Source organism: Hibiscus syriacus, unplaced genomic scaffold (genome assembly GCF_006381635.1).
Source record: "Hibiscus syriacus cultivar Baekdansim isolate YM2019G1 unplaced genomic scaffold, ASM638163v2 tig00113338_pilon, whole genome shotgun sequence".
Taxonomy (NCBI): domain Eukaryota; kingdom Viridiplantae; phylum Streptophyta; class Magnoliopsida; order Malvales; family Malvaceae; genus Hibiscus; species Hibiscus syriacus.
This window is the reverse complement of record NW_024063457.1, coordinates 610,468-682,556: the sequence shown is the minus strand read 5'-3', so window position 1 is coordinate 682,556 and position 72,089 is coordinate 610,468. Positions and strand designations below refer to the sequence as shown.

Sequence of the window (72,089 nt, the reverse complement as noted above, 5' to 3'; positions counted from 1 at the left end):
AATTTTCTCTCCAGTCGTAAAACTGTCTACAATCAGACTGGTGTTGAAAATTGTAGCTGCAGAGAATTTACATCTTGAGCAGTTAGATGTAAAGACAGCTTTTCTTCATGGTGATTTGGAGGAAGAGATCTATATGAGGAAGCCAGAAGGCTTCATAGAGGCAGGCAAGAAAAACCTGGTATGCAGGTTGAAGAAGAGCTTGTATGGTTTAAAACAAGCTCCTAGACAGTGGTACAAGAAGTTCGATAGTTTCATGAGTAGCAGTGGTTTTACCAGATGCCAAGCAGATCATTGTTGCTACATCAAGAGGTTCGACAATAGTTTCATTATTTTATTGTTGTACGTTGATGACATGCTCGTTGCAGGCTCAACATGCAAGAGATCATAAACTTGAAGCAAAAATTGTCGAAGCAGTTTGCTATGAAGGATCTGGGCGCTGCAAAGCAGATTCTTGGATGAGGATCAAGAGACACAAAGTCGGGGACTTTGATGTTATCGCAGGCTGAGTACATCAACAAAGTACTCTCCAGGTTCAACATGCAAGATGCTAAACCAATAAGTACACCTTTAGGTGTTCATTTCAGACTCTCCAAAGACCAATCACCAAAGACGGAGGAAGAACGTACACACATGGTGAAGGTGCCGTATGCCTCAGCAATTGGAAGTCTGATGTATGCTATGGTTTGTACCAGACCATATATTGCTCATGCAGTGGGAGCTGTTAGCAGGTACATGAATAATCCGGGCAAGGTACACTGGGAAGCAGTCAAATGGATCTTCAGATATCTTCGGGGTACCACAAACAAAGCACTTTGTTTCAAAGGTGGAGATATGATACTGACAGGCTATGTAGATGCTGACTTAGCCGGAAATGTCGACATCAGAAGGAGCACTACAGGGTATGTCTATACTCTAGGAGGAACTGCAGTGAGTTGGGTTTCTCAACTACAGAAGATAGTTGCTCTCTCCACAACCGAAGCAGAATATGTCGCTGTTACGGAAGCCAGCAAGGAGATGGTTTGGCTCCAAAGTTTCTTGGAAGAGTTAGGCAAGAAACAAGAAAACAATGTCTTGTATTGCGACAGTCAAAGTGTTATCCATCTAGCGAAGAATCCGTCTTTTCATTCCAGGACAAAGCACATACAATTGAGATATCATTTTATTCGGTCTCTTCTGGAAGATGGAATTTTGAAACTTGAAAAGATTAGTGGAGCTCAAAATTCGGCAGACATGTTGACAAAGACGGTGACTACGGACAAACTGAAGTTGTGTTCAACTTCAGTTGGCATGCTAGAATAACAAGACCAGACATGCTGCTGCATTGATCGAGGTGTGAAGATATATTAAAATCAGTCTTCAAGTGGGAGATTGTTAAAAGTTTCAAAGTTTGGCAACCAACTTTGGAAAATGTTTTTTCAAAGTTTGGTAAATGTTTCTTTGAAAAATGTTTTTCAAAGTTTGGTAAAATTTTGGTAAATGTTTGTTGAAAATAGGAATGGGTAAATTCACTTTAGTCATTGCACTTTAGGGTATTTTCAAAGATTAGTCCCTAAGTTTCTACTATAAATACCCTTACCCATTTAGCTTCAAAATCATCCCAAAACATTTCTTTCTTCCTATACTAGAGAGCTTTCTTGTGAGTAGTGAGTGTTTTGTAAACACCTGTAAATTTTCTCTCTTAGTAAAAGATCTGCAGCAGCCCGGAGACGTAAGCACAATTGGCTGAATTCCGTTATCAATTTTCGGGTATTATTTTTCCGCTTTTATTTCGTATTCTCACTAATCTGGTTATAGGGAAATTACTTGTACTCGGTTTATTTTTCCCAACACTTTCCACAAAAAATAAGTGAAAGCAGACCATACAAGCTTCAAAATGATAGTGATAAGAGATTTCCTTTTCCAAGTAGAACAAGCCGAATCAATAAAGGCATCCCAAGACGTGAAAGAAGGGTTCATACCAGTAAACTGCAGAACAGAAATCCAGAGTTCAGCAGCTAGAGGGTAGTGGAAGAAAAGATGGTCCCGAGACTCTTGGAAGAGGTTGCAGTTGATGCAAATGTTTTCAGAACAGATTCCCATTCGTTGGAGTCGATCTCTAGTAGGAAGACGATCGAGAAGAACCATCCAAACTATCAGACTATGTTTGGGAATATGCAGTGGAAACCAGATTAAACGATGCCAAGGAACCTTTTGTTCATGCGTTCGGGTTACTTCCCAGATTTCTTTGGGTTGTATACCAGCAGTGAGAAAAGGGAAAGCTGATGTTCTCAGTTTTAAAATCCGTTTTAAGCTCTAACTTACGTTCGCTCCAGCTTGAAATAGCCAAAAGTATTGGTTCTTAAGAACATAGCTGTTGAGCCAAGCTACCCAGAGGGAGAATACATAGATTTTAGTAACAAAGAAAATAAGTAAAAGAGATGTTTGAATTGAATTTTATATCGAATAAGAGAAAGATGATGAATAAAATTTTATTATTTGTGTGAGGTTTTTATTGTTCACCTTCTCCCACTAAATTTAGTCTCAAAGGTTATAGTATTTTTTCCCGGACAAGTTTTGATCTTTTGATTCCCTGAGCATAATAATAGGGTATTTGACAAACAAATTTTTGAAGAACTTTTAATTTATTCAAGCTTAAATAGTTGATTAGCAGTCAAACCTTATATTTTTTAATGTTTGGTAAATACTTTTTTGAAAGAGTTTATTGTATAAAATAAGTTGAAAATAAAAACGTTGGAAAATACAACAGTTTGGAAAAACTAATTGCAAAATAAGATGATAAATGACATATTTGGTCTTTTTTTTTCCCATAATTACATCATTACCACAAACTCTAATATGATGAAATAACCTTCATCCTAATATATTTAAGCTGAAATTACTCAAATATATTTTAGTTAAGAAAATATAACATAACATTAAAATAAAAAAATGTAGTATTGATATTTTATACAAAGTTAATAGTATGTATCAATATCTTATAAAAATAGTATGTATCAATATCACAAAGATAATATTTGTAAATATTAAATTTAAAAAATATATTCAAAATTTTCAAAATTATTCACTAATTTTCTTAAGAAATTTTTAATTCATTATTGAAATCATTTTATCTGAATAATTTCACCTAATAAAAACTAAAATATTATAAAACATATATGTAATTAACAACTAAATGTATCATATCTTTATTTATCATTTTATCTATTTACTATCAACTAAATTTTATCATACTTCTATATAAACAATTAATCAAATTAACTATTAAAATTAACTATCAACTATATGTTGTTTATCAAACATCACCGATATAATTGCTTTGCATTGCCCCCATACCCTTTATATTAGTTACCGAACTCTCTTTTGTCTCTCCCTTCTTTTTTTCTCAGAAAATTCTACCCCACTCTTCAAGCAAAGAAGCTTTCACCTTTTTTTTTTTGTTTATTCTCAGAGACTCGACCTTTATTTTATTTTCACTTTCTCTCTCTTTCTTGTTTTTGGAGTCTCTGGGGACATTGAGATCTGTTTCAAAGCAATGGGGTTTTATGAAGAAACTTGCACGAACCCCAGGACTACAAAAAATGGCTTGATTGCTCTCAATGTAGCTTCCTCTACTTCATCTGCAGACCACCATATTGATTGCAATGAGGTAAAAATCAAATATTTTTTAACAAGAATGATTTGGGATTTTGGTCTTGGGTGTTTTCTTCCTGGTTGTCAGAGGAAAGGTTCAGGGAAGAAGCAGAAAAACAGTGGGGAAAAGAAAGGAAGCAATTTGGAGCATAACAAGGCTTGGTTGCTGGCTGAGTCGGGTGGACGAGCTGAGTTGACTGGTACTGATCCACAATCAGTTCACTCGTCTTTCAGGTTTAGTTTTTGTTCTCAAGTTGAACTAGAAGCCATGGCTACCGGTTCTTTGAGTTCAGCTACTGTTTTGATGGTGAATTTGGATAATGGGGTTAGTGATGATAGAGCTAAAGAATTGAAATGGAGTAGGATTGAGTCTTTGGAAAGAAGCATTTCACCTGTGGCAAAATCTTTGGTTAGATTCAACTATGGCGAAATTGTTTCAGCTACTAGAAAATTTTCCGAAGGTATGAACTTCATTGATTTGGTTTCTTTCTTTTTTGTTCAATTGTTTTCTAATTCCTATTTCTGGTTTGGGGTTTTGATTATTTTGTTATTGGAAAATGGTGTAGAAAGAGTTTTGGGGAGAGGAGCATTGAGCTTTGTTTTCAGAGGCAGAGTTGGACTGTTGAAGACAACTGTGGCTATTAAGAGGTTGGATAAAGAAGATAAGGAATCTGCTAAGTCCTTTTGCAGAGAACTGATGATTGCTAGCTCTTTGCATCACCCTAATATTGTCCCTCTTTTAGGGTTTTGCATTGATCCTGAAGAAGGCTTGTTTTTGGTGTATAAATTTGTCTCTGGTGGAAGCTTAGAACGCCATCTCCATGGTGAAGTTTTCACTTTTGTTTTCTTATGGGAATTTCATTTGGATTTGTTATGAATTTTGAAATGATTTAGGGGAGACACCATTTTGCAGATAAGAAGGGAGTAAAGGGGCGACCTTCATCTCTTCCATGGTCTGTTAGGTATAAGGTTTCCATAGGAATCGCAGAGGCAGTTACATATCTACACAACGGAACTGAAAGATGTGTTGTTCATAGAGACATCAAGCCCTCCAACATTCTTCTTTCTTCCAAGAAAACACCCAAGGTAAGGATCTTGGTCCTTAATTCTGAGTTGAAAACGGATAGAAGTCGTCGTTTTGCAATTTGATTATGTGATATCTGCAATTGTAATGGTTGCAGTTGTGTGATTTTGGATTAGCAACTTGGACATCCGCACCTTCAATTCCATTCCTCTGTAAAACTGTTAAAGGAACATTTGGGTATGCTATCAACAACAGTATCCTATAGAAGCTAAAGGATACTTTTTTCGTTTTATCTTGCTTCATGAAATACTCGGTAAAGATTTGTCTTTTTTCTCTCATATTTTTGGGTATGTAGGTACTTGGCACCCGAGTATTTCCAACATGGGAAAGTGTCTGATAAAACTGATGTTTATGCTTTTGGGGTTGTCTTGTTGGAGCTGATAACCGGACGGAAACCAATCGAGGAAAGACGGCCTCCAGGAGAAGAGAACTTGGTCTTGTGGGTAGGTTATTGTTTAATTTCTACTGTGCACCAAGTTTGTGAAAGTTGAAAGAATGGTTCACCGTAACAGCTTCCTCGGTGGCAAAAGAGGGGTCCGATCTTTACATTCGAACTGAAAGTGATGAAAATACTTTACTTGTTATGGATGATGACCATTTGATAATGAAATTTCTTCTGAAAGTGGTCCATAGAACCTAAATGACTAGTTGCTCTATAGCCATTACATCTTAAGTTTAAACAAGTACCCTTGGTGAGACAGCTCCATCAAGGAACTTACTTTTTCTTGTCCTCTATGGAATTTGTGGAAATTTTGTGCTTCAATGATTCAATGCTTTGGAACTAATCATGATACTCTTGCGAGCTCCTTCGTAGTTAGCTGACATGATTCGGTCACTAAAACACAACTTAGCACATACATTTTCATGATAATGTCTGTTTTTCAGCTGTGAAATTGAAATCGTAATCTTGAGGTTTGCTTCCATTTTCAGGCAAAACCTCTCTTGCACAGAGGAGTGGCAGCTGTTGAAGAATTACTTGACCCTAGACTCAAATGTACGCTGAAAAATTCGACTCAAATAGCGCGAACAATTCAAGCTGCAGCAGCCTGCTTAAGCAATGAAGAATCACGAAGACCAAGCATCGATGAAATTATCTCGATATTGAGAGGTGAAGAAGAATCGTTTCATTCGTTTAGGAAGAAGTCCAATTTATCTGGGATCGTTGATTGTTATTCCCAATTGCAACATTCGAAAAGTGAGATGAAGATTCACTTAGCCTCGGCAACGCTAAGCGTTTCCGAGTTTGAAGACGATGATCAACTCTATTGTCGATGAAAGTTTATCTATCGTTTTTTTATCTGCTGGAATTTTCACCCCCACCCTTTGCTTGCTTGACCAATAAGTTATAGGCACTGGAACATGGAAAAGAAGTGTAAATAGGTAAAGGGGTCTGATGAAGGCTGGTTGCATGTACATACCAAAATTCATGCCTCTACTCATCGAAAACTACTGATTTCCATTTTGAATGTGTTTGTCCAACCCTATGTATTGGTGTTAGAATTCGAATTTCAGGTCCACTGAATGTCACCTTTTAAGTATAATTATATGGATCACGAACCAAGGAGTTTTACAAACACTGGGCATTTCTTTTAAGATGTCTTGCGAGTTAGTGTGCGAATTCTATTGAATAAGTTTTGGGTTTTCTTAATATTCGGATTTGAATCACTTTGGTAGTTAGCAGGTATCGGTTGTTGATGCGAATGATAAACAAATCATTAGTATGGTTGGATTAGTCATTAGAAGCAAAAAGTCAAGGAATTACGAATCAAATAAGTAACATCAACGATTAATTAATAAATAAGATGAAATATTAAATTCTTTAAATAAGATTTTTGATATTGTATCAGTTGTTGTAATAAATCTTTACAATATCTAATTTGAACGAATGAATCAACCAGTTAAGTATCTATATTTAAATAAACAAAATGAGAAGACAAGAAGTAACAGTTTAACTACCAATAGATTCTTATCATTAAAAAAGACGCAAAGAAAAAGATAATGGTGGATCCTTTGCAGAATTGAATCTATCAATAATCAAGGGAAAGGAAAAAGCAATTTCAAACAAACAGCATTCATTTACGTCCGAAGCGAAGGATTGTTATCAATTTGGACAATAATTTTTTAAAATAAATAAAGAATCTAAAAATAGAAAATTAAGAAAGCATAAAAACTAATTTTAGTTGTTCAATTGATTGAGTTGTTTTCTGGATTTGGATTGTTATTCTCTTAATCATTTTCATTCCTTTTCTTACACATTTCATCATAAACGGTAGCTAAAACTGGTCCCAGACGAACAAGAAGAAGAAGAAGAAGATGAAGAAAACGGTAGCTAAAGCCGTTATTATATAGAGAAAATCGCCTCAGTGACCAAAAAAAAGTTATAATATACGATTTTAACCAACTTTTTTTGGATTTGCCAAAATGACCAACAAAATCGCAACGCGAAATAAAAATCGCAACGCGATCCCCAGAATCGCAAATCAGTTTCCAAAATCGCAACGCGATTCTTGAAAATCGCAATGCGATAGTACAAATTCGCATTGCGATTTTCCAAAATCGCAACGCGAATATGAAAATCGCAACGCGAACACATAAATCGCAACTCGTATCCGTAAATCGCAACGTGTATCCGTAAATCGCAACGCGTATGGGTAAATCGCAATGCGTATCCGTATATCGCAACGCGTATCCGTAAATCGCAACGATAATCCGTAAATCGCAACGAGAATCTGTAAATCACAACACTGAAATTTTGGGTATATAACACTGAAATCATAAACTAAATCCCTAAATCGCAACTCATTCCATCTCCATCTATCACTCTCTCCGGCGACATCCGTTCCTATATCCAACGACATCCTTCCCAATCCGGCAACAGGTTTTAGTTTCGCAGCTCGTCTGTTTAGTAAATTAATTTACAACCATGAAATCATCTAATGTTGATCATGTTTGGATAGATTTGTGTTTTGGAGGGTCATGGGATAATGTTCATGGTGTTTTACAATATATGCCTTTACCCATGAATCTTCAACTAAAATTGTCTTTACAAAAGTTAACTTATGAAACTCTAATGCTACGTGTTTCAAATAAATTGAATTTAGAGCCCCTAAGTGGATTTAGGCTATCTTATCAGAGAAATGGTAAGTTTATTTGTTAACCGACAATGAAGATGTTGAACGATTCATTGCTTACATTAGGGTTTCACAAGATGATGTTACTTGTATGTTGTTGAACCTAGAAGTAGTATTGTTGGGTCAGTAGCGGGTAGTAATCAACTAAGTTTTTCTCAAAACCCACAACCTTTCTCTAATCCAAATCCTAATCAACTTTCAGCACCAAATTCCGGTTTCGTATTGACCAGTTAGACGATGATGAGCCAACAGAAAAAATTGTGAGTACTAGTCAGTATTCGAAATTTGGTCTTGGTCAATATCCAGACTTTGATATTGGTCAGTACACGGATTTTGATGATGTTTCAGAATAAGAAACAGACCCTGCGTGTAATGATTTGATATTGGTCAATACCCGAATTTTGATGATGAAACAGTCGTTGCCGAAGAAGATATTGTTGATGATAATGAGGAGGAAGTTACGACTGTGAATGAACATGTTGAACATCCATTCTGTAATTCATATAATCCTGAAGAAGAAAAAGAAGAAGAAAAAGTCCCCGAAGAAAAGAAATGCCACGGGCGTATAACTGGAATATGCCAGAATTACTTCAGATACCGGAAGAAGAGTTGGTAAAGAAAGCAGTGATTGTTACACAAAAGTTATTCGTATCAAGAAAGATGATTGTTTTGATACAAAGGAAGACTTGAAGATAGCTTTGTATACGAAATGTGTGGAAGATGGCTATCAACTAAAAGTTAACAAATCAAGCAAAGATCGTTTCGAAACAAGGTGTATGATTGACAAAAACTGTACGTGGCGTATGATTGCAAAGAGAATAAAAGATTGCAAAATGTTTCAAGTTAGGACTTTTATTGATAAACATACATGTTCAAGAACCCAAGTTTTTCCTCACCATAGATAGGCAAACAAAAGGTGTTGGGTGGTTTTCTGGCTGAGTTAATGTTTTGAATGGCAGGGTATATCGGGGACATGAAATTATGACTGACATGAATGCTCGGTTCAAGATTAGTATATCATTCTCAAGCTTGGAGAGCCAAATGTTATGCCTTGGAATTGTTGAGGGGGTCGCCAGAAGCATCGTTTGCCCAACTGCCGGCTTATTGTCACAATTTAAAGCTGAAAAATCCTGGGTCGGTAACTCATATCAAAACAGATAGAGATGGACGCTTTGAGTTGCTGTTTATCGCCATTGGTGCTACGGTTAGTAAATCAATATAATTTTGTTGACTCATTTTTGTTAGTTACATGCATTTCACATTTAAATGATTATATTTCTTGTGTATATTATTTTGTAGATTCGTTCGTTTATTACTTGCATGTGCCCAGTTATTATAGTTGACGGAGCACATTTGAAAGGTCGATACCTTGGAGTAAACTTATTAGCAGTAGCCATGGATGCTAACAATGGGATATTGCCAATAGCTTACGGGGTTGGCAAATCTGAAACCTCTGATTCATGGACATGGTTTATGGGGCATCTTAGGGATTGCATAGGTCCTATTAGCAATCTGACAATCATATCCGATAGGGCAAACTCAATTGACAACGCTGTTAGAAGGTGTTTCCCAGATGCTTTTCATGGACTTTGTGGTGTTCATTTGTATAGAAATCTAAAATCAAGGTCTGCTGGTATAAAAAAGCACAAATGGACATACTGGAAGGCTGTAAAAGCTTATCGGGAAGTGGATTTCAATAAGCATATAAATTGTTTAAGACGTGTTTTACCTCAGTGTGCTCAAACACTAGAAGATGTCGGGTTTGAAAGATGGTCAAGAGTACATCAACTTGGAGCAAGATATGGTTTCATGACGTCTAATAGTGCAGAATCAATCAACGCTCTAAGTCGTCATTCCCGGAAATTACCCATTACTATGTTAATGGAGTTTTTTCGAGCCTCTATTCAACAGTGGTACTACAAGAAAAGAAACCATGCAGGTATTATTTCTTTGAATTCGTAACTATCATATTTATATATTTTACTAAGTATTGTTTATTTAAATTTACAGGAACATTGGAACATCGTGTTACACCATGGACTGAAAAAAAGATAACGAAACGTGTTGTGAAGTCAACGTCATGGAGAGTTGAACCATGTTCAAACACTTTGTTTCAAGTACTGGATAATAACTTAAATGGGCTAGTCGATCTAAATGCAAAGACGTGTAGTTGTATGAAATGGCAAACATCTGGTTATCCGTGTGGCCATGTTATAAAAGTTGCTCTTCATTTAAACCAAGATGATTCAAGCGCATACGCTATGGATTGCTACACTACAGAAGTTTATCGACAGACTTATGCCGAGATTGTCTACCCTATTCCACATCCTTCTGAGTGGGACATACCAGATGACTTACAAACAGTTTTGCCACCAGCCATGGACAGAAGGCTACCTGGCCGACCAAAAAGTCACGATCGTATACCGTCTAAGGGTGAAGAGAAGAAGAGATCGACATGTAGTCGGTGCAAGGAAAGTGGTCATACAAGGTTGACATGTGGATCACCAGTGCCATCAAAATCATCTTTTCCTCTACCAAAATATGGATCCTCATCAAAATCCAAAGCTCATATGGTGTCAAGCAAAAGGCAATCATCTTTAAAATCCCAATCACAATTGGCTTCACCTTTTGGGACTGTTAACTTAGGTGATTTTAAATGCAAACGTTGTATTATGTGGATTTTATGTGTGAACTTTTAACATTTTCAGTTGAATTAATGACTCAGGCCAACCATTTTGACTTAACCAACTCTTGTTATTCAGTTGTTATCACTATTAGGCATGCATTTGACTATCGCAACACGGAAATTACAATCGCAACGCGAAATGAAAATCCCAACATGAAAATCGCAATGCGGAAATAAAAATCGCAACGATAGAATCGCAATGCGAAATGAAAATCGCAATGCGAAATGAAAATCGCAACGAGAGAATCGCAATGCGAAATGAAAATCGCAATGCGAAATGAAAATCGCAACGAGAGAATCGCAATGCGAAATGAAAATCGCAATGCGAAATGAAAATCGCAAAGAGAGAATCGCAATGCGAAATGAAAATCGCAATGCGAAATGAAAATCGCAACGAGAGAATCGCAATGCGAAATTATAAACGCATTGCGATTCTCTCGTTGCGATTTTCATTTCCGCATTGCGATTTTCATTTCGCATTGCGATTCTCTCGTTGCGATTTTTATTTCGCATTGCGATTTTCATTTCAGATTGCGATAGTCATTTTTGCCTTCAACATAATGCAGATTGAAATCAACAAAATCAACCATTACATTTCAATCAATTAAACAAGCACAAATAAGAATTATGTTCGCATCAATTACACAAATCAACTTTTACAAATCATCTTTTACAAATCAATTAAACAATCAAAAAATAAGCAATAATTCTTATTTCCGATCATCGATTATTGAATCAACTTTTACAAATCAATTAAACAATCAAAAAACAATCAATTAAACTATTGAATCAACTTTTGCAGCCATACATCATTTTCACGCAGTTCACTTCTGAGATTAACCTGCAGAAACCAAACATTTGCTCAAACAACACTTTCTACACATCTAAAACCTACAAACAGCAAATTATTGAATTCTAGGTACTTAACCAAACATTTTCAAACCAAAAGTATATAAACTTACCAATTGTTTATGGACATTTTTATAACGCGGATGCAGGTAGGCAGCGTCTCGTATATATCGATTTAGCCATATAATGCCGAAACCACAAGCCTACTGCAGCTCTATCTCTATCGGTGGGAGGTAGATACTTGATGCTTCCCGTCGTCAAACGCTCCAACGCCAAGCATACGAGAGGACCACAATCTCCTCTGGCTCCGCTCGTTTGTTGTGGCGCGGTCTCGTCTCTAATAACTGTAATATTGAGCTTCTTTGGCTTCTTGTTTCCAGAACGAGTCCAATAATTGATCGCATCCAAGAATTTAGCCAAATGAGAGCTCCATCCCTTAATAACATCTCTTAAATCAGCCAATGATATGTAATTTATCATGCTGTCATACACTATTGTCTTAAGGGATGGGAGCTGAAGCTCGACGAGAATCCAATGTTTACGTTCCAAAACAGGGATAAACACCTGCAATCATAAGTAATAATTCATTCATTTGCGCACTTATTTCATAAAACCTTTAAACTCAATCTAAAATAAATACTAACCTTATCGACCTCCCACCATGCAGGATAAAGTTTAGCTTGTCCATTGCCCAAATCAAATGATTCATCTCGTGCATTCTTCAAGTGAACGGCGTGAAAAGACGTCGGCATAATTGTATATCGTATATTTTTATTTTTCTTAAGTTTTCTTATATTAGAAGACGTGTCACCCACGCATCGATATGCTGTTTTACAAAAAAAGACATATATTAGTGACTTACATAAATTTTAAAAAAAAAATTAATCAAATTGAAATATAAGAAAAATATAAGACTTACCCCCCATCGAAATAGCCATTGTCTTCGACCCCTAATAATACGCCCCACCAAGACCGATCAAGCAACAAATAGATATCATCGGTGAGCTTGCATATGTCAGTGAAACACCCCTGGCTCTGCTCATGTAGATAAAAATCAACAGCGGTCTTAGCCCAAAGGGTGTTATCCAGAATTGTGTCCGGTAGTTGTTCCCTCTCCTCTTCAGATACCGGTATGGTACTGGCCGGTAACTCATACGAGAGCCAACTTGAATCCATCATGTCCGGCACGTCAGAGGGTTTCTCAAGAAGCCTACATATGACGCCATGTGAATCGGGCTCTTGAATGGTGGGAGGGACCTCTTCAATGATGACAGTGGCCTCTTGAACGGTGGGAGGGGACTCTCGAGGAATGATAGGGGGGGCCTCTTCAACGATAGGAGTGGACTCTTGAGGGATGACAGGCGAGTCGGGCTTCTTCTTGCGGTGTCTTCGCACTATTGGGGTGTACGGAGACTTAATAGCACGTGCACGCTGTCTGATGCGTGAACTCCGTCGTGCAAGCATAACCCGACGTAAAGCATCCACTCTATCGGGCCGCTAAATAATTAAATACAAAAATCAGTAAATAAACAGACATGATATTTAAACAGTGAAAACAAAGACAAATATGTTTCAAACTTGCATTGTATTAACCCAAGTCATTATTCTATCATAGTTCACAAAATGCATCAGATAACAAAGAAAAATATGTTTCAAACTAATACCCTGAAGTTAGTATTTGTCTTTGTTTTGTCTATTGGTTGAAGTAATGCAATCCATTCAAGTTTCAATTTGCAGAAGAAGAAATAGTTTACTTTCGCAACACGAAACTTAAAATCGCAACGCGAAACCAAAATCGCAACGCGAAATGAAAATCGCAACGACAGAATCGCAATGCGAAATGAAAATCGCAACGAAAGAATCGCAACGCGAAATGAAAATCGCAATGCGATTTTGGTTTCGCGTTGCGATCTTGTCGTTGCGATTTTGGTTTCGCGTTGCGATTCTGTCGTTGCGATTTTTATTTCGCGTTGCGATTTTGGTTTCGCGTTGCGATTTTAAGTTTCGTGTTGCGAAAGTAAACTATTTCTTCTTCTGCAAATTGAAACTTGAATGGATTGCATTACTTCAACCAAAAGACAAAACAAAGACAAATACTATTTCACAGTGTTAAAGAATACACAGTTTAGCAGAATTGGCAGCAACCGAACAAATTTACTTTCAACCAAAAGACAAAACAAAGACAAATACTATTTCACAGTGTTAAAGAATACACAGTTTAGCAGAATTGGCAGCAACCGAACAAATTTACTTTCAACCAAAAGACAAAACAAAGACAAATACTATTTCACAGTGTTAAAGAATACACAGTTTAGCAGAATTGGCGGCAACCGAACAAATTTACTTTCAACCAAAAGACAAAACAAAGACAAATACTATTTCACAGTGTTAAAGAATACACAGTTTAGCAGAATTGGCAGCAACCGAACAAATTTACTTTCAACCAAAAGACAAAACAAAGACAAATACTATTTCACAGTGTTAAAGAATACACAGTTTAGCAGAATTGGAAGCAACCGAATAAATTTACTAAGCAATCTAAGTGAAATGGCTAATCTAAGTGAAATTACGAGTAAATTTATCATTAAGTTAAATATGGAAAATCTTAAACTTACCTCGTTGCGTAGAGTATGAACCTCATTCTGCAACGATACTATCATCTCACGTAGAGCGGCAACCTCACCACGTAAAGTTGACACCTCCACACGCCATGCACCATCGTTATCGCGTAGAGTACCGATCTCCTCACGCAAGGCATTGACCTCATCACGTAACTCCCTTGACTCATCCCGTTGAGGTGGAGGTGGAGAACAGGGAGATAGGAGTCGTGGCATCTTTGCCGGTCGCCTATCATGAGGTGATGGTGGAGAAGAGGCTCGATGATGTGACGGGATAGGTGATGGCTCTCGTTCTAGAGGTGTATAGTCGGGTCGATCGGGTGATGGCTCTAGGTGAGGTGATGGCTCTCGAATTGGAGGAAGTGGATGCTGCTCATCATCCGTGCCATCAAAAAAACTCTGACTAGCTTGCCACCAATCAGTGGCAAGCTCTTCCTCCGTGGGTGTCAGTCTTTGTAATGGAATGTTGGCCTCCTAAAATATAAAAACTCAAACAAAGTTAAACGTCTACTATTAATAACTTGTTTATATATTATATGAAAGTATTTGTGTTAACTTACATTATTTATTGTCGCATATGGTATTAAGTCTTCCCAATCCAACAGAGTTTTCCTCTTCCAGGAAATAGCCCTGGGAATATCATTTGACGTTTTTATTGCATATGTACGCATGCTGGGGAAAGCCTCGAATATCCAAATCTACAAACAATATAATAACAAAATTAGTAATTGTTAAATAATTAATTATAATTTTAGAAACATTATATAGAAATTCTTACCTTAAAGGCCCAAACAAAGCCTGACAAAGTGTATTTGGACCCATCGCCCCGCAAACTTTTGCGGTCATCAAAGGCAGACGACAACTTAGTCCAGGTAGCTTTCCATATATACGAACCCCACGGAAACAGATTCCATGCATTCAGGTCCTCTACCAATATTATTAGCTCCCGATGAATAGGTTGTCTGGCCTCTCTGCCTAAAAAGCCGGCATACACAAGTAGTAGAAGGCATACTCGGACAACATCGACGTCATCCATCCGAGTGAAACCAGCTTTCTTATTAAACAATTTCTTCAGGTCGTCGACATGTAGGTTCGGCTTCTCCATTGACTCATCCGGAAAAACCCGGGATAACCATGATGGGCGGGCGATATGACGAGTGTACCGGCCTACATCATCGTGTCCGAATCGTAGACCAGTGATTAAGCAGAACTCCTTCCGCCCAAACAAGTATACGCTGGTGGAAAATGAAACCATATCTCTTCCTCACCACGTTGTATACTGTCGGGTAGATTTGATGTCATGGTCTGAAGCCACAAATGGGTCAAATTAGCATCTCCACCCGGATGCTGTACTCTCAGCCATGGCCCGAAGCAGGTTTCCTCAAACAATTGTCTTTGAGCAGGTGAAAGCTTCGAAGCAATTGTAGTGGCCAGGCTGACTTTATTTCTCAAGGTCAATTGAGCCGAAAAAAATTTCTACAAAACAATAAACATACCAAGTTAGATATACCAAAAACTACACTGTGAAGATATACCAAAAACAATAAACATAAAAAGTAGTAGTTTATTCTTGAAACTAAAATTTGCAACACTGTTTTGTCTTTTGGTTGAAATGAAAATCGCAACGAGAGAATCGCAACGCGAAATGACAATCGCAACGAGAGAATCGCAACGCGAAATGAAAATCGCAACGAGAGAATCGCAACGCGAAATGAAAATCGCAATGCGATTTTGGTTTCGCGTTGCGATTCTCTCGTTGCGATTTTCATATCGCGTTGCGATTCTCTCGTTGCGATTTTCATTTCTCTCGTTGCGACAGTCATTCTCTCGTTGCGATTTTCATTTATCTCGTTGCGACTCTTCTGCAAATTGAAACTTGAATGGATTGCATTACTTCAACCAAAAGACAGAACAAAGACAAAGACAAATACTAACTTGAAAATCGCAACGAGAGAATAGCAACGCGAAATGAAAATCGCAACGACAGAATCGTAACGCGAAATGAAATCTAAGTGAAATGGTTAATCTATTATTGAAATGACCAGTAAACTTATCATCAGTTTCAATATGAAAAACCTACAATAATGCAAACATTTCAAAATAAAATAATTAAAAAAACTAACCCTCGGAGGTTGATTTTCCATTTCTGAATATTGTGAGGGATTTCTGACCGTGAATGGTTGTGAGGGATTTCGCCGGAGATGAGGACGGAAATCTTCGGAGATGGGGACGGATTTCTTCGCCGTAGAGAGTGAGAGATGGAGATGGGACTGAGTTGTGATTTTAGGTTTTAGGTTATGAGTTGCGATTACGGGATTTTGTCTTAATATTCGTTTTTGTAATTTGAAAATAAAATACGCGTAGCGATTATAATGGCGCTTTAAATATCGCGTTGCGATTTACGGATACGCGTTGCGATTTTATGTATTATCGTTGCGATTTACGGATACGCGTTGCGATATACGGATACGCATTGCGATTTACCCATACGCGTTGCGATTTACGGATACACGTTGCGATTTACGGATACGAGTTGCGATTTATGTGTTCGCGTTGCGATTTTCATATTCGCGTTGCGATTTTGGAAAATCGCAATGCGAATTTGTACTATCGCATTGCGATTTTCAAGAATCGCGTTGCGATTTTGGAAACTGATTTGCGATTCTGGGGATCGCGTTGCGATTTTTATTTCGCGTTGCGATTTTGTTGGTCATTTTGGCAAATCCAAAAAAAGTTGGTTAAAATCGTATATTATAACTTTTTTTTGGTCACTGAGGCGATTTTCTCTATTATATATTACATTTTTGGTGTATCTAACATTTTGTTTTGGTGTAGTTGGATTGTCTTTTTCACTTTTGTTTGAATTGGGCTGAACCTGGATTGAGTTGGTTGGAGCGTTGCATTGACTAGGCTCTAGTTGGGGTTGTTGATCCAACTCAAGGGCTTACATTTTATTACCTTTTATACACACACACGCACATTATAGATGAGATCCAATTACATAACGTATTTTTAAGTAGAAACGAGAACATATTATTTTATTACAAAAAAATGCCTTAGATCATGTGTTTCTCCTCACTTTTTTGTGTGCGAGTTTATAACTATTTGTATGTGATTTGCCTCATCTAGAGGAATTGTGAGTGTGAATGCATTGAAAATATGTTGATAAAGTTGCCTTCCATCTTCTCAAATAGGTCTTTTATAAGGAATTTGCTTCTCGTTAGATGGTAGAGATGTCAGGATCAAAATTTGATCCAACGATGTTGGTTGTTAGAGGGAATCTTAGTCACCTCTCTGCTCTCTCTAATGTCATTTCTACATTTGTGGTTGGAAGATGAATCTCAAAATGTGCAGGGGAAATAAGTTTATCAAATTTGGATTGATTTTATATATCTAAATGCATGCTTGATGTAATTATGTTTAGAATTTCAGAAGTTGGTGCTTGTACCATCTTATTGAAACGAGACGGTTTGTGGTCAAATAATGGCACTTTTTGAATCATAAAGTGTTGCCTATGGTGGCATCAAGACAACACGGGATCAATTCATTTCTTCCTTGAACAAACAAGGCTAGAAAAATCCAACAAGACTTTTGGGTCCATGAACCTTGCATTGACAAAGGCAACAATGGCCACGAAGGCCAACCAACATTAGCAATTTAATGGACTGTTTCCAAAGTTGTATGCTTATTTACTTCCGCTTGTTAGTCTGTGAAGTCGATAATGGACTGTTTCCTAGCTATTTTGGAAATGCCACTCAGGAAAATTTGCAAAGAAATTACTAATATGAAAGGCACTAAAAGCACATTCTTCTCATTCTCCTGTCCTCCTCCTCCGGGCTTAAGGGTTTTAATAATATACGTATAAATAACTTTTAATATTCGATTGACGGAATGATATGCTGCTGGGTACCTTTAAACATGGGGGAATAAGCAATTTAAATGATGATGCGGACCAATGGGTCTCAGAGTGTCTCTAGATAAAGCCTTTGACTTTTCGATCTTATTTGACTTTCAAAATGAAAAAAATAAATATGATAGGATACAAGTTAAATGTATCGACTCAGCTTACGACATCTTGGTGTTTGTGAACTACATTTTTTTTCTTCTCATTGTTATATGTATATGTTGCTTGAGTTTCTGTATTTGTTCAATTTTTTGTTTAACTTTTCGGTAACAGCTAGTTGTCTCTAAATTGGTGGCTACTTAATTGTCCACTATTTTTTTTTCAGGTTTATTGACAAAGAAGAAACACATGACCCTTTATGTGGAAAAGGTAAGGGTGTTGGTGAGAAGAAGAAGAAGACGTGGATCTTTTGATCAGAAGAAGAAGAGGGAAAAAATAAGGGTGTTGAGAAGGAAGAAACACGTGAGTTTTTTTTTTAATTGTCAACTCGGACTTATTTAACGAAAGTTAAAGACACAGTGACTTAAACTGAACAAACAGATAACGTGATGGATTAAGTGTACTTAATTAAAAAATCGATGATCAAACTCGGTTAGACAAAAAAACAAAAGGGACTATTAAAAGTTTAGCCTAAATTAAATTCATACTAATATCATCTTGAATTAATTAAAAAAATATTTGAATATGTCTTTTATTTATTTTAGATATTTAATTTTTAGCTTAACTTATGTGATTATGTGAGGTCGTTTAACTTTATAAAAAAACAATATAATCTTTAAATTATTTTTTATATTTAGAGTAATCTTTAAGCACATAACAAAATTAATGTGATGCGTTTGATTAATAATTTCCGTCATTGATTAAAACTATATTGATATAACAACTCACAATATTAATATAATAATTAATATTTTTAATTTGATAATTAACAGTAACTGATGATGTAATTAATAATGGATAAATAGACTAAATTATTATTTTAGGAATTTGAGGGTAAAATTAATTTTTTGAATTATTATTCCGCACCCTCGGCCAGGGCCTGGTGTTTCAGTTCTTCCGAGTCCTAACCACTCCCAAAGGAAAGAGAAAAGAAAAAGGAGTAGGCATGGCTTCCAACCCATCACAGCCCTTTAAACCCTCAGCCTCCAAACTCCCAATCAAGCGCAAAGCCCCTCAACACGAATTCCAACCCATCATCCTCCCCAAACCCCACACCCCTCCTTTCAAATTCCAGCGAATCTGGTCTGAGCCCGACGAGATCCGTTTCCTCCAATCCCTCCTCCGATCCCCTTCCCTCTCTTTCCCCAAAGACCTCCCTTTTTTCTACTCTTCCTTCTCCCACTCCATGTCCCATCCTTACACCAAATCCCAGCTCTCCGAAAAGCTTAGAAGACTCCGGAAGAAGTTCAGGGTCGTCTCCTCTAGGCTTGCACGAGGGTTGAACCCTTCTTCTCTCTCCCTTCATGATCGGGCTTTGTTTGATCTTTCACGAAGGCTTTGGGGTCCTGAGTTCGCTTCCACTTCCCCTTTCGGTAACAACTCTCCCGGGTTTTCGCAGGATCATGAAATCAATAGCGTTCCTGGGAATGTGCTTGATGAAGGTGGCGTGAATGGTAATAAGTTTGATGGCGAGGCAATTGATGGGGTCTTGGGAAAAAGCGTGATGAATGCGTTTGATGAGTGTTTCAATGAGGCTCGGATGATCTTCGTGAAGCAGGGTGTGATTTGCTTCGATACGACGGAGAAGAAGTGGAAGGAGCAAAGGGTCTCGGAATTTGATGCGTTGGGGAGTCGCTTGAGGTTGGTTATAGAGGATTCTCTGAATAGGCGATGAGTATTTCTTCTAAAACTGGTGGAATATTGTTCATCAGTTGAGATGATGAAGTTTGTATATTCCGGCCCTTTTGTTGATAAGTTCTCAGTTTGGTCTACACTATATGTTTTCTATGTTCTTTCATATTGCACATTTTATTGATAAATATCTGGTATTTTTAAATGGTATACTTGTGAGCTTCAAATGTTAATGAAATTTCCTTGAGTTGAATAGTTATTATCACGAGCAATCCGGGAACGACTTGCTAATATTAGATGGGATGAATAGATTGTTTGATAGTGATATCTAAAAGTTTAACTTGGATCATTGGAAATGTTTTATGGTGGAGATACACTAGAATGCTGTGAGTAGATTCTTACCTACATAAACTTGGTGTTGCTTGTAATGGAGCATTTGATCCGATACCGATACCCAAAGCGAAATGGACATTAAGCTTGTGCTTCTATTTTATCAAATTTGAAAACAAACTGAAGCTCCTTAGAACTTCTGTACTTGTTGAACGGGTTTAAAATCTTAATGACATGGAATTTAGAGTATGATATGCTTGCTGAATATTGTTGGCTGTACAGAATTTACACTCCTAGTCTTGGATATCATACTTTGCAACCTCTATAACCTTGCACCTCGATTAGAATAAAAAAATCTCCCTACCGAAATGTCATGGTAGATATAAGAATGATGTGATGTTCATTCCAGAACGTTTTAGCAGTTAGAATTTTGAAGCAGCGCAGATAGGATTGATTGGAATGAATAAGTGCTGCATAAAATTGGAGGGGAAGTAGAGAATAGATGGAAAATTTAAGAGGGAGACCAGAAGTTGGGAACTATAGAAATTTAGGGAACCAAATACGGAGAGGAACCGAGGAGAAAATCACAAATTCATATTATCTTAATAACCCAAGGTTCCTAGAAACTAGTATCTAATGGTGCTTGCAGAGTACTTTGTCAGTCTTAGTACTTGTATATAAGAAAGACTAATTGATATGAAATAACTTAGAAACCTCAATGCCAGCAATTAGATGATATCTTAATTATTTTAGGTTTGTTGTTTCCTGCTTTATTCTTCCTTGGTTAAGAAAAAACTTTAGCTTCAGTTTGAAGTATTGAAGCTGAAGAAACGTGTACTAAAATGGTGTTGAATGACATTTTCAGAAAGACAGTTTAGGAACAAAATCAATTCAGTTGTGTTTACTTCATCCTGCAACATCAGTTTAGGAACAAAATCAATTCAGTTGTGTTTACTTCATCCTGCAACATCAGTTTTCTCAGCTTCAAGAAATGAATTTCAAACTGTTAAAAAAGTTCATCTTGCCTCTTTTTGCCTCTCATCTTTTGAGTTACCAAAACCGTTTTCCACAATTTTATTAAGGATGTCTCCAGGTTGTTATTTGTTACTTTCTGTTGCTCCTCTACTTGTGAAATTTAATGTCAGTTTCCAAAACCATTTCCACATTTTTATTGAGGACGTCTTAGTAATATTACATACACTGAACTCAAAATTCTTAAACATGTTTTATGGCACTGAAGTGTGTAAATTTATGATCACCATAATTTGTTTCGAAATCATCATGCATAGTTGTAAAGCCTCAAATTGAACAGAAAATTTGACAATCTGATCGTGCCGAATGTGACTTTTGGAGGCAAAAGAAGGAAAAGAAAGTGATGCTCAGTTTTTGTTTCATTGGCATGAAATGTGAAACTATCTAAAGCTGATGACAATGGATCTTATATGCAACCTGAAGTGAAGTGATTACAATGTAGTATTTGTTTAGAAATTTTCTAATTTTATTGATATCCCGTACACTCCAGATGTGATTACTTAAATTCAGGGTCTTTAGAGAGAATAATAATCTTTTTTTATTTTTTTAAAAATAATTTTAAAATTTTTTAACCAAACATTATCTTTAATGTTTCAATTTTGTAAGGAAATGGAAGAAAAAAAAGAATAATCCTTATTTTCTGAAACCAAATGAAGCGTTATTATTCTATTTTAAAAAATAATAAATACATCATCAAGAAGTGCTGCAGCCGGAGTCTTTAGAGATTGTGAAGGAAATTGGATCTTGGGCTTTACACATTCGACTGGTTACTGCTCATCACTCCAAGCTGAATTGTGGCAAATATTCACTGGTTTAAAGATTGCATGAGAAAATGGTTATGAACGAGTGATTGTCCAAACTGACTGCCTAAATGCAATCAAGATGATCGACGATAAAGATGGAGCCGATAGCAATATGGCTTTGGTGCGTGCGATCTACAAATTGAGATTCAACTCGTGGACTACCAAATTACAATGGATTCCAGGGGAATGTAACAAGGTGACAGACAAACTTACAAGGCTTGAGGACCATGTCTCTTTGAACGTCGTTCTTTTTGACGCTGCCCCTCCGTATGTTCTCGAGCTGGTAGAGTGTGACGGTTCTGGCCACTCGTATTAAAGAGTTTAATGTAATCTTCTAGGCCTCTTTTCCAATTAAAAAATAATAATAATAATAATAAATACATGACATCAATCAAATTCAGATGAGAAATTATGAGAAGTATTTTTTTTTGGAAAATGGAAAATTAAGTTATAAATGTATAGGATATACTAAGTTTTATTCCATACGTTGCAAGCACTTACTAAGATAAAATACAATTCGATCATCCCAAAAGAAATATCCATATGTTAAACAAGAATAGTAGATAATTAGCTATACTATATCACTTAAACCTATTGCACTGTATTCAACCAAATATGAGAAACATTTAAACAAATTGAATCAAAACATTCTAATAAAAAACCTTATTCACTGTGGAACGAGGTTTACACAAAGCTTGCAATGAGTGAGCCTTAGGCATGATGCTTCCTTTACCTTCAATCATATCAATTTCCTTCCCATCAATCCTTTCCCATTCAAAGCATTGAATCAATGATCCTAAAGCCAATCCCACCATTCTTTGAGCTAGATTTGCCCCTGGGCATGCCCTCCTTCCCAACCCAAACGGCAACAGCTTGTGAGACTGCTCTATTTTCTCACCATTACCATCAAATCTCTCCGGCTTAAAGCTTTCCGGATCATCCCATGCTTTCGGGTCCCGATGAATAGTCCACGCGTTCACCAACACGATCGCGCCACTCGGCACGTCGTATCCGCCTATGGTGCAATCAGTGGATGGCATGTGTGGGATGAGAAGAGGAACTGCAGGGTATAACCTGAGTGTCTCGTACATGATACTTTGAAGGTAATGAAGTTTGGGAACATCTGATTCCTCAATCAAGTTTTCTTCACCAATTAAACTGTCTATTTCATCTCTGGCTTTCTTCAATACTAGTGGGTGGTTTAGCAGATTGGCCATTGCCCACTCTATTGTCACTGATGATGTATCAGTTCCTGCCATTATGATCACCTGCACACAACAATGTTAATTTGTTAACCCAGTTCTACTATCGATATTTAGAGACAAACGCGAGATTTTATGTTAAAAAGACGAACTTTCTTAGATGAGAAAGGATTGAAACTAACCATTATGAAGCCTTGATAATTTCATTGGTGTAGTAAAGAGGATCAGGCTGTTGCATGGAAAGAAGATGATGAATCATACCGTTATTTTGCAGCTTTTGCTTCGATGGTCGTCAATCAACTTCTGCAAGAACACATCCATTCTTTGTGCAAGCTTTTTCAGCTCCCTTCCGAACCCTAAACCGAACCAGTTCAGAACCGGCAAGTAATCTGCTGGATTCCCCGTTCCACTCTTCATAGTTACCTCCATCATAAGCTCCCTAAACTCCCTCGCTTCCTCTTCGTCAGTCAATTCATCTCCCTAATACCTTTTCCCCCCCCACTGTCCTCATCACGTTGTTAAACATCAAGTCGGAAAGCATGGATTTCAGCTCCACTTTGGCAAATTCTCCAAGTGATTCATTCGATAGTCTTGCCAACAAGCACCACATTTCGTCTTTACGAGCATTTACAGTGGCGTTTAGGCGAGCCGGTGAGAATATCTCAGTGGCACCAATACGACGTAAGTTGCGCCAATGATCACGGTATGACGAGGAGACAACCGTGGTGTTATTGTATCCCAAGTGCTTGGCGATGTTGAACTTGGGTCGGTTTGCGAAAACGACATCGTTCTTCGCCAAGCATTCTTCGGCTGCAGCCGAAGACGACAGCACGACCATGAGGCGGGAACCGAGGTTGAGGAAGAAGATGAGACCATATTTTTGAGAAAAACTATGGTGCAAACGGTGGATGGGAGGTGAAGGTGGCCGATTATGGGGAGTGAAGCTGGGTTTGGGGGAAGCTTTATTGGATGTTTTCTCCATTGAAACAAGTAGTTCAAACTAATGATGACAAATATAAATGAAATAAATGAGTAAAGAATTGTCGATTCTCCTATAGTTTTTGGCTTTGATTTTTTTATTATATTGTAATGAATTGAAATTGTAATATATATATATAGAGAGAGAGAGAGAGAGAGGCTTGAATATGAGTATTGTGCAAGATATTATATTCAAGTTGGCAACTATTAAATTTTTAAGAGAGGTGTACCAAAATGAAACTTAAACTAAATTTTAGGTATGATTTTGAAAATAATAAAATTTAGGAACTAAAATAGAACAAAATTAATAATTTAGGTACTAATGTATAATTTACCCTAAATAATTTTTAGTTCTAGAAATTTAGTAATATTCTTTTTCTTAGTTTTGAATTTTATTCCGACCTATATTAATTTTTAAATTTAATAGTTTTTTTTTATTTCAATCCCTTTAATTATGTGAAACTTGAAATTATAAAAAAATATAAAAAATCAATTTAAAAAGTTATTAAATTAAAAAAAAACTAAAAAATACTTTATTCTCATACTAAAATAAAGTTTTGACTATCTGCTACCATGATCACATGTTTGTCAGCTTATTTCATAGATGGTCAAATTTTTTGTTTGAATTTTCATTTTCTTAAATATCATTATATCTATTTTTTTCTGTAACATGGATAATTTTGTAGAAGTATGTGTTTAGGTAATATTATATTATTTTTGTAATGCCCCGAAACTCAGGTCATTAGTTTGGGTGAACCCGAAACCTTTAAATCAAGCCAATTAAACTTTCCAAGATAGTTGGACCAAGTTATATAGGTATTGGGCTTAAGTAATGCCCAAGAATTAAGGGTAAGTGATGATTTTAAGTAGAGATAAAAAGGAGAGGGACAAAAAATGTAGTTTACCCATAATTTGTTTTAAAGGTTATAAACCCCTATATTATTCTAGAATTCACGTGAACCATCATCCCAAAAATATCTTCTCTTCTCTTCTTCTTTTCCTCTCTCAAGATCAAGCAAAAAGGTAAGAGCCTTTGAGATTTCAAGCTTAGATTAAAGAAACCAAGGTAATAACCTTAATCCTAACCTATCAAACTTTCATTCAAGCCCTTAATCTTTAATTTTGGGTAATATTTTAGAAAATGAGTTTTTGGGAGTTAAGAGAAATCAAGTGTTTTAAGCTTGTTTTTGGGTAGATTTGGGTTGTAAGAGTTGTATTTAAGCTTAATCTAACCTCTAGTTGAGTAGTAATCCATTTCCTCGCTTGGTTTAGTTAAAGAGGTGAAAAAGAGTTTCAAAGCAAAGGATGAAGGTAAGGTGAATCCTAGTTGATTCAAGAGGAGTTTAGCAACCAAGAAGGTCAGATAACACACTTATATTTTGAAATGAGTTTTAGCTAGAAAGATAAGATTTAAGCATGTTTAGCAAGTTTCCATGATGGATTGTTTAATTGATGTTATTAGCATGTATTAAAGCCTTATTTATGCTCCCTTAATATCACATAAGACTTAATAATAAATGGGAAACCTCAAGGTAGGAGCTTAGGATCTTTGGAAAGGTTTTTACAGTGTTTTGAAGTGTTTTCTCGGGTGAAAAAACTGAATTCTACATTATAGGTTTTGAAACCCTTGTGTTGGTTTCGAAACCCCTTGTCCAGAATGACATTATACCAGAGAGGTTTCGAAACCCCTGTCCAAAATGTCAAAATTGGCCAAAAACGTTGTCCGGGAGGCCCTAGACCCATATTATGATCATAAATATGTTCGAATATGCGTAAAACACTAGAACAAGTGTTATAGAAGGTGTTTAAAGTTTGGATGCAATGGATGAAGTAGATGTAGGGTTATTGATACCTTAGGTAGGTTATCGATACTGCAGAGTGGGTATCGATACTGTAAGGCCATTATCTATACCAAGGGTATAGTTTTAGCTTAAAGCAAGAGGAAATGTAGAGATTGGTGAAGGTATCGAAACTGTAAGGCCAGTATCGATACTAATGGTTCAATTTGGGTTTTAGTTCAAGAGAGTTTTAAGAAGAGATGAGGTTTTACCAAAAGTTTATAATTACTCTTAAATAAGATTACAAGTGAGAACAATAATAAAGTTAGTTTTAAACGTAGAAATGAGAATAAGTAGGATCAAATAAGATTTGCCTTGTTTGAATGCTCGGGAAACGACCAGGACACCCGAGTTTCTATAGAAAAGCTATCAGTGTCGAAAGTATAGATGTAGTTCGGATATCCTGAGGAATGCGCAAGGCACTTTAAGCTGACTAGTTTGGGTGAAAGGTCCGACACTCAAGGAGTGGGCTAGTTGAGACTGTGGTGTCCGATGCAGAGATTTCAGGGGCCACATTCTCGGTAGACTAGATGGGTGTGATAGCTCCGAGATGCAGCTCCTCAGCCGCACCATGATGTCTATCATAGCGTAGGCAGGGCAAATCAGTAGACCAAATAGCAGTATAATTGATGGCTTGAGCCTTTTAGTGTTGTATTGTTAGTATGATTTAGCTGTTAGTGTTGTACTAAGCTAGTTAGCTCCGCCTTCGGATGTTTCCGTTGGCAGGTTAGTAGATTAGCCAGTTCGAGAAGATTTAGAGTGACCGAGGCCCAGATCCAATGCATAGCATAGTACATCATCTAGGTTCTTAAAGTGCATGTATATTAATAAACCCAGTTATAATGTATTAAGTTGTAAAGTCAATTAAGAGTTACTTTATTTAAATGGTCATTTTAAGTGAGAGAATGAAGAAGAAAGTTGATCAACTACTCCGGTGGTTCCATATAGCACCCAGATCGGTCGATTGTGTGTCGTATTGGTCTACGATATTACAATTTCAACTTATCATCATAATTTTACACAATGCTATATTTTTCGTGATGTGAAAAATTAATCATATGTTTCGTAAATCTTATTTACGGAGATAATTTTGCATTTGTAACTTAATGTTCATCTAATTGAGTAAATTATTTTTAGGTTGAAAGTTACAATCTAATGATTAATGTTGCTTATTGATGGAACTAGGGTTATAAATGAGACAAGATAGATCATAAGCTATTCAATATCAATTAAGTCAAACTTTGATAAAAATTCGATCAAAACTCGAATCAAATAGATTCAATTTGAACTTGAATTTGACTTAAATTTTTAACGAACCAAAACTAACTGCTTACTTGACTCAAAAAACTTGCGAGCTACTAAAAAAATAATATATTAAAATTTTTAATTTTTAAATTAAATTAAATTAGTAACAATGTTAACATTAATTTTTTTAAAAGACAACTTGGTTCAAATTTCAATTTTTAATTTTGAGAGAACTTGAAAATTTTAAACCCGCAATCTTTTGAATCAAGTTGAGTTTCAATTTTTTTTATTTCGAGTTTGATAATTTTAAGTTCGTGAGTTTTTGAGAAGTTGAACTTAGTTTTAAAGTTTTCTAGTCGGGTCAAACTTAACAATAATCAAGCTCAACTTGACTCGTTTACATCCCTTAATGAGAACAATTTGAGTTGCATCTACCGTTAACGATTCACTCTTTCTAGTGAGGATCATCTAGCTATGAGTAAATTATTTTCAACAAATTTTTTATGGTGCAAAGGACATTCAGTCAAATTCGGGCAGCCGGAAGTTTGTTCTTCCAAACCAGACTGGCGAGGTTAATTTTGCAGCGGCTAAGCATTGGCCAGCTTCTCTCGTTTCGTTCCAAGCTGAAGCAATAGCATGCCCGGAAGGGCCGCGTTCAGCTTGTTCGACAGACATCAGGAATACACAATGAGCCTTAAAAGGATCCTTCTTCAACGAGATGAAGATGAACATTTAGGAGAGTACACTGAGCACAAGTGAATCTCATCAGCTACCTATGATTTCCAGTCACTTGCAACAAAGATACACAAGGAGAGCAGGGTTTGACGTTAGCTTCTTCAATCATATCCCATATCCCTGGGTTTCGAATATGGATCAATCACCAATGCGTCTATACTCTCTCCACTGTCTTGTCTCAACATGTTTTTGTCTTCCTTTACAAGAAACTCGAGTTCAACTCGGTTCATGATGCTCCTAATTAGTATTATACAAAGTCTTTTGTATGATCAATTTCTCCGCTCACCCAAACATATAGCAGCAGATTGTACCCCCTACTATCTCCAGATCATCAGCAAAGCAATAGGATTTGTGAAGAACATGACATACCTCATCATTTCTGGTTTCAACATGAAATCAATATAAATTGAAGAGCCATCCATGATCTCCATTTCCAATTCTCATCAAGAGATCACCATTAGAAAGAAAAAGAACGATCAACATAAAATAATCACCTTGTCATTAACAACCAGTTCGTTTCGATAGACATTTTCAGAGTCGTTTAATCCTATCACCACAGGACTAAACCCAAATCTTCAAGGTCAGTGAATTTATGCTCCAACAAACATGGCAACACTCAAGTCAATACACAAAAAATAGTCCTTGTTCCAGTTTTTTAGGAGATATGAGTTCTTCAATTACTCAAAACAACCTCCTAGCTACAGACCCTACCATCAAAGCAGAATTAATACTAGAATATTTATAACATGGTAAAGGAGTTCAACTTTTGGCCTAAATTTGAAGTATTAGAACTCGAAAATTATCCAAACAATACCATAAAACAGATAAATAAAAGACCAGAAGACAAGCAAAGCAGACATTTTACATTCAACCAACAATTCATTTTATTTTATCCTTCAAAAACAAAGAAAAAAAATCTAGTTATGGAGTTGGATGTCGGGAAACAGATTGTACTTTAGATTCCAACAAAGACACATATCGATCAAGAACAGAAATCACAGCTTCAAACTTAGTAACTTGCTGTTCAATTGCATCAATCTGTTGAACATATTCATCAGAGTTGCCGCTCTTGTTTTTAAGCTATTCAACAAATACCCTTAACCCAGATGCCACATCCCGAAATCCTTTGTATTTTTCCGCAACTCTCACATTCATCTTCTCCAATAGCTCCAAAATGTTGTTGATACCATGCACAAAACAAAAATATGAGGGTCAGCTTCAAAGGATTGAAAAATCCAGCCAAGTTCCTGGGTTTTATACAGCCTATTGGAGTTTCAGATACAAAATGAAATGTTTTTGTTGTTTGGGGGAACCTGGAGTTCAGATTTGACCATCGACGAGAGACTGTTGAAGAGATCGTTGAGTGAGTCGGCAAGCTCGTCTGGGACCTCTGGTTCTTTGTCAGCCATGGCGGATCCACAACTAGTTTTAGTGTTTGGTTTCTTCAGCGATGAGATTTGATTCAACAAGGGACTCTAAACGGGTTTACTTAAGAATTTTTGTACATAATACTTCGGGTAAACTACATCAGATACCACCGAACTTTAGGTATTATATCGTTCATACCACTTATCTTTCAATTTACCAATTTTAGCATTGAATTTTGATTTTCGTTTTAATTATACTACTGAAATATTAAATCATTAACATCATGATGGCATGGTTGACGGTTGCTGGCGTGAATGATGGATGCCGATGTATACACCTCATCGAAACAACATCATTTTGATCCATCCATTAACAATTTAACGACCTAGTGATATAATTGAAATGAAAATCAAAGTTCAGTATTATAATTGATAAAACTGAAAGTTCAATGGTATAAACGTAAAATGCTTAAAATCTGGTGGTGTCTTTGTAGTTTACCTTATTATTTTTAAAAATATATTTTATTAAAATAATTATTTTTGGTAGACAAAATGGGGTTACTTTATATTTTTGGTCTGTTCGATTTTGATCATTAAATAGTAAAAAAGTTTGATTCTGATTATTTTTATTTTCAATCGTTCTTATTTTGGTAACTGGATTGTTAACTTATGTTATTTTATTGATGTGGTACGTTAGTGAAAATGATTAAATTTTAGATAAAATATTAATTTGATCCTAAATTTTATATAAAGTGTTAATTTAACTCCTAAACTTATATAAAATATCACTTAGACCCCTACACCTAATTAAAGTTCACATCGTGGGTTACCACTCATTACCGTCGTCTGTCACTGTAGGTTTCCATCATCGTTCACCATCTACCGTCATTGTCGATGAGATCATTGGATACCAAAACTTTTAATTCACCCCTTTGGACACCCCAAACGCGAATTCAATGCCTCTTTCATCAAAAGATAAAAAATTAAAATTAAAAGTAATAAAAAAATAAATTAATACTTAGATAAATTACATTTCAGAAATTATTTTTTGAAATATATTTTTAGAGAAAGAAACTAACCTAAATTTAGATCTTTACTATATGATACAATTAACTTACACAATATGAATAAATACTGATAAAATATTCTTTAACATCTAAATTTTATGGTGTAAACAAATATTAATAATTTATTAAATATAATTTTAAATTTTTTTAAAAAAATTGTTAAGACCATTCAAATAGATTTCAAAATTTAAGAAACAGCAAAAAATAATATAATTTACAATAGTTTAAAAAAATTAACTTTTAGAAAATATAATTTATTCTTTAAAGATAATTTTTGGAAGACCGTTTTCAAGAGCACTGTTCAAATTCATGTATGAAGCACTAGCATAACTACATACAGCGGGATGATGTACAAAACTAGATTCACTTCCCAAGAAATCTGAAAATTTATAAAGACATGTTCATCTAATTAAACCTCCTTCAAAACCAAAACCCAGTTTTTTTGAACTCGAATGAACGATTCCATCACTCGGTGATCTTCAAGTATACATGAAACGCAAGTCTCAGTTCCTTGCAATCCGGGGAACAAATCAAGCCCTCACTCATTCGGCTTGATCATTCTTGAAAAAGGGGCAATTCAATTGCTATATATGGCCACCAGGTTCGAGAACACAGCCAGCACAATCATGACAATAGCTAAGATCCTGTCCTTCGTCGTCGATATGACATGTCGATCCCTAAGCGTTACAGCGGCCGGAAAAACGAATCCGAGGCAAACTGCAGCGGTTGCACCAGTGAATTGGAAGGCAACCCAGATGCTGGGTATGAAATTTGCACCCAAGAAGACCAGTATGATGAGTCCGGAGTAACTGAAGCAAACCTCGGGTTGGACTGAGCTAAAGGTCTAGCAGAACGGACTTGCATACCATTATAGTGGCAGAGATATGCAGTGACTACAACAGGGAAAACGGTGAAGAGCTCCCAGAAAGACGCCAAATCGACGACATCCGGTAGCAACTTCGGCATCATTATAGTTCCACTAATCAACTCGAACATTGCTGTTCCCAGGGTGATGACAAGAAACACAATAGCCAGAGCAACTGATAGTGCAGACGAAAATCTTAAGGAATCTGCAATATAAGAAAGCACAACATCAACTTGTGACATGCAACAAAAGCTATCCAATTGAGATTCTATATTGGTCAAAGGTTATGATGTTAGAATTCGGATGCTATAAGCCACTAACCGATGCGCTTAAAGCATGCCAACGGAGAGAATATGCCGATACTTGTGACAAAAAGAACAAAAGTACGGCCGTTCCACCAATGTTGGCCGAACTAATCTTCGAGGACACCGGCATGATGAACACCACTAGACGATGTTCCAGAGAGCACGTCACCTCCAAGAAACAACAAACCATAACAAGTTCATTAGACAACTGAATTATCAAAGAACAATGAGATGTGCAATTTGAATTTGAATGAAATTAAATCATACCAATAATAATCATAAACACAATGAGAACCCCAATGTTGTTGACTGAAACAGAGACCTGCAATCAGATCTTTCCAAATGCATCCCCCATAAAAAGATGTTTTCGCAGCCTTACTAAACCTCAACAATAACTCGATCGAGGCATCGGTTAAGAACGCCATAAAGACGATAAGACCGACCCCGAGAATTAGGCCGAGGACCTTCATCATGGCGGGCAACGCCATGATCCCTGCACCCACAATTGTGGTTGACAAGTTAAACACAGCACCAGGCAAAGAAGCTCCATTAAATTCACCATGAACGCCATCTTCGTTTGTTGTTTAAGCAACAGGGGATGTTCCTCGTCTGCAACTATTTGGTCCCCCTTGGATTCCTCTCTTTCCTTGATGCTATATCCCCAACCGCCATCATCTAAATCACCAAGTGCTCTCAAAGATTTAACTTTTTTATGCAAAAAATGTAAACCACCTTGAAAACGTCAAAAAGCTTTTAATAAAGTGCGTTAACAATGGTCATAACCTGTAATAAAAGAGACAAGATCCTTGGATTCAATCAAATAAAACCATCGAAGGAATATTTGTAGACTAACCCAGAAAAGAAGGGCCAAAATTTGACCAGCCATAGAAACATAAACAATCAAATATATGAGCCTTGAGATAGAAGAATTTAGAGTGTCCCGTGCGACCACAAAGTTAAAAAGGAATTGTGTTTATCTGATCCTCTCAATTCGACGGCAAAAAGTTGCATGGATAGCTATGGTCACGTATAATTAAACGAGGAGAGTTTAAAATTAGAATGTACTAATAATAAAATGCTTTGGGATCTTTTTTTCAATGAAGCACGAAAGGAGGATGTTGCATGTTAGCACTTCCCTGCCCAATGGTTGAGCTCTTTATTCCTCCTTTCAAGGTTCTCCTTAATATAGTAGATTTAGTCATATCAAATATTTAAATCGGTTGGATTATGTTTATTTCCTTGAAATTGTTTTTGAATAATTATTTATCTTATTTTTAAATTAATAATTTAAATTTTTATATAATTATTTGTTTTATCTATTTTTTTAAAATCTAGAGTGATTACAAGTCACTATATATGTTCTAATTTTTTTTGATTAATCTAGGGTAAGTATAAGGTAGTATATGTTCGAAGATAACTCTCAAAATTTTGACATTGAACGTTCATACCCCTGACATTTTCGTGCTCGAACCCGGATCTTCAAATAATGACAACAATTCATTTACCACGAATATTACTTGATTCGTGCATATGTTAAAATACTTCAAAGTATGTATGTTTTTTCTCAATCTAATATCTAATTTTTTCCTTCTCCGTTACCTGAATCACTCTCAAACGTTAACTTAAAAACTTGAATCACCTTAAATCGTAAAAAAAAAAAAATGGTATGCTAACAAAACTTGACTTATATCATTTTATGTTGGAAATACAAAGACCGGATTTATCCCATATTCACCGGGAAAAGGTCTTAGTTGGATTTATAAAGAATTCATTTCCTTTACACGCGCGTGTCATAATTTTCATCCGTCTGATTTAATTTAGTATTGATTTATAATAAATTGATCGTTTGTAATTAACAATCATTACTGAGATAACAAAATAATAAAACGATACGTTATATATATCTGTAATAATAATAATCTTTACAAATGCTCTTTGACACACAACGCATCAAGAAGCAATACTCAAGTCATCGCTTTGAGTTATGTTGTTTATCAAGCCCTTAAAAGCATTGATTTTGGGTGTTAAATTTCTTACTGTCATGCTGTTCTCATGTTTCTTCCGTTGCTTGGTTCATTGCTTTTGATGAGAAACTTTATTTCTTTTTTTTTTCCTCTAATAATTTGGAATGATTTTTAAGATAGTATCTATCTATAATTTTTTTAATCATTCAATACACCTTATAAACGTAAATGTTTGAACTTATGACCTCAATGGAGAATAATACTTACTTTAAACACTGAGGTCACTCAATATATTATACGAAACGTTGCTTCTTGATGATGAAAGTGATAAAATTCAAAGAAGAAAAAGAGAGAAATTGAAGATTTAGGTTATAATAAGGAAGTGAAAATGACATAGCAAAGGAATGATAAAGAAAATAATATTTTGCCATTTATAAAAGTATGTGTGTCAAAAGAGTATTTATAGAGGTTAAGGCTATCGGTATAAGGTGTCATGTTAACGTTAACAGTGAGAAACCAATTTATTATAAAATTCATAATGTCAGTGATCAAATCGTTGCTTTTGAAACATCAGTGGAGATAAGAAAAATCACTAGAACATCAGTGACCAGTTGTGTAGGTTACCCTTATTTATTTTGTTTTCAAATTTCACCAATGGAGTGTGTCTGAACTGCTTCTTTCTTAATCCTTTATTAATTCTTTTGGTTTCATCCCGAATCTTCTCTTTGTTTTTCTTTTTGTTGCTGCTCTTCTCTGCAACGTTGTCAAGCCTTTAACGCCTTCCAACTTTCCAGAAGGTAAAAAATTTCCCATTTCTCCGCTTTTTTGGACTTGGGTTTTTTGTACTGTGAATGGGTATTTTAGGTTCTTGGATGATCTTTTTTATTAACTGTAGATAGGCTTTTATTATATTCCGCTTAATCATGATAATTGCAGAATAGGGCTAGAAATGGGTTTGATTTATTTGATTTGATATTGGATTTTCTTCTAGAAATTAAATAACCTTCTCGCGTTTGTATTTTTCTTTGGAGGATCACACTTTCATTTATTCTTTTCTTTTATTCAATTGATATGTCATAAATCTCTAGTAAATGAGTTAGCCATAGATTTACAGGATTGAAGTCATTGAGTTGTATAAATGAATATGTCATAAATTTATATTAATTGAGTTAGCTTTATAGTGTGCTTGTGTTAATTTATACAAATTTATACTCAATGGAATTGCCAACTTTTGAAGTAGAATGAAATTATCTCACGATATTATTGACAAAGACCCTTGTTTGGGTTTCTCTCATGACATCCTCTAACCAATGTTTTGGTTTTGCTTAGGATATTTGGTTTTGAATTAGAGAAGCGAACAGACCCTTGAAATGGATGCTGATGTCCTTCATGAAGAAGGTGTTTCTGGTGATGAATTCAATAGTATGGAACCAGAGGCAGGATCAAGTAGGGCTGACATACTTGATGGGACATCATCTGGTGGAGAGGTCAATGGAGAATTAGGAAGGGCTAGCGAGATTCTAACAAGAGTGGATTTAGATTTAGCATGTTTCTCGGAGAAATTGGTTAACTTAAGTGTACTTACAATGCGTGTGGCAACTAAGGAATCTGACTTCGAATCGCTTGTGTCAGATAAAGACAACATGCAGGTTGAATCTATGGAGAAGGCTGTGGAATTTGATCTTTTATCCAGAATTTTAGATTCAGAGGTTAAAGAACTGGATAAATTTATGGAACTTGAAAATTACATTATTAGTTCACGTGAAACACTATCTTCATTAAAGCACTTGGGAGAAACGTTCTTCAAAATGGAGGAAAAGCTACTTGATTATGAAGAATCCTTGAAACAGTTACGAGATCAGGCCTCAGAGATTAAGATGCAGCTTCTGATTTCCATAGGTTTATTGATCGCCTTCATGGAAATGATAATGGTAAGCTACAGATCTGTTACTAACTTTATTTGTGTTTATATTTTGCCACTGATGGAATTAAAGAACTAAATCTGGGCATATGCTTCACAAGTTTATATAATAAACTAGATGTCTTTCTTTTAGAACTTGCCTGTCCAAAATACAAAGGTCAAAGAGTAGGGAGATTTTTTGCTGATATTACTCATTTGTCTCTTTTGTTTCTGAGCCACCGACATGTCAGATAATGTCCAAAAGAAGGAAAAATGCCTTTGAGGCATGTTCTTATTTTGACCGGCTGATTATGCTGGATCTTGTTAAATTCAATGAATTTTATGAATCTTTTTGTCCCCCCCACCCCCACCCCCCGTTCCGACGATAGGTTGAAGGAAAAGGGATAATAAAAAAATTTACTTTTCTGACTTTCCCTAATATGTGCTTATCACTAGGGAATGATGAAGATGGTGTGAACATATCTGAAGCTGGGCAATCCTCCATCGATAATGCAAAGATAAAAATGCAAACTATTGAACAGCAAAGGGATATTTGATAATGCTGGAGAAATCTTTGGCTCGGGAAATTGACTCGGAAAGGAAGTTTGCAGAATCCAGGCAAATTGAGGAGGAGATGCAACCAAGGGTACTATCTTTAGAACAAGGGATGGTCAGCATGGAGGAAGAGGCAATGGATTTTAATGTAAGGTTGTTTGAAGCACAGAATGCTGCAGTGGTGTTTATGGGGATTTCACAGGAGCTACTAGGTCGACTTCAACATGTCCAGTTTAGTTTGAATAATTCGGTTCATCGCGAAACTGAGATGAGATCAAAGCTTAACGAAGCCACAGAGAAGTTGAAAGCCAAAGAAAGTGCATTGCGGAAGCTTGCAAGTAGTGATACTAGACTCAATGATTTTCTTATGGCACAGGTAGACACCTTAAAAGCGAAGTTGGCTGAAGCTGAACATAAGTTCATTCTTGCAGATTCTGAGGCATTCACTATGCGTGATAAGGCAGATTCATTAGATAAACAGCTTAAGGAATCTGAGTTGAACTTGTTCAATGCAAACATTTCTCTTGATGAAAGTCGGGAACAGCATGATGTTTTATGCTCTCAGCTCCATTCTTTGGAAGATGAAATCACTGATTTGAGAGAGAAATTATTTGAAGCTGAGAAAAGAGCAGATAATGCTGAATCTAAATGCAAATTGTTAGGTGAGGCTAACATGGAACTTAATGAAGAGCTGTGTGTTCTTAAAGACCAGGATGTAACATCGGAGAAGGTGGAGTTACTTGAGAAGCTGTTGAAGGAATCTGAGATCCGGTTAATGAGTGCTGTAGCTTCTGCTGAGGCTAGTCAGGAGAAGCAAAATATGTTGTATTCTACAATTGGAGATATGGAAAACTTAATTGAGGATCTAAAGTTGAAAGTTTCAAAGGCCGAAAAAAGAGCTGATAGTGCAGAAGATAAGTGTATCATATTATCTGAAACTAATGCAGAGCTCAGTGAAGAGTTGCGTTTCTTGAGGAGTAGACTGGGTGGCTTGGAGGCATCTCTAAATCAGGCTGAGGAAATGAAAATGGCAACTGCAAGAGACATAGACATTCATACCAAATTGATAGCAAATTACTTATGCAATTGGCATCTGAAAGAGAGCGCCTACACCAGCAGGTATGCCTGTTATCTTCTGACTTACCTTAGTTTTCATTTTCATTGTGGATTTCTAGCTGGGACATGCCACCTGTTGGCCTATCTATTGATCACTTCTATACAAAAACTCTGAATGAACAACAATATGGTATGGGCTATTTTAAGATTGAAAGTGACTGTGACTCAAAAGCACCAAGCACCAGTAGCCATCTACTTAGTTCACTTCAATCAGCACAATAAATAATAGTTATTCTAAACTTTTTTTTTTAGAAAATAAGTTATTCTAAACCTGCTTTAACCTTCATGAAACCTTTTTGACTCACCCAATATGGTGTGGAAGTAGCTATTCAAACTGAACCAAAAGTTCTAGAAACAAATATGAAAAAGCATCCATTTAGGAGTTCTTAATCAGATTTTACTTATTGTACCAAGTTTTGAAACTTGTTTGGTGAAGATAGACTGGGTTGTGAACAGATATCTGGATTAGCCAAGGAAAATAAGATTTTGGTAGTGAAGTTGAAGAAAACAGACAAGGACCCCTTTATTATTGGGAGTCATAAGGAGAATGTCAAGGATTTTTTTCTCTCAAAGCAAGATCCCGCTGCTGCTTTTGCAAGAGAAGCTAAGGAAGAAATAGCCAAGTCAGCAGCCAGTGGTTCTGAGGTAGGTTTTCCCTAATATTTCTCTTATCAGTTGGTGCAGTTGTTTAATATGTCTTCCCCATACATTTGATTGTCATGTTATGCTTCATTGTTATAAAATACTCATATGGATGATACTTAGGTTGGGCATAGATCACTTCAAATGTGCAAATTTATGGCTATTTATCTGCCTCATATGCAATTAGATTTTGAGAGGATAGTATATGGTCGAATCATATGTTTATAAAAGGACCGGCATAAAGGCCCTAAACAACTATATAATGCGTAAGAGTACTTAAAGGCACTCAGCTAGATGAACAAGCATAATCTTTTGCTATAGGAGGAGGATCTTTTAAATGCACATGTAGGCAAAGATATGGAAAGTAGAAAAGAGAGAGAATGAGAGGGAATAACGCCAGAACTAGAAGAAAGCTAGTAGAAAAAAATATTAATTCTATATTGGATTCTAAACAAACTGATTTGACTCTTTATCCTTTAAGTTACAATTTTTATGAGTTACTTAAAGCCCTAATGTAAAATCCCTCCTAAAATTAGATAAAGTCCTCCATCAACATGTTTCTTTAATTTTTGTTGTCCGTGTTCTGCGAAGATTTCTGTTTTCCATAATCGACTCAAATTAAATTTTGTTCCAGCCCGACAACTACAAGACTACTGAGTCTGTTGGTGAGTCCGATGTGAGACTTGCAGATGCCACATCTGAGTATGAGACTGTGAGGACTATAGATGCAAGATTGCTTAGCTTCAAGCATATTTCCTTGGCATTGTTCGTCGTGCTAGTGTCAGCAGCAGCTTACTACAACCAGAAGCAGAAAAACCTTTCTAATTGATGAAACGGTGCATTCATGCTTTTTATTGTGAAACCTCGACAGTTTTTACTCGTTTCCTCTCCTATACTAAATCCGTTGATGGTTGAAAACTGGAATTGCATGAAGCCTCAAACTTTGTAGTATACCTCTTCACTGACATCCTACTCAGATTTTTATTAAGAGAATCTGCATGATCATGAAATTCATTTTTCATGACTTTAAATACATCAGAATTTTCGCTGCGGCAAAAGATTAGTTTTTCATGACTTCCTTAGATGTTCATTGAGATGGCTTCGAAGTACATTTTCGGACTACTGATGATGAAACACTATGCAGTGAGCTTATATTAATGTCGACATTATCGTAGATTTAAATGCAATGATGTGATATTATATAATTGAAGATTTCTTTTCTTTTTAACATAGTAATGCTATATTCATCTTGCTTGCATACACCTGGACAACTTGAACCTTGCATCTGTTTGACTTGATGAAAGTAGTAATGAAAAAGATAAATTCCAGAATTTAAAATAAAATAAAACGACTTAATATATACATATGGGGATAAGATCCTATTATATAATGTAAAATTCTTTTAGTTTGATACAGATTTAGGATTGTTGGATAAATGAAAATAGATGGTTGCAATTAACAGTAGGAAATGAGAATATTCATCGAAAAAAAAAAGGAGTAAATTGCATCCATCTATTTTCACTCATTTAATTGTCTTAAATTTATGTAAAACTAATATTAAGAAAAGGCTCATTTGTCAAGTTATGAATCAAACAGCGCATCATCCATCGTAACTTGAATGGCATCGGGATAATGCAGACCAAAAGGGCAACAAATATATTCATGAATCATTGAGCTAACGAAGAAAAAAGTTTTAATTATGAAATAAAGAGTTGGGTTTTCTTTTTAGAAATGAATTGTATTAATTTTATTATATGCTAAAAATTATATATTTTTTTAGAAAAAACTTAATCTGTAATTTTGCAAGTGGTGCGATAAAAAAAGGTAAATAACGAAATAAATAAAAAGGGTGTAAAGGCCAACTTCTAGCAATATTGCCACCTTAACTTGAACACCTTGCCACAACTGACGCTCAATTGAGGTCGAGGCAGTGTCTGTAGGGAGGGCCTGGTTGGCGTCTGATGGTGGTTGAGGCAGTGCCCCTATGGAGGTCAAGCTAGTGACTGATGGTGCTCAAGACATCATCAGATGGTAGGCTTTTATGATTGGTCGATTATGGTTTATTATTTTGGTTCATAATTATATGTATTCATTGATATCGGTGTCCGAGGCATGATCTAAACTAATTCGAGTTTATGTTTCATTATTGTGAAAAGTGAGCCAATACTCGAACATTGTACTATAATAAACTCTTGCTATTTTCATTCATGTATGTATTGTGTGTATTAGAATTGTATTAAACTTATTGGCATATTGTTGTATGTGGTGTATTTCAGACTATATCAAACCCGTATTGTAATATTGCAAAAAGCGATGGATCCAAAAAATTTTGAAGGTGGATACGTAAAATTTCAGAATGAGCATCATCAGTAAAAATAAAAAATTAATCGAAAAAAAATTCAGGACTCTAGGGTGAGCACGTATCCACTCTCAATTATAGGCGGCTCTGCCGCCGAACCAAAAACTCAGACATTATTTTATAATAAGTTATTATAATGCCATAAGTAATGACAATATTACAAGTGATTACATTGTGACTGCATATTACTCATAATTAATTTGATTGGCTCCATATACAACCGTCATGCTATAGAGTTCACAATATTTGTATAAGTATCATATAGATTTTAATATTGATAATATCAAATCAAATATATAGAATTCGATTTGAATTAATTTATTTTTGAACATCCATTTCAAACTTAGACAAATAACATTTAAAAATTGTGATCATGATCCGGTCCGGGCCACGGCCCGTGATCGTCACGATCTCAGTCAGCCCGACAAAATCTAACCATCTCAACGAACAATCCCAGCAGCCTAAACTTTCACCAATTCTTTTGTTCCTTCTCTTCAATCAAATCTTAATAATTTAACAACATCGATATCAGATCTTCTAATTCTTTCATTGTTATATTTTGGATCTTGTTATTATTAATATCAATTTTCACTATTTAGTTTAAGCGATAGACAGAAACAAATTTCAAATACAACACCTCAGTTTTGCTAATGGTGAGTTATGGAATGAAGTTTTGAAAGTGGGTGTGTAACTAATTTTGAATTGGTTTTATGCTCAGAATGTTGATCACACACTGTGGAAATCGGGTACTCTTCCAATCGGGTACTCTTCCACCTGGCTTGATGGCCTTCTACTCATTGACAAAATCACTGGACAAATCCTGGCATGTGCTCGGGCTTGTATTCAATCCAAGCATTAGCATTGATGTGATCAACAATGCTGCAGTCATCCATTATAATGGAAACATGAAACCTTGGCTAGATATTGCTATGAATCAATACAAGAATCTCTGGACTAAATATGTGGATAATGATATGGAGTTTGTGCAGATATGCAATTCGGAGTGTAGGTATGCAACTGCTGTTTCTTCTCTCGATAATCAAGTAACAAGAATACAAGTTTTAGCGATTGTATATTGGCTCGATATATCCACCAAAATTACCACCATTCTTTAGTTTACTGCCAGAGCTAAGCTTGATGGTTTTTATCCTTGGTTATTTTCTTTCTCCTTTATAGTAAGAATTGCTGTTTGCTGATTCTTGAATTTGCTGTTTTATTCTTGAAGACGCGATCACGAATCGTACCGAGCCAGATTATATATGTACACACTTAATGATTCTTTGATAGTGAAATCTTTTCCTCAATAGATTTTGATGGCTTACAAAACTCAACAGTGTCTAGTTGTGCCAATCCAATTTACTTTCATGCACTGTTTTAGTTCTCAAGTTAATAGAGTAAAGGTTTCCTAGAAGCCTAAACATAGTGGTGCAGCAGGTTAAATTAATATTCTCGAATGTGATATATAATATTCGTTTAGAATCTTTTTAGTCATTGACGTGCACATACTGTTAATATAATATAGCCGCACATACTAACATTCCTCTTACCATTGTGGTCACTCAATGAATCCCGATAAATTAATATAGTGAGGCTTTTGTGGGATCTCTCTCATATAGGTGTTTTCAGTTAGCTGTTTCATTGTGAACGAGTTTCTCTTTTAGTTTTTGAAATTGTCTCATATAAAAAGTTCTATTAAAAAAGTCGATAAATAACAACACTTATATTTCCTTTTTATCTTTATATGTCTAATTCTTTTACATCTATTAAAATAAATCTGTCAAATCTATCAATAAACTTTTAGAGACAATTTTATCATTTTTTCTAGACAAATATATCTCTTAAAATTATGTATATTAGTAACATAGAATATAAATTATGGACGAAAGGAGTTGTATTGTTCTGATATTTGTAAGTCATGTTTACTTTCACTAGAATCCCAAATTATCCGTATATTCACTTTTTGGTTATTGTCACGTTGTGTGACATTGCACCACCAAACGGTGTTAATATATGTTAGTGGTCTTTTTGTTTTGGTTCTGTTCTTCCTCCTTTTTAATTAATGATTTATTATTTCTTTTTTAATAAATAATTAAGTATCCGCGCGGACGTGTCGAAGACACGTATTACCACGACCACGACCACGACCACGACCACGACCACGACCACGACCACGACCACGACCACGACCACGACCACGACCACGACCCGAGACGAGACGGCGGCGGCGGCGCGAGAGTCCCCCTTGTTCTCTTTCACTCAACAAGGAAATGGGAAATCCAAGCCTTAATACACTTCCCAATAGTGTTTCCAATACTATGTGGGATTGAGCATTACTCAACACTTCAAAGAAAATATAGCAATTTTTGTAGTATTTTCCCACTTAATCCATATCTAAAAATATTAAAACATTTTATCAAGAGAATTAAAAGAGTTGTAGATATCTACATTTCAATTCAAACTTATACATATAGTTTTAATATGATAAAAAGTTTTAATATTTTTAAATATGGATTAAGCGGGAAACATGCTACAAAAATTGCTATATTTTCTTTGAAGTGTTGAGTAATGCTCAATCCCACATAGTATTGGAAGTGAAAGAGAACAAGGGGACTCTCGCGCGCCGCCGCCGCCGCCGTCTCGTGTCGTGTCGTGTCGTGTCGTGTCGTTCGTGTCGTGTCGTGGTCGTGGACGTGGTAGTACGTGTCTTCGACACGTCCGCGCGGATACTATCTTTTTAGAGAAAATTCTTAAGAAAGAAACAAATGCATTTATGCCTCATTCATTTGACAACAAGTAAATCAAAATGAATTACTCTTCATCTCAATTCTTAAAAATAGATTATCACAAAACAAGTTAGTGATTAAGGGATTTGTTGTTATCCTTTAAAGTCTTAGGTTCGAGCACAGTGTATGCTAGCCTGCTAAAGATATCAGCCTTAATTATATTAATGGTTGAAGTCTTTGAAAAGATATTACCCTATATTCACCACTTATTATTAAAAAAAACTCATTTTTGTAGATTGATCCCTAACACCATGCATTATTAGTCAACATGAGAACCAAAGGACAACAAAAAAATCATGCATTATTGTTATCACGCGCGCGCACACACACGCGCACACACACACACATATATATATATATATATTTACATTATTTTTATTTGTTATTTTTATTATTGTTACTAATTTTAATAATATAATTTTTTCTTTGTATTGTCATTCTCCAAGATCATCATTAAAGTTTTATTTCATAAAACGAGATAATTATTTCTTTTAAGGTATCAATTTGAGAGTCGAGAATGTTTTAACTTTTTTCATGTATAACCGACTATTGAATTTGATTATGACAACAGTGAAGATGCTGACTAGATTTTATTAAGTTGTATCTAGTTTAAAACAACCGATGATGACTCCAATCATGATGAACTCTTCATAAGATTTAATATTCTAACCACTCAAAATGACTTCAATAAAATTCAAAACCCAACTTTTAAAAATTAGTCTCAAAATACTTCGGTTTCGCTTCTAATGATGAATCTGAGAAAAAAGAGACCGAACCTGAAAACTCATCAATGGACTATAACCAAAAAAAAAAAGTTACAGGTGTGCCCAGAAATATACAAAATAAAAATTAAACCTATTTTCAATAAAAAGAAAAAGAAAACTTTAATACCTAAAATAAATAAATAAAAATATTTATTTTATTGAAATGATGAAAGAGATTATGGTGTATTTAAATGACCGGTTGGAGGGCAGCCCCTCCAAGTGCCGAATATTGGGTAGATGACTATTTAACAATCAAATAGTATTTTTGATTGATAGTAGATTCAAAATTTGCGAAATGAAACGGGGATGCATTAAGAAAAAGGAAATAAGGAAAATTCGAGTTGAGAGATGTAATATTTGGATATGTTTAGTCTAAACACAGCACAAGACAAAGGGAAGAAGCAGTAACGAAATTGAAGTTTTAGAGCATTGATGGCTGGGGCTAAACGCCACAACAAATTGCAAGTCACACTCTGAATTTGTGGTGCACCTCCATCCTCGTCTAACACCCTCCTACGCGGCAGTTTTGTATTGGCCGGATGAATCTCTCCATCTACAACCTATTCAAATCCAATCATATATATCCTAAAAACAAAAACCAAATGACTCACCCAACAACCTGCTTCTATCTCTTGCTTGTCGAGATGTGGTGTTTCATTTCTGAGTTACTCGCAAGAGGAGAGATTTAAATGATTGATTCCTTTCTTAAGAGAGACTATTTTATGAGAGATAAGATTATCATGGAGACAAGATTATCAAAATTTAACATTATCCTAAAGATATTATACAATATTTTTTAATTTATTTAGCATGAGTGTGAATTTGTTCATTTTGGTACAAGAAAACCATGAACCACAAAGATATGATCCATATTCCATGAAAACCATACTCATCCAACTATTAACAAAGACAACAAATTGATTAAGACTGCTCCATTGGAAACGAAAAAGTGGTTATCTTATATCACTGTTCCATCCAACACATTAAAGAAACCATAAACAGAATCTTAGCTGCTCAACAGTGGGTCAGGAGCCATGGTTGAGTGCCAAGTGTCATCACTTAAAATGGCGACTGCATTCATATACATTTCGATAAGCCAACGCAGAGTATGTAGGTCCGGGGGCAAACACCAAACTAAGCTAACCACAAGATAATGTAATAACTTTTAGCATCCACTAACTTTCTGCCAAGTGCCCGTGCAGGATTCTCTTCTCCATACAGTTAAACATCCCTTCATTCCTCTTTTCAAGTGCTCACACTCCCAAGTTTGTAGAGTTTTGAGAGCTTGAGCGTAAAATGTTGAAACAAGAGATTAGCGATGCTGCTGGTGGTGGAAACGATTGGGCGCGTGTCTGTGACACATGCCGGTCGGCGGCTTGCACAGTGTACTTGCCGAGCGGACTCGGCGTTCCTCTGTGCCAGATGTGATGCACAAGTTCATGCTGCCAACCGTGGTGCGTCACGCCACGAACGTGTCTGGGTGCGAGGCATGTGAGCGTGCCCCGGCTGCCTTCTTGTGCAAGGCAGATTCCGCATCCTTGTGCACTACGTGTGATGCCGAAATCCATTCTGCCAATCCGCTGGCACGTCGTCACCAGCGTGTCCCGATTCTTCCAATTTCGGGATGTCTATACGCTCCCCTGGCCATTGATCAAGGCTGTCCAAAATAGCATCTGCAACTGAGACCGAAGATGGTTTATGTCCACAAATGGAGATGAGACAATCGCTGAGAGAGATGAGGCGGCTTCATGGTTGCTACTGAATCCTGGAAAAACTAGCACCAACCAAACAAGGGGTTCTTGCTTACCGGGGAGGACAAGTATCTGGACCTCGTCGATTACAATTCAAGTGTCGACATTCAAATCACCGGACAGTACAACCACAATACGAATACGGTGTTCTGGTCAAGACTTACGAGGGTGATAGCGTTGTGCCGGTTCAATCGGAGAAGCCAAAAGATCACTTTCAGCAGCAGCAACAGCATCAGAGTTTTCAGTATGGCCTCGATTACGATTCCTCGAAAGCCGCATACAGCTACGACGGTTCCCTTAGCCACGCCGTAAGATTACTATCAAACGACACTCTTGAAAGTGTATAACTGCTTATTATAAATTAAGTTTTCACTGACCAAATAGTATTGAACCTGAAATTAAGCAACACGTACAAAGCCTGGAAGTTTGTTTGAGCCTAAAAGTTATGTTTCCTAATACTTTTTTCTTGAGCCGTGTCAGGTATCCCTTTCCTCTGTGGATGTAAGCATTGTGCCGGAATCAACTACGAGCGACATCTCGATCTCGCACACAAGGCCGCCTAAAGGTACAATCGACCTCTTATCCGGACCTCCCTGTCCAATGCCAACTCAGCTTGCACCGATGGAAAGGGAGGCCAGAGTCTTGAGATATAGAGAAAAGAAGAAGACAAGAAAGTTCGAAAAGACAATAAGGTATGCTTCTAGGAAAGCGTATGCAGAAATGAGACCCCGGATTAAGGGTCGGTTTGCGAAGAGAACGGTGGAAGTCGAGGTGATCAGATGTTTCTCCACAACAGTATGACGGAAACTGGATATGGAATTGTACCTTCATTCTAAATGCAGTAAGTAAAGCTTTAATGCTCATACTGTATTTATTTTTATAGAAATATTATTAAAATTAGAAAATATCCAGAATTACTATGAACATAACCGTAAACGTAAATCAAATTATAGTTACGATATTTTTCTATAATAAATTAACATAAAAATTAGTCATTTAGATCACACAAGTACTATAAAAAGAAAATGTTAAAAAACCTAACCAATAATATAATAAAATAAAGATACGAACAAATCTGACTGCATAGACAAACAAACCACAAAAGGTGATGAAGCTACTGAAAGACCGTCGACTAATCACAAATTAGAGTCAAGTGCGTAAGAAAACTATCTATGAGCCCAAAATACGTATGAAATTAACAGGATCACAATAAACAACATCTTGATCAGTCGTGGATGTCAAATCAAAACCTTTAAAAAGATAAACAAAAAAGAAAAAAAACCGTAAACTACCAAAAGACAAAAGACAGAAAAATATGTCACAAAAATCGAGATAAAAATGTCAAAAAGATAAAGAACATATCACAAAGACATAATTATTCTTCTTAAAAAAATAAAAAAAAATAAAGAAAAAAGATAATCGACGGACGGCAACAAACATCAAAATCAATGTCGCCGCCGATTAAATAAAATTTTAAAAAAAAAGTTAAATTGATCAATAGATTTACACAAATTATAAAAAAGAAAAAAAGCAGAGAGAGGGGAGATACTGTATCTTTTCTTTTGGCCTGAATCAATTATAATACATGTTTGGTAATTTTTTGGATTGTCTAAGTCATGCTACTGGTATATGTAAATACATGTATATCTATAATTTTGGAATTTAACTTTTCGCATTTACACAACAGAACATCGTGAAATGCCTTCTAGTTACCTTACATTATACATGAATATAAAGCAACCTACAAATGCTTGTAAAGCAATGTTCAGAAGGCGTTTCTCTACATATTAAAATTCCTTGGTTATGTGACCAGCCAACATGTCCTTCCTTAAGACTGCTAAGCTTACATTGATGAGCATTAGGTTTGCTACATGTCCATACTGTATGGTTGATGTCAGAATAAAGGTCAACACACACTTCAGACTCTTGGACCCAATTACTGATTTCCATCACCATTCTGACTCTTTTTCGTACTGTATTTGTGGGGTGAAAATTGGACAGAGACAATAGTTCTAGAAAAAGTTTTTGGTATTTACCATTAAAACCATCTTCTTATCTAGGGGTTGCTAAAAGATCCCTTTATGCAACTAATTTGGTGTCATTAGTGGTTTACAGTTCATTTCTTTTGATTTGGATAGAAAGTTGTGGTTGATGACATAATGGTCATTGGCCGATGTTTATATGTGAGGGAGATCAAACTAAAAGGGGACAAATGAGAGTGGAGATGATCTCATCTTTTAACTTTTTCTCGTATTATAATTATCCCAATTATAGGATGGTTGGTTTCATATCTACGATAGTGATGATTTTTTGTAGGTCGACTTAAATAAGAAGGTACCGCTGTTGAAACAGGCTATATTCTGTAAATTACTTAAAATTATCAAATGTTTAACTGCAGGTACGAAATTATTCAAAAAATATGAGACTCCAAATAAATTATCGATGGAGATGCTATTTTCTCCAAATGACTATGAAAGATCCCAAACGTTTAAAGACTTTCTTGGTATTAATAGTAGTAGATTTTGATACTCACATTGTGAGTGAATACAAATATTCTAAATAAAAAAATATAATATATATTCTTTTAAAATATTTAATAATGAAAATGATAAGTAACATATATTTTCATAGTATAAGTCTATAATAACATGGACTAACCGAGTTGATAGTTCTAACTGAGTTAATGTTGAATTAACTTACTACATAAGCTCTACTATGATATTTTATTAAATGTTCTCTTTTAATTATATAACTACTTTTTATATATTAACTATAATTTCTTAATTTCATATTTTAAACAAATGTTATTAATTTTATAAAATGTTTTTTATATAATGCTTAAAGTATGCAAATCATGTAATTGAAGGATGACGTGCACTTACTTGAACTCATGTTTTTTCCGATATTGCAATAGTAATCATCATAACCGAGCTAGTGTTTAAATTATAATTTTATAAGAGTTAATAATATGTTTTTGGTTTAGTTTTTTAATAGTTTGATGTGGTGTGATTATAAGGTAATATATGTTTAGAATATTTTTAATCTATTAACAACGCGCGTACACCAGGGGCAGATGCACTAAGCCCCTAGGGGTCAAGTGCATCCCATTATTTAGGAAAAAAGTGAAATTTAGTATAATATGTTAAAGAAAAATGGAAGAAATTTTTTTTGCACCCCCATTATTTTTAAGAAAAGAAAATTAAAATTTTAGACCCCATTTATAAATTTCTAGATCCGCTACTGGCGTACACACACTGCAAACGTCGTTGTTCGAACTCAGAACTTCAAGTAAGATCAATGGGTTTTTTTTACAACTAGGCCACTTTGTGAATTCTATTTGGTTTAGTTTCAAGAAAGATCAATCAGTCGTGTAGCTTGGAAAAGCTCTGATGAAGAAAGGAGATTACTTAAGAGAAAAGATTAAAAGGATAGTGGAGGAGGACCTTACTTCATGGGTGAAGTGGATCAAAAGTGTTGCATCACGTGAATATCATAACCCCTTTTTACTTTAACTCAAGGTTCCTACTCGATCCATTTCTACAACGCCATTGGCAGAGTATCATCCCCTTTTGTCCATACAGTTACCTATCTTTCAAAAAATATTCTATTTTGCTACGAATCCGTACAATCTTTATCCCCCCCCCCCACTCTGTAGTGGGTGGTAAGGGGTACTGCACTTTTATCACTTTTCCAGAGATATGCGTAGAGCAAACCAAGTAGCCAGCACTTTACCTAAGACACTAGTTGTATTCCTACTCCACCATGCCATGCTTTTGTTCTATTCTGCAACTAACGTTATTCTTCTGTCAATTTCTCTTATAAGCAAAGCAGTGGTTATAGTTTCATGCAATATTGGTCCAAAAGTTCATGCCACCAAACACCTCCACATGGTGAAATATCCAATGATTTTTCTATGCTGAATTTGTGTTACTCAAATAATGCTTCCATGTATTATTACACGAGCTATAAAAAAAAAAGAATGTGCAACCTTATAGAAAAAAACAGACTGCACTTTGCATTTTTTCCACAAAGGAAAAGAACAACGTTGAGCCATGCAAAGCGGGAAAGTTTGTGGAGATCATTGTCTAATACCTCAAAATGTTTCATAAGCTCCAAACCATAACGATTTCTGGTTTGTCATACACTGCTTTGCCTTCACTCATTTACACAGATTCTTTGATGTTTTATTTGAGGCTTATGGTCCTATGATTAACCAGCAGCATATATAAACTTGTACTTGATCTGCACTTAATCCAGTTACTAGAAAATGCATTGCTGGAAAGTATCTTCAGGCCATCTAGGATTAAAGCCTAAAGGTGTGTAGATGTTCCCAAAAGAACAATGATATATACCTAAGGTCATGAATCTGATAGACTTGTAAAGAATGAACCTTGCATCTTCCTAGAAACAACTTTATTCAGATTCTTCATCCACTATCAATAAAAGGAATCTTTCAAGATCCTCGAAATGTTCTCTTGCATACATATCTGTAGTTCAATTTGACCCCGTACAGCATGATTCTTAGTACTACTATTTTAATATTAAGTTAAGCCAAAATCTAATACAGTAAACGGGGGATTTACACGAAACAACTTCTCTTTGCATCTCTTGCTGGAAATTTTGGAATGGATCCATTAACTACAGATATTGATGGCGGTTTTGTCGTCTTTTTCAATAGAGAAGTAACCATATAAATAAAAAGGATAAACACTTTGTGCCATTAAACAATGGCATTCCTATTGTAAAGAAGCTGTGGTTAGCTTGATCACTAAGGAACAAAACTTAATTTGGTTATGGCCAAGAGTGTATGAGAGGAAATTCTTCTCTCCAATGACACCGTGGAATCACCCAATGTCACAAAGGTCCTTTCTTTTGTAGAGTTAATTTTCTCTATGAACATTATTTTATTTATTTGTAATTCAATTCCAAACAAAATATTTTATTTATAAAAAAAATTAAAGACTATTAACATTAATTAATTTTTAGACATTAAATATTAACTTTCATATTATCACTACAACTGATAGAGTTCTTAATTTCAAGTTGCCCACGACCCCAGCTCAACTTCCTTTCCACTCTACAGTAGCTTTCCCTTTGCCCAATCGCATGAAAACCAGATCCAGAGACAAAATTCCTTATGGAAATGGAAAGGAAACATGAAGAAAAAATAATGGCAATCAATTTCAAGTGTCAGAACTCCTCCGTGAAAGCCGCCAGAAAGTTGAGGAGAACACATTAGGCCCTGGCTTCGGCGCTGGTATTGGCTGTGGCATCGGAGTTGGTTTCGGCTTGGTTGGGGGAATTGGGTATGGTGGGTGGCCTTGGAACCATTTGAATCTTGTGTTTGGGTTTGGAGCTGGTTGTGTTTGGCTTCGGCTTTGGGTTCGGACAAGGTATTGGTTATGGTTCTAGTTTAGACTCTTTAGAATCCAACCTCTCTAGAGATACTTCAGATTCCAACAGAAATTTTTTAATTTCTTAGGAAATAAGAGTAATACTTGATGAAAATAAATACCCAAGAAAAATGAGTCCGCATGAAAAAGATACTAAAAAAAGTTGCAACTAAGGGCCCCTTTGAATGAGTGGCCATAGTTAGAGAACTTGTTAGTCTCGAGTATTCATCTGAGAGGGAAAACCTTGAATTGAAGAAAAATGTGGGGTGGAATCGCATAGGAATCCATCTGCCAGGGATTCTGGGATATTCAACATAGGGAATATCACTGTACAAGAACCATCAAACCCAGCAGGTGTCTGGAAAATCTGCAACTTTGGGTGTGACTGGTTCTTGGTTGAGAACAACTTCCTTTCCTTTCCCCTTGTTAAGAGTCATGTTTCACCCGACGTCTTTGGTAAATTGGGTTCCCTGTAAGAGCCTGTTTTGACTGACTAGGTTCTCAACAGAAAAAATCTTAGCATCCAAATCAAAAATCAAATTTGAAGTGATTCTTAGAGTAGTGGTGATCATATGGTGTGATATGATAGAGCAAACTTCTTGCCAATCTTGTTAGAGTCGAAAGAATTAAAAGCCTTTTTGGTAGCACGCTGCTGCTTGAACCTATGATGATTTGTTTGGCTTGGTCATAATCATTGGGCCAATCTCAGATTTTAGTTTATCTTGTTTATGGATGATGAGCAGTATCTTGATATCACAAAGAATGGATAGCTCGTTTGCCTTATTTAACAAATTCTTCCTTCTTGTTACAAGAACCTTCTCACTGGCCCTTCAGATTCTCCATCAGTTTAATCTCCGTCCTACGTTTGCCCTCTGTTCCAACTGACCAAAACTAATTACATATATATAATATTTATATTTATATTTATATATATATATATGTATGTATGTAAAACAAGAAAGGGAATCTTGCCAAGCAAGAAAAGCAACCGTATGAGAAAAGATGAAGACAAGATTCTCCATCTCATCAAGTAGCAGAGAGAGAAGTAACAATAGTAGTTTAGTATAGTGTAGGAGAATTGTAACGCACTGAATCCTGGGTTAATAGTTCAGGTCAACCCGAAGCCCAAAGTTAAGCCATTGTAACTTATTATATTAGTTGGACCAAGTTGTTGTTAGTGGGCTTGAGTTAGGGCCCAGGAGAGTTAATGAAGGGAGATGAATAATTCATGATAATAAAAGTAAATGGACTAAAAGTGTAGTTTACCCATAACCTATTTTGGAAGCTGAAAATCCCTCTTTATATTATGTTTTCACCATGAACAATCCCCTTACACAACTCACCAAATACTCTTCCTATCTTCTCATCTTTCTCTCTTCTTCTATCTTTCTTTAAGTAGAATCTCAAAGAAATTCAAGCTTAGTTGGATCCATCCAAGGTAAGATTAGTAAACCTTATCCTTCTAGCTTCATTTTGAGCTCCCTTTCACTAGTTTTTATCCATAGAACCAAAATGGGTCTGAGATATTGTGAATCTACGGATTCTAACTAAGTTTTGAGTTATAGGAGTTTGTTTAGATGTTATTCAACCTCTAGATGGATTGGTAATCCATTTTCTCATTTAGTTTAGTGAAGGAGATAGGAGAAATGTCAAGAGCTAAAGGAAAAGAAAAGTTGAATCTTGAGTGAGAAAGTCTGTAGCCACCCAAAAGCAAGGTAACACCTTTACAACTCTTCCATACTCTTAGTGAGTCATTAGAAGTTCAAAATAGTTTAAATGGTTGAGTTGAGCATGATAAGCATTTTCATGGTGAAATTCTTGTTTTAGAGTTATAAAATGTGTTTAAAGCCTCTATTATGACTATTGTTGATCAAATAAAACTTTAAGCATGTTTAGGGAACTCACTAAGGTCTTTGGGATTGAATTATAGCATTTTAGTATGTGTTAAATGATTTCTGCGGTAAAGTATCGATACTATTGGTATAGTATCGATACTAGTTCTTTTTTTTGGGAAATTTGTGAGTTTCTGGGCTATGATTTCTGCGGGTAAAGTATCGATACTAGTTCTTTTTTTAGGAAATTCGTGAGTTTCTGGGCAAAAGTATCGATACTATTTCAAGAGTATCGAAACTTTGGGTCATGGTTTCAAAACTAGGCATAACCGAATGTTTAAAGTATCGATACTTATATAAAGTATCGAAACTTTTGCAGTAGTATCGATACTCTTGGGTTAGTCAGCCTGTTTTGGGCAAAAATGTCAGTTTTTAAGGGAATTGACTCGAGGTACCCCAACATTTTTTATCACCAAATAAGACTACAAGTGAGAATATTAATGATATTAATTTACACTTAGAAACAAGATTTATTAGGATGAAATAAAAATAGCCTTGGATGATGCTCAGGAAACGATCAGGACACCTGAGTTCCTTTAGAAAATGCTAGCATTATCAAAAGTATAGATTCAATCTAATTATATCTTAGGTAGGGTTGAGTCCCTTCTGACTAACTATGTTTGTCGAGGCCTTAACACTCTTTAGAGAAAGGGTGGGTTAATCAGGGTATGGTTTTCGACGCAGAGAATTTTGGGGGCCAAATCCAGGTAGACTAGAAGGGTGTGTGAGCTCCGAGATGCAAAACCCTCAGCCGCACCATGATGTCTACTATAGCATAGAGAGTGAGTATCCAATAATACTCACTAAAGTAGTTTTAAAGCATACTAGTTTGGGCACAAGGTCCAACACTCGAGGATGGGCTAGTAGAACATATAGCAGTAGACTTGATAGCTTGAGCATGTCAACACTTTTATATGGCTCAGTTGTTAGTGTGGCACTGAGATAGTTAAACTCAGCGTTTGGAATTTGTTTCCTTACACAGGTTAGTCACGGAGTAGTCTGAGGACTTTTTGACAGCAGTGATACATACCCAATTAGTGCAGAGTACATCTCGAGTTCATCTTTAGAGGGCATGCATATTTGTAAACCTCGATTTGCATATTTTGTATGAGTCGTAACTCATTTTAAAACTATGGTTTATGATTTAAACATTATTTTGGGGCTCCTAATGTAAACTATTTTATTTAAATTGTAGTTGATTATTTTAGCATGAGTGGTTAAATGGTCATTTAAAAAATTAGTTAGCCACTCTGGTGGTTCCGTGTGACATTCTGATCGATCGATTGTGTGTCGTACTGGTTTAGGATGTTATAAGAATATCTTAGGTCGGGAATCATGTTTAAATAAGTGGTCAACTTCTATTTAGGGCAATATCAACTTTTTAGATACTCTTTAAATACCCTGTTTTAATTTGAATAAACCTATGAATTACCAAGTTTGTTATTTATGGAAGGTTTGCATTGCCGCCTTAATTGTCATATATCTTTCGGACTCGTATAATAATTGCATTCGTTGCCTTTCGAAAAGAAAGACTTGATGGTCAAGGGACTGGAATGCGTGCATCACAGTAATATACAGGAACAAGGTTTTATTAATTATCGAATCAATCAGTTGATATCCTCTTAAAACCTTCAAGCCTTGTACACGCTGGATTACTCTACGTAGGTTGGTTCAAACTTTAAGAGAATTTAAAAAATTATAGTAGTTTTTTAAAAAAAGACTTCGCTTCGGAATGACTTATTTTTAAAATAAAATTTTAAATTTACGCTAGATCTAAATATAAATAAAATGTTGATACATAGTTAAATAATTTATATAAGTAAATATTTGATTATCATTATTATACATATAATTGAAGGAATTTGAATCTTAGATAAAGTATGAAGTATTAGTGCACTGATCACCAGGTCAAGTCAACACATTTTTGGAAAAATTGTTGTATATTATTTAAGTAGAAAAACTATTACAGTGTTACAAAGTGTAAGGCTTCACCCACAAAATTTTAGGAGATATCTCAAGCTGTAGAAAGCCTAATATTTACAGGATCTAAACAATTTGTTCACTTCTGAATAGTCATATTATCATTTGATAACTTTAATAATCGATAGACTCAATAAATCAACACCTTATATTCAGAGGATCACTTTGTAACTTATAATAATCGGGGGATTTAATAAAGTAGCATCCTACAATTGAGTGACCATTTGTGTATTTTACCCTTTATTTTAATGATATATAGTACTAAACTATTAATTATGAAGCTTCAATTAAGAATTCGGTGTGGATTCTACACCTAAGCAACTTATTTTCTCAAAATGTTTTTTTTCGGGGGGGGGGGTAAATTTAGATATTTAGTTAATTGGATACTATACGTTGCCAACGCATGTATGTGTTTTAAATCTTTTAATTAAAAATTATTAGTTATTTACGAATAGGAGTTGGTTCTATTGTTAAGCAATTTGATATTAAGTTTCGAATTGAGTTTGTGTATGTAGAAAATTTTGTTGGAAGACTCACCTGCCAAAATCAGGTATGTGAAACTGATCGGTCCGAATTAATCAAGGCAAAATCCTAAAACTGGGAGGAAAAAAATTAAAAATTGTGAGTTATAAACTTACAAGGTAATGTCTTCCACCTTTTTTTTAGTAATTTTTTTTATATTTTTTGGAAGATGCATTAAGATACAAATTTAGATTTTAATGGCATTTATATTATTGTGTTTATATTTTTTTATATGAAATATGTACTCTTTTATTTAGAGTATTTTAAATTTATATATTTTTTTAATAAATTAACTATTAATTTTATATAAGTTTTAACGTGTTCATATTATTTTACATGTAGTAATATATTTTTTGTATGATTATCATAATAATTCAATATAGATAATTAACTGTGTTGTATCATATTCATATTGTGTCAACATACATCTCAACTTAGAAAAAAAATTATAATTTTATGCGTGTTTAACTTTAGCCTTCAGGTTTTGCATGGTTTGTTTGATCGTGTTAATGTTAATTTTGTATACGTTTAAATTAATAAATTATATTAAATTTTACACGTTATTTATTTTTTTATTTTGATATTTTTGTACTCTGTCACATTGTGTCTGTTTATTTTATTTTTTATGTGGTATATTTTAACTTACCAATTAATAGTTACTTACAGCATATATAAATCAAATTTTACATAAACTTTGATCCAATTTTCAGAAGGCTGAGGGCCATATTTTAATATTTAATTAAAATTGTGTGGCTCCGCAAGTTCATCAATATTTTCAAAGATATGAATTAATATGTTAGTTAGTAAGTAACCGGTTATTGCATTAATGAGGCTTTTAATGTGATAGACCAACTAGAAACTGTGAGCGCCCAATTTGAATTAATGATAATTAGGTTTGATTTACATTAATAGTACTTGTGAGTTAGATTTAATATTTTTGTATATATATTTAATTACAAATATATTTATGAAAAAAAGTTGAGCTGTGACGATTATTTACGGTTCATCTCTTTTAATTTGAGTAGAGAATCGCAGTCGGTTGTTCAATAAAGTAAAATATGGAGCATATGACTTGAAGACGACAATGAATAGTGGTCGAGAGAGAGAGAAAGTTCTTTTAGTATTGCATGAAGACTTGTATACTACCCTTAGTATTGATGTTATACCTAATGTTATGATTATTTATAGGTTAACTAACTAATATATGTAGTTATCAGATAATTATAAATGACATGAGTCTTTCGGTAGTCATGTCAAAGTGTTAATAGACGTCCGAAAGATACAAAACTTCACAAACTTTGGAGAACTCTAACATCTTAAAGAGCTCCAGAGATTTAAAGGAATGACAGTAGAAACGTGGCTGAAGAGATCCACATGCTAAGTTATTTTTAGGCATTTTTATGCAACACATTTGCTTCTAAACATGCCCAATGGTCATTCTAATTTATGCAAACACTTTTCAAACATTAACTCATTAAAAACGTCGTACAAACATGCTTGAAACATCAAATATAGCAAAAACTCGTGTTTTAGCTTCCTAAGTTCCGTTTAAGCACATTATACACCAAATTAAACTAGTTTTATCTCCATATCAACTTATGCTTCCTAAAGTGTCAAAACTCCATTAAAATGTACATTTAACAATGTTAGCAAGTTGTAACTACCATGATGAGTTGTTTCTACTAGTTTTTTAACAATATATATTCTATGCAAATTTTGACATGCTAAGCAAATGATGCACTTGACATGTACAAGAACATGTTATTCATAGACTAGTATGTCATTATGCATTCAAACTACTCGATTAAACTTATAATAAATATCTAGCAATGTTATTGAGATCCTTCCGTCAAATGAGCATACAAGTCTATTCCTATCACACTTGCATCTATATAATAAGTTCTATTATGCCACTCAATAACCATTGAAATAATAACTTTTAGTATTAAAAGAAATGAATTTTTAATTTCTCAATTAAATTGGTACTCACTTAACTCATGACACCAAACCAATACAATATTTTAATCAACATGATGATATACCCATTGAAGTAGATGAAACAAAATAATTTTAAAATAAAAAATATAATTTTAAAAGTGATATTATTTATAGTATATTTTGGTTTAAATAGTTATTTAAAAGCAAAAGAAATAAAAGAATAAATTTATTTAGTTCATTAAATATTTATTAATATTATGATAAGTATTAAGATTCAAATCTTACCCAGGATTTTTAAAATTATTTTATGTAATAAACTTTGTTATACTTCTTTAAGATATCTTCTCCTCCAATGACCAACATCTCCGAAATAAGAGGTCTTCAGAGGATCCTATTCATTGATCATAATGTTAGGGATTTCACAACCTCTATCTCAGTGGCGGATGTATGTAGAACTAGGGTGGGCATGTTAGTTGTTCATTATATTAAAAGTGTCTACTATGAAATTTATTTGTGTCCACCCCATACGAAATTTTTTGTCATACTAAATTTACTGTCAAACAATTATGTTCGTTCACTCTGCCAACCAACCAACCTATGAATAACAATCATGAACCAACTAATCCTAACACAAACATTGAAAGTCACTAAAACCCTCATAAAACATAACATCGAGAGAAGAACTCTTCTTTTTCTGCTACTTTTTCTCTCCCTCTAAAGAGAGAGCATACAGTAGCCCTCTAAAAATTTAAATTTGATATATTTAAATTAATATGTATTTTTTGGTTTGTCCCTTAAATTTAAGTTTACTCTCTAATATAAATTTATGTGTCCGTCCCTCACCATCTATTGTCTTAAACTAACTACAAATTACGATTTTTAGTTCAAATCTGGAAAAATTAATCGCCTATAACCACACAATTCAAAATATACCATCAACCTACTTAAATGTCAAAACTAACCTAAATCTTATTTAATAAATTATTAAAAATTTAAGATATTTTGTTGTAATTTATAATGATTTAATGCCCAATGAGACTGTGACACCAAACTTGGGACTTAATTTCTCAATAAATGATGAGAACAACCAGTGACACCATATTTCTACTAACACGGCGTAACCTACCTCCTCAATTCCACAACGACCCACGTTTTGGAAAATTGACTGTGACGTCTCAGCAGTTACCATTCGCAAGTCCTATAAATTGTGCCACAACTCATGCCCCAAAAGCACACAATACAATCTTGAGCAGGAAAAGAGAAGATGAAGATGGTTTCCTTTGTTGCCTTATGCGTGGTGGCACTGGCGGTGGTGACGCTTTCGGGTGAAATTTTCTCGGCGGAGGCAGTCACATGTGATCCCATGCAGCTTAACGCCTGCATACCGGCGTTCTCGTCGGGGGCGACTCCAACGGCCACATGTTGCGGCAAGCTGAAGCAGCAGCAGCCATGCTTTTGTACTTACATTAAGAACCCGGCTCTTAAACAGTATGTGAACAGCCCCAACGCTAAAAAAGTTGCTTCCACTTGCGGCGTCCCATTTCCTAAGTGTTAAATGTTGCTTAACTAGGGTATCTGCGATCTACCGACAGCAAAAAGAATCTGTTTTTGCTGTCTAAGTACTATTCTAAATAAAAGATTGATGAGCGGAAGGTATAAGATAAAATTAAGTAATGTTTTAGTTGTTTATAATAATATAATCATTAAAGTATCGATTAATATTTCTTGTGGAAATATGGCCAATTTGTTCTTGTTTTCATTTTTCAGCACTCTTAACGACTAAAATTTTTCAGAAATTAAAGGACAATTTCTTTCCCTTTCGGTACAATTCATTGAAGTGGAAAAAGACTAAAACTGTATCAATTAAGATTATTTCAAGGGTTGCGTTTGATTATTGATTTCAAAAAATATAAAATATGGTTATTTTCATTTTTATTTAATTAAGACGGTCACCCTGAGTTAATTGCCGTTAACAATAGTTAATTTTTTTTATAAAATCTCATATTTGATCCCTATTATTTACATATTCTTCTAATTTAGTTCTATTTTTAATAAATTAAAATAATTTTAATCTTCCGATCGAATGTTTTCACATGTCATGTCACGTGTCATTATTGGGTTAGAGGACTAACTTTATTTTAATTTAATATATTTATTTCAATCAATCAAAGAGTGACATGTGTCACTCTCTGGTTGAAAGAAAACAAAGGAAAGCAAATTGGGGCAAAAAAAAAATCAAACATCGATCACTTAGGAAACTAAACATGTATCCAACCATTAAGCCAAAATTATTGTTTGGTCTAAAGAAGACAACATGATATATATATATATATATATTTATCTTAGTTTATAAATACTTAAATTTATAATATTATATATATATTAACTTAAAAAGTATTTTTTTTATTAACTTTTATTTTTTATTAACTTATTTAAAATATTTTATTTTTATTTTTATTTTCATTTAAAAATATATATTTTATGTTAAAATTTATTAAAAGTATGACTAAATTAAGAGAATATATAAATAACAGGGATCAAATATGTGATTATATCAACTATCACGTCACATATTATGTTAGTTGTTAACAATAGTTAACATGTGATAACCACGTCTTAATTAAATAAAAATGAAAGTGATAAAATCTTAATTAAATAAAAACGTAAAATGATTGTATCTTATTTTATTTTAAAACCAATGACTAAAAGTGGATAAAACACAAACATAAATGATAATCCATGTTATTAACCCTTATTTCAATTGGGAAAGTTCCATTTCTTCGTAACACATTGATGAGTCAATGTCAAGCCATCGGGATAAAAGTTCATGGTGTGCGGAGTTTGGCGGTGCACTATTGCTAGTAAACATTACTTGAATTTTTATCCCATACTACTATGATTAAACTTGGAGAAAAAGAAGAAGACAATCCTAGAGTTGTAGGGGGCAGATGGCTTTGATGAATACCAAGCGCAAGAGAATTTGTTTAACCAATCTCGAGTGATTATGCGATAGTATATATTCGAAATTCTCTTAATTAATTAACAATAAATAAATGCGTACACAAGAATACGACTCGATTGCTTGAATCTAAAACTTTAAAAAAAATAAAAATAACATTTCATTTAACTACTAAAACCACTTAATTTATCTTACACATAATTAATTTAAAGTGAATAGAATTGGTCAAACATCAATGCAAGCTTTTGGAACAACAAATACTATTCATATGACTTTTCTAAAAGAAGAAAAGTATGGTTTCTTCTTCTTTTTCATTAAAAGCAACTCTCTAACAACTAAAATTTGTGGACAATTCTCCCCCTTTCAACACAATTCATAGAAGTATGTGCAATCACCATTTTTTCCATTAAACCCCAAACCCAAATAAAAATCAAAACCCAACAATTGGACCCAAACTGAACCAATACCCAAAACCCAAAATACAACCCAGGCAGCCCCAGACTCGACCCGAACACCCACCGGCCAACCCACCAATCAACACACAGTGTTATCTGTTCCAATACCGGCCAAAGCCATCCCGTGCACGCCATCATCTCCACGTCTGCAGAAGACAAAAAAGCAAGAAAAAAAAAAGCAGTTTGAATCATTTCTATTTTTCTGTAAGATGGGTATAAGAACCCGATTGTAAATCATATGTAGGGGTCGGTTAGAGATCCAAAAAAAGCAGTGTAACCACTCTCGGTTTTGAGAGCTCCAAAAGCAATAAACAAGGTTCTTTTTCCTTTCATTTTTCGAATAGCCTTTTATTGATCTTAGTTTCGAACCTCAATAAAAAAAAGGGTAAAATTAGTTTCGAACAAGGTTCTTTTTATTACGCTCAACAACCTATGAAACAAATACATCGAATTTTAAATAAAAAACATTAGGCATAATATTAAAATTAGCCCCTAATGTTTAATAACATGGTCATTTTGATCCCTGTTCTTTTTTGGGAACACTTTGGATCTATCATTTTATTTTAAGGCGAAAGAGTTATTAATGTTTGACCAAATAATCTCTTGGCCTTTATTCTTTTTTTGTGGAGTATTTTGGCCCCCCAAAGTTTTATTTTAGGGTAAAAGGCCCCTATTTTGGAGCATTATCCATTTGTTAGGTTTCCATTCACATAAGGGAATTTTTGCCCCAAAATGAAACACTTGGGAGCCAAAATGCTCTAAAAATGAATAGGATCTAATGTGACTATCTGTTCAAACGTTATGAACGTTTTTTGATATTATGCCAAACAAAAAGATTTTTTATTAAACTCTCAACTATTCATAAAAAAAAAGCATATCCCCTTTTAATATAGTCATGGTTATATTTCAACCATTCATCTTGTCAAAAAATAATAAAACATTATTAGATGGAAATTAAAGAAATAATTTAAAAAATGTCATGCTAGTATGATCGTTAATTTTCTAACAACGGGTGACTAAAACAGAATTAAAACTTAATATTAAGTATAACTTTAAAAAATAATAATTGAATGATTAAAATAAAATAAAAATAATAGATGGATGATTGAATAGATAATTTATTCTTTTTTAATTACACGTGAATTTCTCAAAGTTGGTACAAGTCCATTGGGACAGACTGTGGTAGTTTATAGAATTACTTGTAATTGCCCAATAGAAGTTCTCTCATGAAATGCCACGATGTGTGGTGCTCCATATCGCATGGAACCTACTAAATTAGAGGATTTGAAGATTTACTTACAAAAACTATTTGATCGATGATTCATTCGACCCAGCATTTTATCAATGAGATCTCTCGTTTTTTTGTTGTAAAGAAAAAGAATGAGTCACTGTAGATTTGTATTGGTTATAAACAGCTTAATAACGTAACAATCAAGAACATGTACCCACTTTCACAAATTGTTGGATTATTCAACCAATTGAAGGTGTTGTAATGTTTTTAATGTTACAAGTATAATAATTTGAGACAATAAAATGAAAAGGAGTTTTTTAATAATTAAAATAAAAACAATATAAAAATAAATACTTGATTTCAAATAGATCAAATGATTGGAAACGAGTTGAGGCTAATAGCTATGTAGTTTTCTTAAGACAGATTTTCGACAACTCCTTGATGCTTGAGATCATCAGTCGTCTGTCTCTCATGATACAACAACTAGATGATCAGCTACAGTAGCACAAATGTAGAGATCAGGAACACCCCCAGAGGCCCTAACTGCGCTTATCACTGAAAATTAGAGGAGAAAGAAGAAAATTTTTCAAGTTGTGTTTAATCTAGAAGGTTTGCACGATATTTATATGAGTTTCACATGGGAGAATAATTGAAAATAATATTTTTGAAATTAAGGTATTTTAATCAAATATAAATTTGAGAACTACACGACATTATCCTATTAATATATGAATTTAAAGAAATCATAAAATATCATTTTAGTTCAAAATATTCAAAAAAAAAAGATATGTTATATTTAAAAAAATTAATTCAAAGTGGACAAAAAATATATCTAACGGGCCTACAACTAGTTTAAACATTCATGTCACTCATGTCATGCATTTTATACAAGTGCACCCATAACCTTGATGGGTTTGACGAACTTCGATTTGTAAAATCATATGTTTATGCGTAAGGCATAATCTTAACTCAAATAATTTAATGAGTTGATTTATATAAATATTTCTCATGCTTACTATCATGATATATGAGGGGATTTTTTTTTTCATTTTTCTTACATAATTCACAAGTAATCTACTTTGAGAATCAATATCTCATTCATCACTCAACCGTTTTGAGCATATGAGATATCATCGTAAATGTCTCATGGAGTAGAATATGAATCAATAAATTCATCATTTAAATCTCTACCTTTACCTATAAAAAATTTAGCTCAAAGATTTACATTTTTCAACATTCAAAGATTGACTTGAGATATGAATATTATCGAAAATGCTCTCGGATTAATTCGTAATCGTCTTCATTTATGACATTTTTGTATACTCTAAAAATAAGGATGATCATGATAAATGTCTATGAACTATTCTGCAAACTCTCTAAGAAAACAAACTTAGTAAACACGAGTTTTGATTATCCGAATAACCTTTCTAGGCCATATTATTTCTGTTAAGATAATTTTCATCTATTTAAAAAAGATTCAAGCCATCATTAAATGGAAATCGCCCAAAAAAATCATATAAATTAGATATTTCTTTGGGCTAGGTAAATATTATCGAAGTTTTGTCAAAGGATTTTCGATAATCATTATGTTATAGCTAAGTTGTTGCAAAAGGAATACTAATTACTTAGAATGAGGGAAAACCAATAGAGTTTTGATCACTTAGAAGAAATTCTCACCAGCACCTCAATCTTTATCAAATATGAATGTATGTTTTCAACCAACGTTTCGAATACATAAAGGTAAGGTGATAATGTATGTTTTCTAACAATTGAAACTTGGAAAGAAGAATTACTCGCCTCATAACTTCGAATTGGTTACGATGTTTTTTTTCTTTCGACATTTAATTTGTCATGCATTGTAACATTTTGGAATGGAAAGTTTTCCTAAAACAAAAGAGTAAATTGTTTACTCATTCCCAAAAAAAAAAAATTAAACAAGCATGGTCACTTAAACCTGAAAAATTCATGATTATCAAGTAGCACAACTGCCCAGCATCATGATTTTAAAAGTCCAAATAAGATATGAATATAATGAATTAATGTATGCAAATATAAATAAAAATTTGGTCCCTATCCATACTATTATTTATATGCAATAAATATAACATTCTGGTAAAAAATTTCTTGTAATAAATTCAAATTTTAGATTTTTTCATGGTATATAATAATTAGAATTTAAAGCTTAGTATTTGACAATTTTAAATTTTGAGTCACAATAATTATGATATTAGTTTTCTGCCGTTGTAAAAGAAGTTATACATACTCCCAACGAATTGTATAAATGAAAAGGCAATAAAATAAAATATTTGGATATGATTATTACTTATAGTGCTCTTCTACTTATAATAAATTATAAATTTAGTTTTTTTTATATTTTAAAATTTTCATAGGTTCCGGTGATGATTATTAAATATATTATATAAAATTTTACTAACTATGTATTATACACAAAGTAAATATTTTAATATTAGTTTTCAATTCAAAATTTTTAAATTTATATATCATTTAAAAGAATTTAAAATTAAAAAAAATCATTAAAATTACAAATGAATCATCATCGGTGTGTATGAGGGGGGTTAAAGTTCTTAATTTCCCAATATCTTTGTCTTCATGATTTCTAGCACTTCTTAATGACCATTTACCCCACCTTCTATTCCCATAAATTCATGCAGAATAATAATTTTGCCCCTCAAATCTAATCAAATTAGTGAACTTATTCAGTTATCTAAGTACTTAAAATAAAGTATTATTCTTTTTTTTAAGATTTTAAATTCTAACAACTATATCTATAAAGTATGTGTATGCTATTAATAATTAAGAAAAAATTATAGACATATAGTATCTTATAAACTAGTAAAATGGTTAACCATACATGAGATATTGAACTATCAAATTAAATTGATTTTTATGAGTAATTTATTAAATAAAAATTATTTTTAAAATTATATATATATAACCTCACTAGAAAAATATCATAAGATAAATGTTGAATTTTTTTAGAAAAAGAATATTTATCAGTCATGCATTTTATTCAGAGAAAAGGTTTATACTTTGTATTAAGGTTTTATGATAATTTAAAAGAAAGAAAACATTGTATTTACCTTTTATTTATTTATTTTACTAAATCTAAAAAGAAAGGCGCTTTATTCCATCTTGATGTGATTTACAGTTATTCCAAAACCGGTGGCACGCTGAATTTAGCATCATCGACGATACAAGCGCATGTTAGCATAGTGTATTCTCCATATCAAAACCAACAGATTTCAATTCCATTTTATAGTAATCAATCCAATTTAGTTCAACGAAAATATAAAACAAAAGTGGGGAAGAAAGCACCAGAAATTCAATTATAAAAAGGCTACATCTTTTTGCAATTATTAATTTTAATTCAAAGTTATCAAAATATATGTAGTTTAATTTTACTCTGAAATAGTGACCAGCATCGGTCGCCAAGCTCTCCTTAATAACCTGTACCGGAACGACGCCGTTACAGTTCTCACGGAACCGGAGCCCCGACTTGAAAGTACTTCACCTGAACCAACGGTAACCGGTAACAGATCTTCGTTTTTTTCTTCACAGCTTTTACCGTTACCCTTTCTTTCTTCAAACGGCGGCGACGCCACGAAGAGTTCCTTTAATTTTCGCCTGCCTTTTTTCCCGTTGGGTTTTTTATTGCTGTCGGACTTGGAGGTAGTTGGCGTAGCAGGAGGTGGAGGAGGAAGATCGAAGTTGCTTTCTTCGTGATCTCGGTAACAACGACGGCGACCGGTGGCGGAAGAGCGGTTGAGGAGCATGCGAAGGGTTTTGCGACGGTGGAGATGGACAACGGGGCTGGTTGTAGGACTACGACCCGGGCTGGAGGCGACGGCGCACTGAGTTGCCAGAAGCTTGAATCTGTGAAGACTCGCCATTTTCAAGCTCGGTGGAATCAGAGATTGAAAAATAGAAAAATAAAAATAAGAAGAGTGAGATCTAAGGACAGAGAAAAGGGAAACAGTTATGTATCCATAATTTATTTCTGAATTTATATTTTATAAAATTAAAAAAATGAAAGAATATAATTCTATGATAATAAGAAAAAGTGGAAATGTATAGTGGGAAGGTGATTATCTCCATATGTTTGGGCCTTTTTGGTAAATTCATACGACACGTGGGAGTCAATGAGGGGTTTTGGAATTTTTAAGCTGTGGACGGAACTAAATCAGACAAAAATGTTGACATGGTTTGGAAGAAGGGTTGGACTTGTAGAATAAATACAAATAAAATGTTGGGGTCTTATTTTCTTAACTTGCTAATCTTCCAACCCATTCGACGGTTCTAATAGTTCAAAAACAATATTTTTTTTTAAAATTTCGAGTTTGAACAATTGTATTTATAAAACGTTTATATATTATTACTATCTTAAAAAGATTTTAAATAAGCTAATTGTATTTAAAAATTTAAAACTTAGATAACTACGATATCTAACGTTAATTATGAAAAATAGGAGATCCACATGCTGAGCAAATGATTCTTCTCGGCCATGCCCAAATGCTTTTTTCTCGAATAATGGGTCTAACTCCAAGGCCTCAAATAAATGGTTGCTAAATTTTGAAAGGCTTATTGCCTTAATTGGAGCCCATTGAGTAATAGATAATTGCCTAAATGGTTTTAGGATTTTCATCGAGAGTCCACGATAAAATTACATCAACATTATGTTGATCGACAAAGCTTCCTTCTTGTCATTCAACATCAAAGATGGTCTTCTACGCGTAAATAAGGAGGGGTGAATTTCTAAAATTTTAAAAAACTTTTAAGAGATAATAAATTTATAAATTTTTTAAAATATAAAGAAAATATTTACAAAACATATTGATTTAAAATTTTCAAGGCAACTCTCCACCCACCCTTTCAATTCATCCCTACGAATAAGAAGTAAGATCAGAAAACAAAAGGTCTCAGCCGGAGCATTCAAATCAGATTGAGTATATTCCAAATCAGCATAAACAACACCATATGTACAACACCTCGAAAATTGGTTTGAAATTTTTGAAGATTAATAGAAAATGTTGCATGTGCATTAACAGACTTTTAATGACTAATGAGATCGATCGTACGTGATTCTAATTATTATTGTGAGAGATAAAACTATGCTTTAGAGATTTTATGTTCTTAATATATATAATTATAGGTTCATTACTTAAGATATAAAAAATATTTTTAAAAAATGAACCTAGGATTCTTATGGTAAAATATATATAAAAACTCAAAAAGTAAATTTAAATACTTGATAATCAAACTAATAACTTTATTGTCGATTTTGGGTTACAATAATATTAATACTTAGGATGATTCTTCTACGCTCGACGAGTATCCTCGCTAACAAGGAACATTACTAAATTAATTTATAAAAATTTTAAATTTTAAAGAACTCAACGTATAATTATATATTAGTTAAAAAATTAAAAGTAAATTAGTTAAAATAAGATATTTATTATATTATTTTCCATAGTCTTTATTGGGTAAACTATAACAGTGAACACCTAACTATTGCCCCTTTTCATTTTGACAACAATTTTTGAAATTTTGTCAATTAGGTCACTAAACTATTTAAATGCATTCAATCAAGCCACTTGTCATTAACAATTAATAGAAGTACTAACGTGGCAATTAATAAGATTTGTATAATTACACATTTAGTCCTTATTACTTACACAATCTATCAAATTGGTCATAGTTTTAAATTAATTAAATATATTTTGTCCTCCAATCATATAACTTCAAATATTTATATAGTAATATTAACAAATGATACACATAGAATTATAATTTGATGATTTTATCATGTCAATTGTCTAATGTCTAAATAGATTTTTAAAAATAAAATTTTTATTCAAATAATATCAATTAATTGTTAGAAGTTCATCAATGATAAAAATAATAATATTTTAGTTACTCTTTTTAAAGAAAATTTCAAAAATATATCTTAATAAATATCAAAATTGTAACATGATCTATATGAGACGTATAGATATAGATATAAAACAATATTAAATAAAAAATCAAAATAATAGAAAATATTATAAGTACATTTACTCAAAAAAATACCACGTGAAACTTGGTTTATTGTATACATACCGATATCAACAACTACAAAATCATCTCAAACATGTTTCGTTGTTGATCCACCGGTTTTTTTTATTTCCCTTATTTATTTTAAATTATCAAATTATAATTAAAAAATGTGAAGTTATATGATTGGAGGATAATTCTTTATGTATCATTTGTTAATATTACAATATAAAAGATTTGAAGTTATATGATTTGAAAATAAAATATATTGAATTAATTTTAAAATATGACCAGTTTGATAGATTGTGTAAGTAATAAGGATTAAATGTGTAATTATACAAATTTTATTAACTACCAGATTAACACTTCCGTTAATTGTTAATGGTAAGTGGCTTGATTAAATGCATTTAAATAGTATAATGACATGGTTGAAAAAAATTAAAAACGATTGTCAAAAAAACGGGCAATAGTTAGGTGGTCACTGTTATAGTTTATCCAAAAAAGATCATGGTAAATTATATAATTTTTTTTAACTAATTTACCTTTAAAATTTTAACTAATTTATAATTATATGTTAAGTATTTTAGAATTTTAAATTTGTATGTATTAAATTAATGATGCGTACTCAGCACTCTACGTTGAGCATGCAAAATTTTCATAATACTTAATAGTCAATTAATTAAAAATAATTAAAATATTTATTGAATATGGATTAGCTAGGTACGTGTCCCCAAACCTTTTGACACATTACTTTACATCCACGTCACAAATCTTGTAATAAACACGGCCATTAACCGACTACGAAGTTACCGATCATTTTGTGTGTTAATTATTTAAGCAGCCCTCTTTTCCTATGTTTAACGCACGATTATAGGAAAGCGTGCATGTTTCATGCATGCCTAGTCATTCCCACACAGATGGCTTAAAGGTTTGTGTCAAAAGTCAAAACTTAAACAACCTCTAAGTCACGTTTCCTGTTTATCTTATTGTAAATTGAAATCTCCGATTACTGCTTTTCGAGGCCCTCCTCGTGGATCCAACGGATTATTTTTATTAATACGAGAGGATTATAAGATGATATCTATTCGAAATATATTCAATTATTTGATGATAAACACTCAAACATTCTTATAGATGATCTGCACGAACATAAAACCTCGTAGAATAACAACCATCTCTTTAACCACTAAAACAACTTAATTCGTGGATTCAACGGCTTTGATTTAATAAAAACAGCATTTAAATAATCAAATACTTCCTCATTATTTAAGCTCAGACCCGGTTCAAAGCTGCCCTTTCATTTAATTATTTTTATTTTTTGTTTTAGAATAAAGAAGCATATATATATATATATTGTTTTTCTAATAGTTTAGGGTGATTACAAGATAATATACGTTCAAAGTTTTTTTAAATTATTAACAATATAAATTGCAAAATTGAAAACTATTATGGTGGTCATACTGATGAGGGAGATGATGGGGGAATCTAAAGAATTTTGAATTAGTATCCACTGATGTCGAGAATAAAGAAAATTTGGAAATGGTGGATCATAATTAGATAGTAAATCATAGGGATCAAAATGTAAAAATAAGGAAATTTTATGCAAATAACAAAGAAAATATGGGTTAATGTCTAATTTTAGAAATGTGGATTCAAATGGAACCAAAGACAGATTGGTGAGTATTCAATGCACGTAGAAGATGGAAATCAAAGGCATATTGGGAATGTAGTATTTCGTCTAAGATTTAAAATGGAATCTTCGCCGTAAAATTAATTTTTGTGTACTAATAATTACACAGACGATGTCTAATTGAAGCGACTTTTTCTTTCCCAACAAAAACAATTAATGAATATAGACGAAATTAAGCTACCCGGGACTCGATAGAGTAAATGACAAATTCACAAGAAAAGAATCAAATAAGACAAAACACAGGGACCACATCAGACGAAACAAACCCAGGTTTCCTGTGAGTCCCCAGGCAGACATAACAGACCCAGGTTTCCTGTGAATTGACAACAAAAACAGATGCTACCCTCACCGGAAGAACCCCAACAACTAGCACCCATTGTCATTTACGATGCCATTTAGTTTCCTTTCCATAACTTCAGAGCAGATCTGCCCCATCATGTGGTAGAACGACATTAGATCAGACAGCTGCTCGACCGACATCTTCCCCATTACATTTCTCGCCAGCTTTTCCCTTTCTTCATTTAACTTTAGTTTTTCGATGTAATGGCTTCCGTTTCTCACCGTTGCTCCCATCTGCTTCAGCCTATTCTCTTGCTGCACGCTAAGCGCTGTGTTTGACTGCAAAAACAAACCATCTCACTCAATCACCACCATCACATATACATTATTAATATTCGCTGCTTAACTTCTATTCAGTTTTCACGCAAATTATCCAGGAGAGTCTAAGATACAACTAGGTAATGTAAGATTAAAAAATAACAGCCTAGAATCGGTTAATATAAGTGTGTAATTCTTTAAAGTAAGAGGATACATTTTAGTTGAAACCTAATAACAAATTATGTAAATTACGTAACTATAATTATGATTACAATATAAAAAGTTATCATCAAGAAACTCATAGAATTCTCAAATATAACATTCTCAATTGTAATTGAAATTATTATCAATTTTCTAATTTTTAGAATAAACAAATGAACATTTTATGTTAAAATTCTAAAACAGAACTACGGAATTATCCAATATTATGAGTATCTAAATCTTAGACCCAAGATTAACCAGCTAAGTAATCTAGAAAGGAAAACTCTTTGAATATATACCTCCAAAAATTCAGCACCAGCTTCAAGTTCAGATTCTTTAGAAGGATGCATCTCGTTTCCAGCAGTGTATAAATTCTTTGCAAGTGAGAAGCTTCGGACTATGACTTTCCTCTTGTTCTCCATTTCCTTGTTAAGCTTCAATGGCTTTCGCAATGAGGTGGAGCTATTAAGTTTCTTCTGATATGCAATTACAGCCTTCACAAATTCCTGCACAAATTGTCACCAAAGTGCCAGAAATATAAAACATCTTCTACCAAATCCCAAATCAAAATAACAAAGGATGAATCTAGGCAAACCTGATAAGCATAAGGGCATCCTGGATAATCAAATTCTTCAGAGTCAGGTCGCCTCATTCTCTCAGGATGAAATTGAAGTCCCATTATAAACTTACCCTCTTCTGGGTTATACGCATCCGGATCATAGAATCCTTCGATCAGTCCATCTGGTGCGAAAGCCATTGGCACAAATCGTTGTGCCAATCGCTTTACTCCTTGATGATGATAACTATTGACCAGAATATCCATTTTCCCTTCTTCCAAAGAATCCTTAAACCAGCACTGCAAAGGGGTATTCTCCACTACTCTCACAGAATGTCTATGTCCGTCGTAATTATCATAATCCATGTGGACTACCCTTTGATTTTCCGGTAACTTCCTTGTCAATTCTTTTCCGATATCTTGGTAAAGGGTACCACCGCAAGCAACGTTTAAAACCTGTGAACCCCTGCAAATTCCCAGGTAAGGAATGTTCCTTTCAAGGCAAAGCTTTGCTAGCCTTAACTCGATCGAATCTTTCTCTTTATCGACGGCCGTATCACTTGCATGCAGTCTCCTGATTTCTTCAACTTCTTCAGGCGAAAGGCCGGATATTTCGGCTTCGTATAAAGACGGATCAATATCTTCTCCTTCGCAAAGAAGAACACCATGGATTGGCTCGAAACTATCCAATAACATATGAACCCCACTAACTCGTGGAACAATCGCAGGAACTGCACCATAGGTGACTATAAGATCAAGGTGATATTCACCTGCAAATTTTAAAAACCCAAAATTCCATAAGAAAAAAAATAAAAAGAAAGTATTACCCATGAAAGATCTAAAAAGAACTTACCAACAAAATCTACAAATTTGTTCTTGCGAACGCTACGTCTAGAGACGATAAGAACACGAGGGAGGATGACGGAGAGATCGTTGTTGAGAGCCATGCAAATATATGATTGAAATCTGGGAATTCAATGAAATACTGATTTGTGTTGGCGCTTGTTTGGGTTTGAAGAGGTATTTATAAGATGGATTGTGGTTTTGGATGAATATAGTGGTGAAGGGGTGTTGTGGAAAACGATGGGAGATTAAAATAAGAGAGGTGAAGCCGAGCCCCGGCGCCGCATGCGACCCAAGTTTCCAACGTTTATGCCTGATTTGACACGACTCTCTACGTTTCTTTGAAATTCTAAAATTGCATCAAGGGATTAAAAAGGTAATACGGTAAAATACACCCCAAATGGGTCGTTAAACTATTCTTTTTAGTTATTAAAGCTTTATAAATTATAAAATAGCTATTAACTTTATCAAGTTGATATAAAATTAT

The 72,089-nt window shown here is 34.3% G+C and overlaps 5 protein-coding genes and 4 pseudogenes across 5 annotated transcripts; 5 read left to right on the top strand and 4 right to left on the bottom strand.

Moving 5' to 3' along the window:
* The first annotated feature begins 3,329 nt into the window (after positions 1 to 3,329).
* On the top strand, positions 3,330 to 6,231 carry LOC120186404 (probable serine/threonine-protein kinase PBL7). Its single transcript, XM_039190337.1, has 6 exons — positions 3,330 to 4,091; positions 4,197 to 4,454; positions 4,544 to 4,716; positions 4,812 to 4,891; positions 5,010 to 5,157; positions 5,645 to 6,231. The coding sequence occupies exons 1-6, from the start codon at positions 3,533 to 3,535 to the stop codon at positions 5,987 to 5,989; spliced, it is 1,563 nt and encodes a 520-aa protein (XP_039046268.1). The 5' UTR covers positions 3,330 to 3,532; the 3' UTR covers positions 5,990 to 6,231.
* Positions 6,232 to 18,960: 12,729 nt separating this feature from the next.
* On the top strand, positions 18,961 to 19,865 carry LOC120186422 (probable transcription factor At5g28040). Its single transcript, XM_039190358.1, has one exon. The coding sequence runs from the start codon at positions 19,008 to 19,010 to the stop codon at positions 19,734 to 19,736; it is 729 nt and encodes a 242-aa protein (XP_039046289.1). The 5' UTR covers positions 18,961 to 19,007; the 3' UTR covers positions 19,737 to 19,865.
* Positions 19,866 to 22,484: 2,619 nt separating this feature from the next.
* On the bottom strand, positions 22,485 to 25,293 carry LOC120186389 (annotated as a pseudogene).
* Positions 25,294 to 30,974: 5,681 nt separating this feature from the next.
* LOC120186388 lies at positions 30,975 to 32,132 on the bottom strand (annotated as a pseudogene).
* Positions 32,133 to 34,116: 1,984 nt separating this feature from the next.
* On the top strand, positions 34,117 to 38,615 carry LOC120186421 (annotated as a pseudogene).
* Positions 38,616 to 44,784: 6,169 nt separating this feature from the next.
* On the top strand, positions 44,785 to 46,218 carry LOC120186378 (annotated as a pseudogene).
* A 12,031-nt stretch (positions 46,219 to 58,249) lies between these two features.
* On the top strand, positions 58,250 to 58,680 carry LOC120186367 (non-specific lipid-transfer protein 2-like). The gene has a single exon (XM_039190321.1). The coding sequence runs from the start codon at positions 58,284 to 58,286 to the stop codon at positions 58,572 to 58,574; it is 291 nt and encodes a 96-aa protein (XP_039046252.1). The 5' UTR covers positions 58,250 to 58,283; the 3' UTR covers positions 58,575 to 58,680.
* Positions 58,681 to 64,128: 5,448 nt separating this feature from the next.
* Positions 64,129 to 65,672, bottom strand: LOC120186371. Its single transcript, XM_039190324.1, has 2 exons — positions 65,069 to 65,672; positions 64,129 to 64,165 (listed from the first exon to the last, which is right to left on the bottom strand). Exon 1 carries the CDS (start codon positions 65,573 to 65,575, stop codon positions 65,084 to 65,086), a length of 492 nt encoding a protein of 163 aa, XP_039046255.1. The 5' UTR covers positions 65,576 to 65,672; the 3' UTR covers positions 64,129 to 64,165; positions 65,069 to 65,083.
* A 4,077-nt stretch (positions 65,673 to 69,749) lies between these two features.
* Positions 69,750 to 71,847, bottom strand: LOC120186369 (putative glutamine amidotransferase GAT1_2.1). The gene is made up of 5 exons (XM_039190323.1): positions 71,842 to 71,847; positions 71,613 to 71,725; positions 70,799 to 71,529; positions 70,503 to 70,709; positions 69,750 to 70,023 (listed from the first exon to the last, which is right to left on the bottom strand). The coding sequence occupies exons 2-5, from the start codon at positions 71,704 to 71,706 to the stop codon at positions 69,772 to 69,774; spliced, it is 1,284 nt and encodes a 427-aa protein (XP_039046254.1). The 5' UTR covers positions 71,707 to 71,725; positions 71,842 to 71,847; the 3' UTR covers positions 69,750 to 69,771.
* Positions 71,848 to 72,089: the final 242 nt, after the last annotated feature.

Excerpts from the sequence above, each read along its gene's own strand:
- LOC120186404 (XM_039190337.1), top strand. The coding sequence starts at position 3,533 with ATGGGGTTTTATGAAGAAACTTGCACGAACCCCAGGACTACAAAAAAT. Across the intron at positions 4,455-4,543 it reads CTTAGAACGCCATCTCCATG|ATAAGAAGGGAGTAAAGGGG; the intron begins GTGAAGTTTTCA and ends ACCATTTTGCAG. Across the intron at positions 4,892-5,009 it reads ACTGTTAAAGGAACATTTGG|GTACTTGGCACCCGAGTATT; the intron begins GTATGCTATCAA and ends TTGGGTATGTAG.
- LOC120186422 (XM_039190358.1), top strand. The coding sequence starts at position 19,008 with ATGGCTTCCAACCCATCACAGCCCTTTAAACCCTCAGCCTCCAAACTC.
- LOC120186367 (XM_039190321.1), top strand. The coding sequence starts at position 58,284 with ATGAAGATGGTTTCCTTTGTTGCCTTATGCGTGGTGGCACTGGCGGTG.
- LOC120186371 (XM_039190324.1), bottom strand. The coding sequence starts at position 65,575 with ATGGCGAGTCTTCACAGATTCAAGCTTCTGGCAACTCAGTGCGCCGTC.
- LOC120186369 (XM_039190323.1), bottom strand. The coding sequence starts at position 71,706 with ATGGCTCTCAACAACGATCTCTCCGTCATCCTCCCTCGTGTTCTTATC. Across the intron at positions 71,530-71,612 it reads CAAATTTGTAGATTTTGTTG|GTGAATATCACCTTGATCTT; the intron begins GTAAGTTCTTTT and ends TAAAATTTGCAG. Across the intron at positions 70,710-70,798 it reads GATGCCCTTATGCTTATCAG|GAATTTGTGAAGGCTGTAAT; the intron begins GTTTGCCTAGAT and ends CAATTTGTGCAG.